At 46.9% G+C, this 72,089-nt stretch overlaps 1 protein-coding gene and 1 pseudogene across 2 annotated transcripts; one reads left to right on the forward strand and one right to left on the reverse strand.

Moving 5' to 3' along the window:
* Positions 1-9,150: 9,150 nt before the first annotated feature.
* On the reverse strand, positions 9,151-42,399 carry FAM174B (family with sequence similarity 174 member B). 2 transcript variants are annotated; one of them, XM_060095089.1, is made up of 4 exons: positions 41,930-42,399; positions 38,524-38,601; positions 23,372-23,503; positions 9,151-10,908 (listed from the first exon to the last, which is right to left on the reverse strand). In XM_060095089.1, exons 1-4 carry the CDS (start codon positions 42,271-42,273, stop codon positions 10,905-10,907), a joined length of 558 nt encoding a protein of 185 aa, XP_059951072.1. In that variant the 5' UTR covers positions 42,274-42,399; the 3' UTR covers positions 9,151-10,904. The 2 variants fall into 2 exon arrangements, with proteins under 2 accessions (XP_059951072.1, XP_059951073.1); XM_060095090.1 differs by lacking the exon at positions 38,524-38,601.
* LOC132489209 (ragulator complex protein LAMTOR3-like) lies at positions 11,158-20,159 on the forward strand (annotated as a pseudogene).
* Positions 42,400-72,089: the final 29,690 nt, after the last annotated feature.

The raw sequence follows: 72,089 nt of genomic DNA on the forward strand, positions 1-72,089 counted from the left end.
GATCCCACCACCCTGATTCAGGGGTGTTTCACACAGTGCATCCTCCCAGCTGAATGCTGTCTCCACCAGAAACCAGGCAGGAGTACCGTGTGTGCGTGCACACGCACATTTATATTCTTTCTCCTCCCTCTCAGCATTCTGGATGCTATTCTCTAAACCTCTGTCATTTGTGAAGCATTCCCACCGTGAATGATCAAAGGCTTGCACTCTTTACTCTTTCTCTACTGCAGCTTGCAGCTAGCCGAAACGATGGCTTTGAGTGAAGAATCAGGCAGGGCCTGCCCCCTCCTCAGACCCCTGTGCTTTCTGTAATGGTCTCCCATGGGGCCCTTTGAAACTGATCTGCCAGGAAGAAGGCCCCCATCCCTGGCACATCCAACTCTTCCAGCGGTTCTTGGATTTCATGCTTTTAGCAAAGCATGCTAAAAACTTGAGCGTGCGTGTTCTCGTCCATCCCCTAAGCTCAAATATCATGTCCCAGAAGGCCACTGACACTCCCTGACAAATTCCTGGTTTCCCATTCTGCCTTGCCATCCTCCAGGTCTTCCAAGTTCTGCTGGGCTCTCTTTCCAGTCTATATGTCTCAGAAGCGAACGTGAGCCCCAAACCGATAAAGAGCGGAGGCATTTAAACAGCTAAAGGTGCAATTAGAGTCCTCTAGAGGAGGTTTCTCATCACAGCCCTTCCCATCCGGGGCCCCCAGCATGTCCTCTCACCAAGGAGAGATGGGGCCCCACCGGTTGGTCACCTCAACCCAGGTCTCTGGGTCCATGAGGCCAAAAGAGACCCCAAGCTTCAGGCCTGGTCTCTCTCTGCTACTCCAGGCCCAGCTGGTCCCAGCAGGGATGTTCTAGTCTAGACCAATGTTCAATTTGCTTTGACCCCTAAAACCACACTAACAAATAAGTATGATTTTTCATCACCACCCAGTACGGATATCTAGATATCATAGAGGTATAAGCATAGTTATAGGTATGGAGACATGTACATACATCGGAAAAAAAAAAAATTGAAAAAAAAACACCCTTTCTATATGCGATACACTGAGGCTTTTGTTTTTAATCTGTTGTTGTAAAGTGCTGGCTGTAAACCACTAAATTGATTTCACAACCCATTAATGGTTTACAACCGGCAGTATGAAAAACACTGCACTGTGAAATAGGAGGTACGTCTAATTCAGCCTTGCACCCCAGCAAGCAGCCTCTTATTCTTGAGGGATACCGAGGAAATCTCCAAATTTGAACAGATCCCAGAACAACCCTCTGCACTGGCCACGTCCCCCTGGGGAGGCTGCAGGAGGCCGGCTGCTGCACTGCCTTTTGGGGCGTCTCCACTCCCAGCAAAGTCTCCTGGAGGCCAGACTGGGCGTGGGCAGGGCTCAGCCACGTCCCTCCCCATGGCTGTCTTCCCTGAGCCTCTCTACCCTCCTTCCCTCTCTCCCCACCATTTATAAGACTGTGGGGTGAACTGCATCTGAGCCCAGGGTGCCCACAGCTCTGGTGGGAGGGGAACGAACAGGGAGAAATGGGTGCGAGGGGAAGGAAAGGCAGGTCAGGTCCTGCTCCTGGGGGCAGGGGGGCGATGGGCACTGTCCCCCTCCCCAGCATCCCCAGGACAACAGTCGGTTGGCACCACAGCCCAAGCAGGCCTGGGCACCAACCTCTGCCCACCTTCCCCCCGCCAGGTGGAGGACCCCATCTTTCAGATCTCAACCCGTTTCTCCACCCAGAAAACCCATTCCGTAACAGAGACCATCCCTGACCTCAGAATCCAGTGGAGGGCGGGTTGTTACCCATGTCCCGAACGGCCAGGGTTTAGGGAAACCTGAGATGATGTTCTGCTCCAGCTTAAAGAGGGTGAGACCCTGGGAATCACTTGACAGAGGATTTTAGTTCTGACAGAAGAAATCTGCAGTCTTCTGGCCCCTCCCCCATGGCCACCACCTGCCATCCCCGCTCTCTGTGGGCGGAGTGGGGGCAGGCAAGGGGCCTTTGCCACCCCAGCCAGGAGCTCCTCTGCCGGCAGCCCACATCTGCACTCACGTTCTTTTCTCCATCCCTCACTGGGGGGTGAAGGTTGCTGTGTGTCTGAGACATTCACTTCCCTGAAACGGGGGGTCCTTGTTATGTCCATGACGTGACTTCCAGCCCCAGCAGCCTCCCTGCTGATCCACAACCAGGTTGTCTGTCGCAGCCCCTGGCACGTCTGGGGAGTCAGGGTGGGTGCAGCAAACACTGGGCACAGTGACAGCAATTTCCGCTCACAGCGCCGGGCGCCTGGGCAGTGCTGGTATTCCCTGTCGATGGGTACAGAGAGTTTCCGCTTCTCCCTCGAGAGCAAAAGCAGCCACGTCTAGACTCTTCTTTCCTCTCTCCCTTTCTCTCTGCTCACTTCATCTCAGCCCAAGTTTCTTCCAGGCCAACCTTGACCTTAGTATTGAGTTGATGGCTGCCTCTCTACCACTGAAGACTGCAATTCCCCTAGACCTGGCCCTAGGGGGTCCTGGGAACATCTTAAACCCACCAGCCGGCAGGGCGAGCGAGCAAGGTCTTCTGGCCCTTTGTTCAAGGCTGAGGCTTCAGAGAGCCACAAAACACAATCCACGCCCTCGAGGAACTTACAGTGTCTTTGGAGAGATGGGCAACCAGGCAATACAGGCAGCCATAGGAGGCAGCAGACAGAAACTCATCCGTTTGTACGACTCCTAAGGAGTGCGGGGCATCCACGGAGCGGGGCTGCAAGCTGGAATCTGAGCAGAAAGCAAGGCCCTTAATGGGGAGAGGAGTCGGGGGTGTAAGCCAAGTGCTCAGGAACAACTGGAGAAACGTCTGGGCAGGGATGGAAGGTGTCTGCAGGAGAAGAGTGAGGGCCACGGAGGGTCCAGACTCTCACCCCGAGTGAGACTTTGGACGTTCTTCTGTGGGTGATGGGAAGATGTTGAAGGTTTTTGCAAGCCGGGAAGAAACAGCTGGTTAGCGGTGTCAGCGGAGAATCACTTGTTAGCGGTGTCTGGAAAGGACTGGAAGAGTTGAGCCTGGAGACTGGGAGACCAGTCGGGAAGCAGTGTAGAATTTCCATGACTGGCAGCCAAGCTCTGGAGTCATCTGGAGACGGGGTGTGCCTGAGCGGGCGGGCGTCGCAGTGAAAGGGCTGGGGAGTGGGAATCGACACCATCTGTTAACTGATTGTGTTGGGGTCAAAGGTGATGTCCGGTTTGGGAGAACTGGATGCCATTACCCAAGGAGGGATCAGCCGTCCCTGGAGAGCATAGTCCAAACAGTTTCTTTGCAGGAGTGCTGGGCAGCGGGGTTATACGGAAATGCTACACCCTTGATGCGGTATTACAGAAATCCCACCAGGTGGACGAGGCAGACTAAAGTACTCATTTTCTCCCTCTGGACTCTCTCCCACCACCCCATCCCTTCAGGCATTAGAGAACGTTGCCCGTGGCCCTGGGTGTAATTCTGCCTTGAGCAAGACTGGCCTTTCTTAGCTGATAGATTTGCAACCAACTGCCCTACCTACCAGGCGGCCCAAGCAGAGGTCGAGCCACACCCCTGGCACAGCAGGTCCTGGCAGCTCATAGAGGACAGCCAGTGTGCTGCCTGGAGCACCCCAGGCCCCTCCACTGACTTGTCACTGGGGGACAGTAGTGCCACTTGTGTTTCTATTGGCCCAGTGGAGTGCAAATATGTGATCCATCCCATTTCTTAATCCGTGTAACGGAAAGAAAATGGAAATGAATCCATCCAGAAGAATACCTACGACTGGATCAAGTCTTTTTTTCAACCGCTGCAGCTTTCTGAAGATAGACCTTTAAACCCCAGCCATGTCACGACCTCAGCTCCTAACATTGGGCTGAATGAACTTCTTCTGTAACTCTCTTAGCTGACATCTGGGCCACCCAGGGAGTATGCCACATGCTGCATCTGACTGGACCCCAGCCCACCCCCTAGCCTCCGAGCCCCGCATTCCTCCCTCTGATGAAAGCCTGCTGGTGCCAACACTGAGCTCTGCTTTCCCTACAACTTGCCCCACCCCATGGGTCTACGCTTAATAAAGGGATCTGCTCAGCCCACAAAGGCTAGTGATAGAAGCTAAAGAAATTCCACGCATCCTAAGCTGCTAGCAAATACAAGTTCTAGAGGGAGCCATCCTTGTTCAGGAACAAGTCAACCTGGGGGGCGGAGGGGGGAACTGTGTAGCACAGGGAGAGGGAAATCCTACTCCGAGGGCTTAAAAGAGTGAAAGACTCCTGACGTTATCCTCATGCAGGAAAACGTTCCTAAGAATATGAAATGTAAACGGGCAGGGCTTTTTTGATCTGCTTTGTAGGCTGGAGTGCCCCCCGAGCTCAAAATAGGGCTTGACACACAGTAGGTGCTCAGTAAATCGTTGTGAAATGAATGAATGAATGAATGAATGAATCAAGTCCTGTGCAGTTACGAAGTTGAGAAGGGTCCCTGCCAGCCGAGCTGCCAAAGGCACGGTTACCAGATAGGCCAGTTACCTAAGGGCATCCTTCTCCCTAGAGGCTATGGGAGAACCAGGGGAGACAGGAGGACCTCCACCCTGGCTTTGCAAGCTCAGAAGCCTGGTTTTCCTTGGCATCCAAAACTGATCAACTCCAAGGCCAAGGTAATCATTAAGAAAAAGAGAAAGACTCCATCCCAGGGACCATCAGCATGGGCTGTAGGCATACCTCCCTGGTATCTTTACCCTCCTCTCTGATCTTCTGAGGTCTGCAAACCCCTCCAACAATCCCAACTCCTCTCTCCTCCTGGGGTGTCTCCAGGACACACGTGGAGTTGACAATGTAGGAAGTATGGAATCAGGACAAGGCACATTAACAGGGGTGCCTGGCTGAGACTCATGTTATCTGTGGCCTTTTGACTTCCATGAGTTCTACCAACTCTGTAGAAAAAAATAAAAGCAATGGTATATAATATACCAAAAACTTTTGCCCTGAGATCCCATTTTCAGGAATCTATCCTGAGAAATGATAAGAGAAGGCAATCATAAGATGCTCATAAAAGGTTTTTCAAAGCATTAATTATAACAACGAAAACTTGGAAGCCACATAAAGGTCCCAGCATAGGAGAAGGTTCAGATAAATGACAGCACGATCCTCAGGAAACCCATCTATGCCTTCAGCTACGCTGTAGGACTAAGAGGTGGCAGGAGCCTCAAATTCAACCAAACCAACCCTACAAAGGACTCTGTAAATTTGCAGGAAATGTTCTTGTGGAGAAGACTTACATTGCAGAGTGTGCAGCATTTGACTCAAAAGAGAAAAACTTCCTGTCTTCGGCTTTTGTCCCAGAGCCTCCCGGGCTCACCTCCAGCCTCCAGAGCGCCCGGCCACCAGCTGGGACGGATGCCACTGCAAGATTTCCCCTTGGACAATCTGGCCTGTGGTACCAGGTGGGCCCTTCAGGGGCATCTGGTCTCCTCATGGGCGAGACTGTCTCTTCCTGAGTTGGAGCTTTTTTACCTGTAGGTTGCTGAGAAGGGAAGGAAACTCTGTAGTACCTTTTAAAGTTTTTTCCCCGCTCACCAGTAAGAGCCAAATATCCATGTGGGTTGACAACCAACCCTCCTCTCAGACTAGCTGACCCTTCCTCAGACATCAGGGCCATCTTCCCAGGTACCCAAGATCTTGGAAACCCTGATCCTCCAAACAGGGTGGTTCTCTTGGGCATGGGAAGGAAACTGTCACCCCACCACGTCCCTGCTCTCTTCCAGGACATGAGTACATCCTCATCCTTGCTTTCTGGCCTCCAGTATCTGGGACGAGTTAGCACAGGTGACCCTCGGGCCAGGACATCCAGGAGGCATAACAGTAACTAGGGCTCTTGCAGGAGAGGGGGCAGGTCCGGGACGATGCTGGGCCTGTGGCCTAAACCTCCAGGGCCAGAATTCAGAAAGCCATGAGTGGTGGCAAAGCAGGGTGCAGGAAAAAGGCAACCTACAATCTTGCTCTTCAAGTTGCGGCCTCTCCTGGGAGCTTGTTGGAAATGCAGAGTCTCAGGCCACAGGCCTGCTGACTCTTTCTGGGCTCCCGTGGTGAGCTCGCGTGCATCTTCACATTGCCTTGGCCTCCGTGGACCTCACAGTGGGGCCCACTGGGACCCGTGCCCCTCCTCCTGCCCCCAGTTGGGCGTACCCTGGCGGGGCCTCCAGACCAGGAAACATGCAGCTGAAGCCCCAGCAGGAGCAGCACCAGTTGTTTATGGCCAACATTCTGGGGTTGCCACTCTCGTCCCCCTTGGTGAAGTTCAAGGCTTTCAGACTCCATAGTCACTGAGCCTACTGCTTTTGGGAAATACCTGACGGTGGTTTCCCCCAGTGGCACGGCACTGTGGATCTCAGGTTTTTTTATAGGTGGGTCCAAATCCACTCTCTGCCCTACGGGCAGTCACCACATCCTCTCCAGTCTGGACGTGGGGGTGGGGTGCCCCCGACACACCCCTCAGCATCCCACCACCCCCCCGCCAGGTGGGGCGGGAAAGCCATGAGGCACAGGTGTAGAAGGGAGAACCAGAGGAAGAGGAAGACAGCGGCCTCCGCCTGAATGTTGCTTAGGGTTCTGGCTACAGACGCTCCAGGCTCAGAGGGAATTTACCCTCCTGTGGAGGAAACAGTTGGGAGTTCCCATAAACTCTGGGAGCCCGAGTTTCCTCAAGCGTAGAATGACGATGCTGGACTCCATGACCCCCCAGTGCCCTTCCAGCCTGCACACCCACCCTACACATCCCAGCATCCTCCTGCTTGGCAGGGCTCCATGCTGGGGTGCGGGCTTTTGGTTGGCTCTTTCCAGGCCCTAGGACCTCATCCCAAGGATGATCATTAATACCGCAGGGGTAAGATGCAAAAGCTTTGAACATAAAAGTCTGATATAGAACTTAGTGCCTGACCAAGGCAGCATCCCAAGTCAGTGGTGTGGGGACAATCGGATAGACACCTGAGAACAACCAGAATTGAATCCAACCTCACATGACGGCCGCTTCAAGGACAGGACTCGGGGAGACCAGTGCTTCTGGACCGTCTCTGCACATCAGGACCACTGGGGGCTCATGCTGAGGCGATGCTCACAGCGGTTCTGGGAAGGCTGGTGGGGCTCTGATGGGTCTGCCGCGGGGTCAGGAGCCCCAGCGTACTCTGCCCTCCCTGGACAGGCTCCACACGGGCAGCAGCTGCCCTTTGTGGGCTCCACTCAGTGACACAAGGACAGTCACTGAGCTGCTCAGCCAGGGTGGGGACACCCGAGGGTCAGAACTGCACACAGCTGGGTGGTGACGGCCGGGCCTGGCCACGAGCAGAGATGATGCTGGACCATGGTGAGCCGAGTTCTGCGCTCAGGCAGACTTCATCCTTCCCCAGGCTTCAGGCTGAAATATTGAAAGGGGTCTAAAGAGGAGGAAAGGGAAGGAGGAAAGGAAACTAGCTATCATCTGAGCTCTCCTTGGGGTCCAGTTCAGACCCCAGGGACCTCACTCCTTGTACTTGGCATGAGGCCCCTCTTGTTCTTTGCTTTTGCCAGTAGAGATCAGAGATGGGGTCCCTCAGTGGTGCAATTCTACAAAATACAAAGCTAAGGCTCTTTTTAAAACTGTTTTAAATATTTGTGGACACCAGGAAATACTCATAATGGTTAAGTGAAAACATCAGGTTGTATGACCCAAATGTATAGAGAAAAACATGAAAAGGCACTCACACAGAAGGCCAGAGGCCACTCGTAGTGTAAAGCAGAGCTGGCCCCACCCTTGTCAAGGCTTCTGAGGCCCTCGCATCCCTGTCACAGCCCGTTATGCTCTGTCATCCCTCTAGGTCACGTGTCTGGTCTTCTCCCGAGACTCAACTTCTCGAGCCTTCCAATTACCACAGAGCCCAGCATAAGTGGGCATTCAATAAATGTTTGCAAATGATAAATACAGATAAATGACGGAAGGAAGGGAGGAAGGAAGGGAGGGAGGGAGGGAGGGAAGGAAGGAAGGAAGAAGGAAGGAAGGAAGGGAGGGAGGGAGGGAAGGAAGGAAGGAAGGAAGAAGGAAGGAAGGAAGGGAGGAAGGGAGGGAAGGAAGGAAGAAGGAAGGGAGGAAGGAAGGAAGGAAGGGGGGAACATCAAAATGCTGTTAAGGGTATTATTATCTGGATAACTTGTTTTATCTTCTTTATAATTAACTATCTGTCTTCCAAAATGTCACCCATGAAAACATCGCTTTTATAATAAATCCATTTTTAATCAAAATTCTGCTACTTAAATCAGTCTGAAATGTTTTCTTATAACTTCCAGTCCTATTTTTAAGTGAATCCAGAAGACATCGACTAGATCATGTCTCTATAATGGTCACACCTTCCAGAGCCGACACTGGACACGTGATCTGACAAGTCCCCAAATGCTCGCAAAAGAACAGGAACCGGGTCTTTGGAATCGGGGTGCCCCCAGCTAAGGAACATCTAATCTTTCACCGAGGGAGGAAGGCAGTAACGCTGGGGGTGTGGGATCCATTTGGACAGCGCTGTCCCTTTGGACCCCAAAGTTGGCCCCTCTGAAGTGCCCATGAAAAGAACAAAAAGAAGGAAGCATTAGAGAAAGGAAGTCATCCCACCCAGGTCCGATATTCCTTCCAGCCCAACTGTGCTTCCCCGAGACCCAACTCACTCTGCTTTTAAGAAACGGAACTTGTCTTCGCAGAGGAGGAGCTGGATTATGCAGGTAAAGGAAGGCCTCCTGCAGCCTCCTGTCCCCATCCCACCCTCCTTTCTCCCCTCTGCCTGGGACCCCACTCTCCCCAGCACCGGTCACCACAAGTGCCTTGCCCACAACAGGGGACCTCTAGCCCCCCTACCACCACCAGCTCTCTCTGCACCTCTGGAATCCCACAGAACTTTATCACTCTGGCAGGACTTAGAGGCAGAGGGGCCTGAGTGGGACCTGGCTCCTGAGCTCGATCCGAGCCCCAGCACTGAGGCACCCAGGGCTTCAGACCCAGGCCGGCCCCAGGCCCAGTACCTCCTCCTGGGCACCCCCTCTGCCCTCCTCTGAGCCTCGGGCCCACATCCCTCATCAAAGGAAGGCACCTTGCTGGCCTCCATCTCAGAAAACCTCCAAACTGATGCATACACAGTTCACACCAGAAGGGTTTTTTTATTTAAGAGCCTCTAGTGCCAAAGCTGTGGCATCTGGAAGGTCATTCTTGGTGGCCACCTCTGCCAGGCCCTGTGATGAGCACCTGGCAGACAGAGGCCGGCGTTCATGCGTCAGGCAGAAGAATCCAGCTTCTCCACAGATGGTTCAGACGCGGTTGCCACGGTTCCAGTTCAAAGGTCCGGACAGCGCACAGCTGCTAGGCGGCCCATCCCGTTTAGTCACCACCCTGGCCCATGAGGACACGGTGGAGGGTACAGATAAAGCACGCCCACCCCTCTGGCAAACAGGGCGGAGAAAGGGAGAAGGAAAGTCAACAAAAGAAGCACAATCACGGGAGGGAGCCAAGGACCAGCAGGACTCTGTCCTCAGAGTGGCCGCCCCTCTCTTCTGCAGAGGCCAAAGTGCCACCCTGATGGCCTTGAGAACGAGGGGACCCCAAAGCAGGGCAGCCCCTTCCCAGGAAACTGAAAAATCTGAAAATAGGGTCGAATAGGGAAAGGCCAGAGTTTTCATCCCAAGCAGTGGAGCAGACAATAAACAGGCACATTTGCAAACCCTGCAGAATGCCAGAAAAGAGGAGATTAAAAAAATTACAAAACACCTTTCCAGAGAGAACTGAGTAGCCCGCCCCCAAAGGCACTGCTAGGAGACTTTAGCAGAAGGATATCCATTGCAGCAAATAACCCTGGGGAAACAGTGAAATGGGAGGCCTCTATCATCCTGAGAAGTCAGCCCGAGGCCCTGCTTCCAGCAAGTGGCACTCGAGCTGCAAGATAAGCCACCACCCAACCCTACCTGTGCGAGGGGCCTTCCTGCAGTAACCTCCTGGGTCCAGGTGGGTTCCTAGGCCAGTCTGGCCTGGACCAACTGCAAACGTAGTCCCTGGCAGTGGGCTTTTTTCAGCCAACCAAATCACCATTCATTTAAACTATCACAGTGATTGTTTTAAAATTCCATTTCTAAGACCAACAATGTAGAACGGTGATAGGGCAGAGAAACACACAATGGATGTTACTAAGCAAAGGCTGCCAAACACTTTCTTTTCTCTTTAGAGATGGAGAAATTATCTCACATGTACATACACACACACACATGCACACACACACACACACACATGCACACACACAGGTCTAGGTTTCTCCCTGATATTCAGAATTCTTTGTGAGCTAGCCATGCCTAATTCTGCTGAACCCTTTCGAAAAAGGAAAAGAAAAGGAGCCACAGGACGTGTTTACATCTGCTACAAGCTGAGCAGCTCTGAGCCCTTGCACTCTGAACTTTCACGCAGCCACCACCAACGAAAGGCCAGAACTCGACCAAGCCCAGAAAGACCACAAAGGGTCAGACATCTAAAAGTTCGTAGATCCAGGAGAGCAGACTGTCAGAAACCCTAAATATGTCGCTGAATATATAGGCTTTTCTTAGGTTCTTGATAACTTCTGATCTCTTTTACTTTTGTTGGCAGTTGCTTTAAAATTATTTTTTAAATCAGCACGTTTCCCCTTGCCCCTTAGCAAGGCAAAAGCCCTCTTGAGGAGGGAATAAAGGGTGACATTTTAAAGGAGCGTCCAGAGGGTGGTGTCTCCTGCAGTGACATTCGGAGCCGACGTTCTACACACAACTGTGCCAGAGTTTCATAAATAATGTTTGTTTTGGTTTCAACACCTCGGACAGGACAGCTTCCAGATACTTCACACCCCCCAGCTTCAGCCGACCAGCCACAGGATGCCAACACGCTGGAGAACAGGTTTTACCTAAAAGAAGAAGAACAAGTCAGTGGCCTCTTGCAGAGCCGCACACCCATTGTGACCCCTCCCTAACCACGACCATCCTCCAGGCCACGCCGCCGTCCTAGCAGGGCAGTTGACACCCCTCCCCGTGCCCCTCCAGCAGCACCTCCATCTCTCTCACCCCCATCTCTATTCCTGCCACACAAGCTGCCTTTTCAGCCCTTGAAAACGCCACCCTCCTCAACCCCAGGACCTTTGAACGTGCTACCTGGAATGCACACCCACTCCTCCAGGTAATGCCTTGCCTTCCCTCAGCTCCCAGCTCAGGATGCTTTTCTAGGTCCCCACACAGACCCCTAGTACACCACCTCTCTTATCCTTGTAATCCTCCTTCCTAGCACTTCTGTGGGTGTTTACACCGGGGCTCGGCAAACCTTCCCTGTAGAAGTCCAGAAAGTACTAAATATTTTTGACTTTGCAGGTCCTCTAGTTTTTGTGGCAACTGCTCAGCCCTGCTGCTGGAAATGCCTGGCATGGCTGTGTTCCAATAAAAGCTTATTTGTGGACACTGAGGTTTGAATTGCATTTAATTTTTACATGTTATTCTTCTTTCGATTCTTTTTCAACCATCAAAAATGTAAAAATCATTCTTGGCTCAGGAGCCGTACAGAAATAGGCAGTGGGCTGATCTGGCCCAGGGCCCTTAGCCTGCTGGCCCCTGGTTTATGGTTTATGTAATTATCTGATTCGTGTCTGTCTCTTGCTTAGACTGGGAGCTCCCTGCAGGTGAGACCCTTGTTGGAGCTTGCTCACGTTTAAACCCCAGCACCAAGCACAGTGTCAGACAATTGTAGGGAGTGCAAGAAATATTTGTACAATGAATGAAAGTTGAAAAACTAAATCTATTTAAGACATCAGCCAAAGGGACTTAGAAAAGGAGGGAAAATCTGAGAGGTCCCCAGTATCTATTAATCTTTGAACATGGGCATTACATAATCACATGGAAAAACAGTGGGGACTTAATAGAACTTAAAAAATAATAAACTGCTTTTCACAACGTTATATGATCCCACATATAAATATCAGGTAACTAATTACTGAAAGATATGGACATCCTATTTTTAGGAAATACACACTTAAGTACTGGGGGGAAAGGGACATGAGAGACGTAACACGTTCAGAAAATGGTTCAGAAAAAAAAAATCTGGGGCTTCCCTGGTGGTGCAGTGGTTGAGAGTCCGCCTGCCGATGCAGGACACGTGGGTTCGTGCCCCGGTCCGGGAAGATCCCACATGCCGCGGAGCGGCTGGGCCCGTGAGCCATGGCCGCTGAGCCTGCGTGTCCGGAGCCTGTGCTCCGCAACGGGAGAGGCCACAACAGTGAGAGGCCCGCGTACCGCAGGAAAAAAAAAAAAATCTGAACACACACACAGAGCCATCATAAGGCAAATGAGGCAAAATTTTAAAATAGGAAAATCTAGGTAAAGGGTATCCGGGTGTTCTCTCTACTGTTTTTGTTTTGCAACTTTTAAGTTTGAAATTATTTCCAAATTAAAAAAAAATAGACATGGGTATCCTCGTATTGACCACTAGGGTCCCCTGTTCAACAGATTAGAGGAAGAAAAAGATAAATCCCCACAGCCATGTCCACGCTATGAAGGCTGGCTTTCTTGCATCACCCACATGCCCCCTCCTCTGGGCTAGGAAGAGGGGGGCTCACCCCCGCTTACTGACATCCACGGAGCCCAGACACCCCCACTCTACAGATGCAGCCTGAGGACCTCAAATGTTAAGACTCCCAGCGGCCTTGACCCCACAGTCAGGCCTTCCCCTGCATCCTGCTGCAAGTTCAATGTTGAGCATGAGGGGTCAGGGCCAGGGGACTGGAGACGGAGCAGCAAAGCTTTCCAAAACCAAGAATCGGACCAGAGTAAAGGGACCCGATTCCCAAGAGCTACCCAGAGCAGGTGTGCATATGAACAAAAGCAGACTACCATGAGCCTGCTGAATCTGGAAAAAGCAGACCGTCAGAATTCGCAGAGATGTGGACTTTATATACCGCCAACGCACTGAAAATTCACCTTCACAGGTGTCCCAAGATTGCTATTTTGTTGAACTGCATCTTCCGGATGCCCCAAGGGCACACCCCCGGATGCTATGCCAGCTTCCCTGCCTGCACCCCATCCCCGTGTGCAGCTGTTGACTCCTTGTGTTTACAGGAATAAACGCGAGCACGCGCGCGCATGCACACGCACACACGCACACACACACACACACACACACAGCGGGTAGAGACGGAGCAGTAGGGGAGCCCACCACGAACCATCAAGCACATCTGATTCCGCAGGCTCCCTCCTCAGCAGAACTAAATCTCCAGGGCTGCTCCTGGAAAAAGAAAACAGATGCGCTTGCCTGCCCCACGGGGAGCAGCTTCCCTGGGCGGGTGCCAGCACCTCGGAGGTCACCAGCTCTGGATCTCAAGTCTGAGCAGTGTGGCTTGGCTGCCTTTTCAGACTCTCTGGTGTGACTGTGACTCGGGAAGCTCTGGGGAAAACCGACAGGAGGACTGGGGTGAGGAGGAAGGTTGTAAAGTCCCGGCCCTCTTCTTTTCATCCTGCTGTTCCCCTGAGGCCATGAAGCTTTGAGGTTCTCCCCTGGGGAGGGTCCTGGGGGGACAGGCTCACAGCTGCAGCTCACCCGGGTAGCCCTACACCCACTCAAACTCGCACCTGTCGACATGCTATTACTTCTTCCTCGAATGCCCTCACTCCTCCCTGCCCGTCAATCTGCTCCAGGCTCGCTCCCTGGTCCTTCCAAACCCCCTGTAAGCTTCATCTCCTCTGGGAAGCGGTGCCAGGGAGATGTGCCCCTGCTGGCTGCCCACAGCACCCTGTTCTTTCCTGCCTGTGGCGTTTACCAGGTCCTCTTATAAGAGTCCATGTTCCTGGACCCCCCACCTCAGCACAAGCTCCCGGAAGGCAGGGCCAGGCTTATCCATCCTGCACTCACAGTGAGCTGGGTGCACGTAGAAGATGACAAGCAGAGATTTCTAAGAGGGCTCTCTGGGCCCTTTCCCTCCTCCAGAACAGCCAAACTGCTATTGACATCCCTGCTTTGTCACTAAGATTAACCAGAAAGGTGGTCCATGCAGACCCCGCTCCCACACTCCCTGGAAACTCCAGGTGAAGTAAAGGCACGTTTAGGTGCCATGACCCATGCTTATTCCCTTCTGATTTGCAACCATCCTGTACAGCGACGCTGGGTTACAGCCATCCCAGAGAAGGAGAGGGACATGCCCCAACCTGTCCCTGTCCCATGTTTTACAAGAAGTTTGTCTGTTGGCAGAAAAAGCCCTCCACAAGGGAGCACCTGTCTCAGCACCTGTCCTGCACACTGGCAGCTGACCCATCGGTGCAGCAGACAAGGACACCTCAGGAAGACGGCACAGCAGCCACGGAATGGAGAAGCCAAGGGAGGAAGCCGGGCCACGTGTGTGAGTTCTCCTGAGACAGACAGACGTGAGGACCACACCACCAGGTGCCGGGGGGCCCTCGGCAGTCTTCCCACTTTCATCCCAGGACATCGAACACAAAAAAGAACGACTGAATAACATGGCTAGCTTTTACAAAAGCACTGCTAGTTAGGATTATTTGTGTGTTTTCCTTTTTTTCCCCCTTTTCTTTGCCTGATCCTTACACAGCACTATAAACTGTGTGTCCATGTAGGCAGGAAACTAAGTCAGATTCACTTAAACATGGATGGACCTAGAGCTTATCATACTAAGTGAAGTAAGTCAGAAAGAGAAAGACAAATACCATGTGATATCACTTACATGTGGAATCTAAAAAATGATGCAAATGAATTTATTTACAAAACAGAAATAGACCCACAGACATAGAAAACAAACTTATGGTTACCAAAGGGGAAAGGGGGGAGGGATAAATTAGGAGTTTGGGATTAACATATACACACTACTATATATCAATATAAAATAGTTAGCCAACAAGGACCTACTGTATAGCACAGGGAACTATACTCAATATTTTGTAATAACCTATAAGGGAAAAGAATCTGAAAAAGAACAGATATATATGTGTGTGTGTGTGTGTGTGTGTGTGTGTGTGTGTGTGTGTGTGTGTGTGTGTGAAACTGAATCACTTTGCTGTACACCTGAAACTAACACAACATTGTAAATCAACTACACTTCAATGAAAAACAGGATCACCTAGCAGTAAATTTTCATCGCCACACAAATTCCTGTTTGCATAGTCTCCCTCCTCATAGATATAAAACTCAAATAGTTTTAAGGTGCACGATACCTCAGCTGAGAACTGCCCCCAGAATGCCAACATTGCTTTTCAGAGAAACAAAAATGCCTCAGGAGATGCCCATTTATATATAACACATAAGCTTGGCATTCTACAAGCAAGAGGGCCAGCAGAGAGTTATTCAAACTGCTTTGGGGATGGCCTCTGATGCCGTTTCAGGTCCAGGGAGGATGCTCCGGCCACCCTGGGGAGCCCGCAGTTCACCAGGTCCCCTCTGATTCCTTCCAGGCCCCAGAAGCTCAGGTTACCGGTTGCCTCCGCAGCGGTCCCCACGCTGACGCTTCTAGCAGCCACACTCCTCGTCCTCAGGTGATGAGGGAGTGTGGGGCGGGCTGAAGGGCCCTCCAAGGTCAAGGATTCTAGAAGTCACTGCCCTGAGTGTGCTTAGCAGGGCCTTAGCTTTGTCTCTGCCATAGGGTGGCCATGGGGACCCTGACCTCTCGGCCCTCAGTCTAGGATAAGCAAGTCAAGTCCATTTTCTCCCTCTCCCACCACAGCCTCCAGGGGCCTCTGGCTGCAAACAGCCACCAAACGCCTTTTGTTCCAAAGCCAAGATGCCAGGCACAGCCCCCAGAGGTGCAGGGGACATCTCATCCATTTCTAATTATATTCCCTCCGGAAGCCCTATCCACAAGAGGGTGGGAGTCAGACATTTCTGGGGCACACATCTGCACCCCACGGGCCACATCTTTTCCACACCTAAGAAGCAGAGGCACCAAGCCCGCCCTCCCTCTCGGCCCCTGGACACCAGGACTGTGGCCGGAGCTGCGTGTCCTCCCAGCAGCACACCTTTGGGCTGCGCTTGTCATGGCTCCTGGTGGCACCTACCAGACAAACGGCAGGAAGAGCGGCATCTGCCTCGCCTCAGGGGACACCTGGAGGGTGTCACAGAAGGCTCCAGTGATAAACCAGGGAGGCCCAGAGGTCCACGACATCAGCCACATCTGCACGCTAGGCCAACCAAGCTCAAAACACATGCAGCCAGGATGCAAATGCCTTTTGAAATACGGAACCATTTCAAAACCCCAGGGGTCGCTGTACTCCATTTAGCCATCATTTCTCTCTTCCAATTAGCCTTTTTAAGTACAGAGTTGGAAACTCACTTCCACAGACTCTTTTCCCTCCCCACATCTGGCCCTAAACATCGGAGGCCTTACCTCATGCGTTGTGACATCTCAGTGGCGTGGGAGCCTGGGAGGAGGGCTGCCCACGGAAACCTTGCCCTGCCTGCCTTCTCTCCACCCCACTTCCTGCCTGGCTGATGCTCACAGGCTCTAAGTCAGGAGATGTTATCAGAGAGCTGCACGTGTAATACAAGGCAGGTTACGGCCTTACTGCCCGGGCGCCAAAAACGTGATTTTCCTCTTTGCACTCACTCATAAAACCACCCAAGGCCATGATTCAGCCACATCCGACCGATTTAAATGTAGTCTGTCTCCCAGGGGGAACCAAAAAATTTACTGGAGCCGTCTCTAAACAGGAAAGACGAGGACCTGTGAACAGATTATCACGTGCAGACAGAGCAGTTCTCAAAAATGCTAAAGCCAACATAAAATTGGCCTTAAAATTCTTGTTCTTTCAAACGTATTGACCTGAAAAGTCATTTGTGATAGGCTGTTCGGGTGGAAAAATGTTCCAAAGCAGCACGTGTAACATGGTCCTATTTCTGTAAAAAAGAAAATTCCACGGGTATGTACTCACACACACTCTAGTGGTTATCGTTAAGTAGTGAGATTAAAGGTGGTTTTATTTTCCCTTTTTCTTATCTGTAATTTCTATACCATACATTACATCTGTAATAAAATCTATGACCTGTTCTTTTTAAATGGTCAATCATCTTTGGGCCTGAGGACTAGAGTGGTCTTGTGTCCAGTGACTCACCCTCAAGTTCACTCACATCCTCACAAACAGCACCAACTTCTCACATGAACCACTCGAAGTCCGTCCTTCACAACAAACAGGGAAGCAGGATAGCACCTGGCAGTGATAAGGAAAGCCTGTGGAAGGCAGCTGAAGTAGATAAGATTACAGAATAAATGCTTACACCAGAAAAGGAGGCTGAAAATGAAGGAGCTAAATATGCAATGGAAGGAGTTAGAAAAAAAAGAACAGAACGCACTCAAAGAAAGCTTAAGGATGAAGAGCAGAAATCAACTGAAATTGAAAATGATAATGTAATAGCGAGGATCAAATAAACCAAAAGTTGGCTCTCTGTATAGATGAATAAAATTAAACGTCCAGCAAGACTGATCAAGAAAAAGGAGAAAAGGCAAACAAAATCAATATTAAGAATGAAAAGGGGACCACGACTACACATGTGACAAAGAATAAAAAGATGATAAAAAAGAGAATGCTGTGAATAACCTTAGGACAATACATTTGAAAACTTACACGACATGGACAAAATCCCAGAAAAATACAACCCATCCAAACTGACCCAAGAATAAATAGACAAAGACTAAATAGTCCTGTGATTATTCAAAGAATTGGACATCAGTAGTTTTTTCCAATCTTCAAACAAAGAAAGCATCAAGGTCCAGCCAGTTTTAGCATATTCTACTAAACATTTAGGAAGCAAATAATTCTAATCTGATACTAACTATTCCAGAGAAAAGGAAAGTAAGGAACCGACCTAACTTGTTTTATGAAGCTAGTAAAACTTCTACCAAAGCCTGACAAGGATATTACAAAATAGAAAAATGACAAACCAATCTCAGTCACTAAGAGAAACAAGAAAGTCCTAAGCAAAATATCAGCAAACTGAACATAGCAATGTGAATAAAAAGATAACATGACCATGACCAAGCTCCTTTATCTCAGGAATGCAAAGTTGGTTTAATATTAGAAAAAAAATCTATGAATATAAGTTCACCACCTTAACAGATTAAAGGAGAAAGTATAATATTCTCAACAGAGCTAGAAAAAGAATTTAATAAAATTTGACATTAGCAAACTAGGAATAGAGGGAAGCTTCCTGGGGAAAAAAAATCTACAAAACCCTACAGCAAACACTGCTCTTAGTGTCAATATTGAAAGCACATCCTTTAAGATCAAAAACAAGACAGGATGCCTATTATCATCACTTCTATTTAACAATGACTTAGAGGCCAAGAGAGAGATAAAATGTTGAAGGACCTGGGGGGAAGGGAGGCAGTCTTATTAGTCTCAAGTGATATATCTACATAGAAAACTCAAAAGGTCCACATTTACACTACTAGAATTCATAAGAGTTTAATGAGGTTGCTGGATTTTTTTTTTAAATCAACTGCATTTCTAGACACCATGAACAGAAAGTAAGAAAGTGATTTTTTTTTTTAAAAAAGAGATCAGATTGAGGTCATGAATCATGTGGCAGTGGCTTGCAGAGGAACCTGTCTTTGAAGCTGTCCCCAAAGTGACAGCAGAGAGAAGCCAGCAGCCCCAGAAGCAGAAACCCGGCTGTGGAGACTGATCCTGTGGGATACAGGGGTCATTACCATGGATGATCTGGGATGAAAGACTAATATGAATGGACTTGCTGAGTCCTGAGTTTCTGCCCAGAATCAGGGTGGAGGAGAGGCATGGAGGTGCCTGGGGAACCTTAAGTGATTCCTGTATTAAAAATTACCATGTGGGGCTTCCCTGGTGGCACAGTGGTTGAGAGTCTGCCTGCCAATGCAGGGGACACGGGTTCGAGCCCTGGTCTGGGAGGATCCCACATGCCACGAAGCAAGTAGGCCAGTGAGCCACAACTACTGAGCCTGCACGTCTGGAGCCTGTGCTCTGCAACAAGAGAGGCCGTGATAGTGAGAGGCCTGCACACCGTGATGAAGAGTGGCCCCCACTTGCCGCAACTAGAGAAAGCCCTTGCACAGAAACGAAGACCCAACACAGCCAAAAATAAATAAATAAATTAATTAATTAATAATAAAAATAAAGGAATTCCTTAAAAAAATTACCATGTGTGAAAGGGCCCCATGCTATCGCTGTGTCACATAGAGATAGAGGGCCCATTATTACAGTGGCCAACAAAAATGCTCCAGGGCATTGCAACAGACCAGGGAGCAAGCTCGGACTCTCAAACAGCAAAAGTATTACCTGCTACCTTAACACCTACCAGGTAGTTCCATGTAATCATTTGCCTTTGGAAACAAAATCACTATGTTGAAGAGATATCTGCACCCCAAGGTTCACAGCAGCATTATTTACAATAGCGAAGACATGGAAACAGCCTACGTGTCCAACAACAGAGGAATAAATAAAGAAAATGTGATACACACAAACACACATGTACACACACAGATACACACACAATGGAATACTAGTCGGCATAAAACAGAAGGGAATCCTGCCATTTACAATTCCATGGATGGACCATGAGGGCATCACGTGAAATGAAATAAGTCAGTCTGAGAAACACAAATACTGTACGATCTCACTTATACATGGAATCTAGAAAAACCAAACTCATAGAAAAAGAGATCAGATTTGCAGTTATCAGAGGCAGGGGGTTGTGGAGGGGGGGAATTGGGTGAAGGCAGTCAAAAGGTACAAACTTCCAGTTACGAGATGAATACCTCCCGCGGATGTAATGTACAACATGATGACTATAGGTTCACACTGCTGTATGATAGATCTGAAAGCTGCTAAGAGAGTAGATCCTATAAGTTCTCATCACAAGGTAAAAAAAATGTTTTTGTAACTATGTGAGGTGCTAGATGCCAACTAAATTTATTGTGGTGATCATTTCACAATATATGTATATTATGCTGTATACCTTCAACTTATACAGTGCTGTATGTCAATTGTATCTCAATAAAACTGAAAAAAAAGTTTTAATTTTGAAATCATTTGCCTTTGATGGTGAGTTTCACAGCCAAAAGCAATGCCAATACAGCGCTAACTGCTCCTAGGAAAGGAACTTGCTCCATTATTTGAAGAACTGAGACTCGTTGTGGAAGGTTCTTAATCTGACAGTGGTTTCAATACTTTCCTCCTCTTTGTGACAACAGACACGACCTCCACCCAGCAGTCTTTAGACCGCAATAATATTTGTATCCAGATTCTCTAGAGGGGCCCCTTTTCCAGCTCATACTCAAGAAAGAGTCAACAGTTAGACTTTCCGGACAGACAGTGATATTTCTTTGCTTAGGGTCTTTTCTTATGTAGTTGGGTCTGAGGTTACCACAAAAATGGCTCCATCTATCCTAGCCCCCGTGGAGTCGGCTCACACACCAAATATGGATGAGTTCCCATCCCATGGCTCAAAATCAAAACAGTCTGTTGATCCACTTAAGCCATCAAGGGCTCCCTATCATACAATAATCCCAGGCCTGCAGGATGCAGCTGAGCCTTTCCATTGTGACTCATAATGAGGACATCGTGGTCTTCACATTTTGTTTCATTTCTGTGCCTTGAATGTGAGACCGATAAAACAGCTTAGCAATAAAATCAGTATAATCACTTTCTTATGTATATAGTATTTTGCAGTATGGGTGCAGGTTAGTAATTGTTTTGATTCTTCTCAAAGGGGGCTGCTCTCTACCTAAACTGAAAATTATAGCTAATGGTTTGTTCTTCCACTCTATCTATAACCAATCCATGTCAATGTTGTGCGTTCTTCATAAAATTTAGGTGTGATTTGTTAACAAACTCTGTTTCCAATATTGGTATGTACGTGAACATGATAATACAGACTTTTTTTTCAGACATGAGTATAAATAAAATAGTATTTTAAAGTAAACAGCATTTTAAAGTAAAAAAAATTGGGAGATTGGGATTGACACATATACGTATAAAATAGATAACCAATAAGAACCTGTTGTATAAAAAATAAAATAAAAAAGTTTAAAAAGATACATACTACCCCCCAAAAAATTTTTTAATAAAGTAAAAACTATATATATATATATATATATATATATATATATATATATCAAAATGTAAAACACCTGGGAATATATCTAGCAAAAATTTATAATACATTGATGGAGAAGTTTTTGAAAGACATCTTTTCCAATACCTAAATCAATGGAAACTTATTCCATGTTCATGAATGGGAAGAGTCAACATAAAGGGCCTGATTCTCTTTTTTTTTCTTTATTGAAGTACAGTTGATGTACAATGTTATGTAAGTTACAGGTGTACAATATAGTGATTCAAAATTTTTAAAGGTTATAGTCCATTTATAGTTATTATAAAATACTGGCTGTATTCCTCATGTTGTACACTATATTTCTGTAGCTTATTTTTTTAATTTTTTTGTGGTACGCAGGCCTCTCACTGTTGTGGCCTCTCCAGTGGCGGAGCACAGGCTCCAGACGCGCAGGCTCAGCAGCCATCGCTCATGGGCCCAGCCGCTCCACAGCATGTGGGATTTTCCCGGACCAGGGCACGAACCCGCGTCCCCTGCATCAGCAGGCGGACTCTCCACCACTGCGCCACCAGGGAAGCCCCTGTAGCTTATTTTACACCTAATAGTTTGTAGTTCTTAATCCCCTACCCCTATCTTGCCCCTTCCCCACTTCCCTCTCCTCACTGGTAACCACTAGTTTGTTCTCTCTGTGAGTCTGCCTCTTTTTATTCTGTTATATTCACTAGTTTGCTGTATTTTTTTAATTCCACACATAAGTGATATCATACAGTATTTGTCTTTCTCTGTCTGACTTATTTCACTTAGCATAAAGGGCTGCTTCTCTTTAAATCAATGTACAGAGTCAATGCAGTTCTAATTGAAATCCCAAACACTGTTTTCTTGAATCTAACTCCTTTAGAGCCAAGAATACCCAAGGCTGTACTGGAAAAGGACAAGTCAGGAGGTACAGAAAAGCTGTGTGTGATGCGACTCTTGCGGATCAACCTGACTGGGTGACACGGTGCCCAGATATTTGGTAAAACGTTAGTCTGGGTGTGTCTGGGAGGGCGTTCTGGCTGAGATTACAATTGTCTGGGTAAACTGAGTAAAGCAGATCGCCCTCCCCGGCATGGGTGGGCCTCATCCAACCCACTGGAGGCCTGAATAGCACAAAAGGCAGAATAAGGGGGGATTCGCTCTCTCTGCCTGACCGTGTTGGAGCTGAGACATTGGTCTTCTCCTGCACTCTCACTGGAACTTACACCATTGGCTCTCCTGGTTCTCAGGCCTTCAGACTTGGACCTTTATAATAAATCTGTTTCTGTGTGTGTGTATCCTATGGATTCTGTTTCTCTGGAGGACCCTGGTGGGGAGGGAGGAATCTCCAGATAGGGTCCAGCCTGGATTTGTGTCTCAACTTTGCCACTAATAGCTGTGACCTTGGGCAACCCATGGCCCCTCTCTGGGCCTCCAAGCCCTCATCCCTAAACTACACCTGCCCCCAGCTCTAACACTGAGAATCTCACATACCCAAAGTAGTACTTCCCAAAAGAAGCCAAAGCCCAAACTACAATCCTAAAGTCAAAAAGTCATTCTGACTTTCCTACTGGCCACGTTAAAAAAACACACCTGCTGGGCCTCCCTGGTGGCGCAGTGGTTAAGAGTCCGCCTGCCGATGCAGGGGATACGGGTTCATGCCCCGGTCTGGGAGGATCCCATATGCCGCGGAGCGGCTGGGCCCGTGAGCCATGGCCGCTGGGCCTGCGCATCCGGAGCCTGTGCTCCACAACGGGAGAGGCCACAACAGTGAGAGGCCCACATACCGCAAAAAGAAAAAAAAAAAAAAAAAAAAAAAACCACACCTGCCTTTGGAATTCAGCGGTAAATTCCATCTAAGGAGTAACCCCTACCCCACGCTCTCCATTACCAACTAAGCAAGGCTGAAAAACAAGTTTCCATTTGTGTGCATGGCACATGGTACATGGCGGTTGCTTGGACCAGATTCCCCACAGTCTGTACATGACAAGCTCATTGTCCGAAATTCAGCCCTCCTTGCGCTCCCACAAAGCTGACTTCTCGAGGGTTCACATCAGGAAAGAGATGAGAATAAGCATTTCCCTGCAAGCACTTCCCTGCTGGCTTTCTGGGTGCTGTGCGTTCCTGGGAGGGATCAAAGCAGTTCCCCCCTAGAAGCAGAATGCCCCAAGGTCAAAGACTTAGCCAAAGAACAAGAATACATGCCTGGCCACTCACTGTCTTCAGAGGTGAACCGCCCCACCTCCCCAAGCCAGCAAGCCCAGGAGAAAGCCACTGTTCCCACCCGGTACCTGTATTTGATGTCAAATACTGTGGAGTCCTCGTCCTCGTCATCCTCTTCGTTCAATGGGGCCATTTCCACTCGCTCGGCTGGAGTGGTGATGATGTCATACTTGCGGGTCTTCTTCAACCTCTTCCCCGACCTGGAAGAGGGGAAACACATTCCTGAGACCTCAGTGATGCCCACTGAGGTAAGCCACACTGCTGCCCCCAGCCCGGCTCCCAGAAGATCTGGCAAATACCCCAGCTCCTCCATTTCCAGCCATGGGACCTTGGGCAGGTTCCTGACCTCAGCAACCCTTGTGGTCCTCACCCACACCTGCCCAAAGCACCGTAAAACCCAGTGATCAAGATCTATAATGCCGAAATGCAAGATTTTAAAAGGCAAAATTAATGCAAAAAAAAAATACACGATGAGCAAAAGACCAAAATGTTCAATATGGATGGAACTCAGCCCTGCCCCTGGGCTGGCATGATGCCCCTCATCCCTTCATTCCCTGGCCCCTCACCCTCATCCCAGTCCTGCCGTGTTGGCAGGTCACTGCTCCAAGCACAGGCGTCGCAGCCTGGCACTGTGTGCCCTGCCCCATGGGCCAGCCAGGTGGATTAGAACGCAGGCTTGCCCACTTTCTACCTGTGTGATCATGGGCAAGTCAGTCAATCTCTCTAGGCCTCAGTTTCCTCATAAATAAAATGGGATGAGAATAGTATCTGTCCCTCACAGCCTAGGGAGGATTAAGGGAGATGAGGCATTTAACAAGCCTACACACAGCAAGCTCTCGGCAAAAATGACTGTCTGTGAAAATAATCAACAAATAGGAGTTAAACGTGCTACAGCCTCTCTCACGTGACAAGGACCTGTACAAATGAGTATTGTTTCCATCACAAGGATTTATGAGCATTGGGAGTTATAACCCTATGCTTTTACCTCTGGGACAGTAGACGGTCACTGGGCACCACGGGGGAAGTGCCGAGCAAGCCTTTCCGTCTCCAGTGTCAGACCCTCTGCACGAAGCACAAGACATTGATGAGGGCACAGCTGAAAGTTTATGATGCCACAGGGAACAATATTGTTATTATGACTACTGATGCTCTAAGCATTTATTTCTGCACTATTTTGAACTTTTTCTTAAATGCCTTGTATTCTCTGATGTCCCTCCTTCTTAAAAAATATTTGAAACTTTCTATGAGAAACCAGCCAAACCCCCCAAAATCATAAATGGGGTATTGAAGAATCATATTCTCTAAACATGCTTCCTGCAAACTGTAAGCCGTACCCAGCTGGAGACCACATCAAAGACACATGCCGGGTCTCTCTGTCCCCAGCACACAGAAACTCCTCAAGAAGTTTGCAAAACAATGAAAACAGAAGTTCACCGTCAAGTAAGGGTTTCTTAGCAACAGCAACTTGCTCTTTTCTTACCTAGTATTATTTATCAAAGACATGATTTGTGAAAGGATTGTTTACATAGAAAATATAAATATTTATCTATACCTCTGGCTTAAAGCAACCTGTACTACCTATAGTACTGCTTCTTGTGGTTCTTTGTGTAGAGACTTTGGGAAATCAGCTATAAAGCCTGACAATCCCCTAGCCTCATTACAAAGCAATTTGTCCTTCCTGCTTTCATCACAGGCACGCTCGCAGAGGTGTGGGTGTGAAACTGCGTGGATTTCAAACACGTTGCAGCACGGTGCAAACACCAAGCCAGGCGGTTAAGAGGTAAGAGGGGCACAGCCCGTCACCTCCCCAGTGGCCACGGGACAACAGTATTTTGGAAGCAGGCTTTGTACGGGAGCGTAAATGCTTACGTTATATATACCACTGGTCCAGATGTTCACAATCAACAGATTCTTGTTTTCTCTCCACCTCCCCACAAAGGAGTAAAACAGATCTTAGTGTCCTGCCCCAGATGACATAATCCCTGACCAATTCAATCTCCAATACTGGATGGGGAAATTTAAGCCCAGAAACGGCTCCATATGCCACAAGCAACCCAAGACAAAGCCACAAGGAAAACCCCCCACCCCCCAAGCCCTCTAGACTAGGCTCAAGCTCCGGATCTACACAGACGCACACATCACACTTTTCTCAGAAGTCTCCTCTCTCTGCCCTGACGGGTCACAGCTGTTCAGAGGAAGCACCTGGCTTTGCAAAGGAGCCGGACTTGCCCTTCTATTAACTGTGCCCAGTGCCAGGGCTGCCCATTCCCAACACACATCTGGACAAGCATCCGGAACGCTGGAATAGGATTCGTCCTGTGGACCCGAGGGCTTGAGAAAGCTCCTGTAGATGCCCGAAGAGACTGGCGCCCAGATGGTTTCTGGATGAAGAGTCACCCTTGTATGTAACTGTTTTTCAAATATCATGAGGCTTATTAGCACAGGGAGATCAGCTCGGTGCTTTGTGACCACCTAGAGGGGTGGGATAGGGAGGGTGGGAGGGAGGGAGACGCAAGAGGGAAGAGATATGGGAACCTATGTATATGTATAACTGATTCACTTTGTTATAAAGCAGAGACTAACACACCATTGTAAAGCAATTATACTCCAATAAAGATGTAAAAAAAAAAAAAAGAAAAATGCAAAACCTGATTCATAAACCTGGTCCTGCACTTGGAACTTGAAACCTCGCTTAGTCTTTGGCTCTGGAGCAGGACTGACTGCTAACCCTGGGAGAAGGTTCTGGAGGCTCTGACTTCAGCCCTGCTTCATGGAAATGGATCCCCATCAACCATAAAATCACCTTCCTTCTTCCTGATTGTTCATAGAGTCTTGTGATGAGAAAATTAACCTGCTGAGCTTAAAATAAGACCCTTGAACACTTACCACGGGAGAAGCTGGAACACAGCCCAGCCTCTAGAACACCATGGCCTACTTGCTTTAATGACAGCCATTCCAAGCAGGTCACCTGAGAAGGTAATTTTAAACCTCAAGATTACACCAAAGGTTCAGTGATGGTTAATTTTATGTGTAGACTTGACTGAGCCACAGGGTACCCAGACATTGGCTCAAGCATTATTTCTGGATGTGTCTGTGAGAGTGTTTCTGGTTGAGATTAACACTGGAATTGGTAGACTGAGTAAAGCAGATTGCCCTCCCCAACTCAGGTGGGTCTCACCCAATCACTTGAAGGCCTGAATAGACAAGAAAGGCTGACCTCCCACAAGTGAGAGAGAATTTCTCTTGCCGGACTGCCTTTGAGCTGGGACATCATTCTTTTTTTTTTTTTTTCCTGCATTCAGACTAAAACTGAAATCTTAGCTCTTCTTGGATTTCAAGGCTGTATGTGTGCATACACACACACACACACACACACACTCTTGGTTCCATTTCTCTGCAGAACCTTGCCTAATCCAAAAGGCCATTAGCAAGAACCCTCATACATGCATCAAACACCAGTTCTGACACAATGAGCTGAAGAAATTACATTTCAAATAATCAACTCTCTGAGCCACAATACCTTTGACAAAAAAGGAGTACTTTCTGCTATCTCACTACTGGACACGTTAATAAGGGAAAAACAGGACTTGTGAGAAGTTGAAAGAGACTCAGCCTCATCCATGGCAGAAGGTGACTGGCTGCGCCAGAGAGAAACCACATGTATGACTGGAGTTGCGTGGGGTGGGATGGGTGGAGGGGGCCTCACCTCATGTATTTTTCAAATTAAAAGGTGAGCCCTTCCTTTACCAGGTGTGTGTGAGTCAGAAGCTGGGAAATGCATGAATAGTCGATCAGCGTTTCCCACAGACCCTTAGATTCCCGAGCCTCACTGTCCCGGGTCAGAGAACAGAGACACCCTGCCTCGGAGAGGAAGACGTGAGATAAGGGGAAAACAGATTCCTTCAAAGCCTGTATGACCTCACCGAGTCCTGCTGCCTCTTCTGAGTGTGGATGCTCTAACGCATCTTTTCTGATCAATAGCAGTCCCTAAGAGTTGAGCTCCTCCCGGGTGCCAGCTAAGCAATTTACATGTAAGATCGCATGCAAAACATATAAATCACCCTATAAGGCAGCGCTGTTGTCTCTGTGTTCCAGACGAGGAAACTGAGGCTCAGAGAGGTCGATCTCCCCAGGACCGAGGACCAAGGGCTGCCCCAGCACAAACCTCCCTGGAGGCTCACCTTGAACCACCTCGTGCAGGGCAAGAGGCAAGGTGCCAGTTCCCCCACGCACTCCCTCTGCAAGCCCACTCCACACCACCACTAGGCTCCGCCTCCACTTATCTTTAACACCAAGAAACTCTTTGCCCTTGGTATAAACTTTCTGGAACGTGTCGCTTACCACAGCTCACACATTCCTATTTCAAATTGATCTGGGCAGACTTCTCGTAAACTCTTTCTAACGGTGACTCCCTCAGGACACATGTTGGTTTGGGGCAGGCCAGCCTCCATCTCCTCCCTCCTTTGGGCATCTGTATCCTTAGTGAATCCCCCTCTCCATGGTCCCCGTGGGTGAGGAGGCCTGACCACTGACCACACCCCCAGCTCCAGGAGTGGACCATGGGACTTAAACCTGAGTCAGAATCAGTGTATTGCAACCCCCGGGGCCATGACTGGGAGGTTGAGGGGAGTATGGGACTAATCGGAGCCAGTGACCTTTGCTAGGCAGGCAGGAAAGGGGTCAGTAAATCACCCAGGTGAGAGCTGCATCGTCACCTTCTAGAAATGGAACAAAAAGCCAACATGGTAGAGGACAGATTGGAGGGAGACACCAGGCTCCAAGTCTACTATGATGGCAGCCCTCCTTGACACCAACAATGCTACTCTCTTTGTCACCGAAGCCAGTCTGGTCAGGGCTTTCTGTCACACACAAACAAAGGAACACTAACCATTGTCACAGGGTCTCGAAGGAAAAAAGGCATGGCTGTAACGATAAACTCCATCTCGGGATTCTCCCACATTTTAACAGCAAACCTTCCACATGTAAGTATAATTTTCCCATTTTGTCAAATCCTTTAAAACCCTAGGACTCTTCCCTGTTTCTGGTTCTAGAAACAAAGAACCCTACATATAACGCACCTCAGTGACAACATCGTGAAAGTTTTCACTCAGGGCGACCTGTGAACAGGTTTTCCAAGACGACAAACATCCTGGTGATCTTCCCACAGGGCTGTTCACCAGCATCCCGGTCTGAGGAAAAGGCAAAGGCTACACAGCTGCAGAGAATCTGCAGTCACCCAAGTGTCCCCGGCGGGGGGCAGTGGGTCAGCCTCGAGGACACAGTTTGAGAAAGAAGCAACTGGCTCTAGACAGAGCCCCAGGTTAGAGTCAGACTTCGGTTTCTATCCTGGTGTTCCTACGTACAGCCCTGTTGCCTCGCCTACCCGGGGGTGGGTGGGAGGCACAAGCAGGAAGGCAGCTTTGCTACAACTGTCACAGTGCTCCCCGCCCAAGAAGGGGGAGATTCAGGGACGTAGGAAGGGAATAGATATTGCTGGCCCGTCTGCAACAGCATGGCCCCTTCGCCGTCACTTTTCTTTTCTGGTACAAGGTCCCGTTGACCAAGTGGCCTCCACGAAGAGACGGTGGCATTTACTTAAAGGGTGCTTTGAAGTCAATGCCCACGTTGTGCTTCACAGGACCCAGCAAGACCAGAGAAGCTTGAGAAGAGACAAAGGATCGTTCCACTGGGGCCAAAACAAACATTTCTAACTAGACAGAAGAGAAGTTCAAATCCTCTTACTCTGAAATGTAATCCTAAAGCCAGAGGGTTTGTTTACTCAAAGGCCCGCTCAACAGCTGGTCGGAAACTGGTTTCCCAATGCGCCCCAGCGCATGGCTCAGGCAGACACGGAGGCTGGGGAGCAGAGTGGGAGCCAAGAGGACCCACGTGGAGAGGGGCCTGCCCTCCCCACCCTCCCCTGCAAAGAGACACAAAACAATGCAAAGCCGGACGGGTTAATTGGCTGTCAGAAGTTCAGTTTGGGGGTGCGGTGGTCAGATCCATAGGCTGCACGTCCTTGGGAGGGAGATGGGGAGTGACGGATAACGAGCTCACGTTTCTTTCTGGAATGACAACAGTCTTCTATCATTGACTGGGGTGATGGTGCACGCCTCTGTGAATGTACTAAAAACCATGATTTGGACACTTTAAATGGGACACCTGTATGGCATGTGAATTACACCTTATTAAGCTGTCATTAAAAACAGGAAAGATAGATAGATATGTATGTATGTGTATCTATCACATTCATTCCTTTCTATACTCATAAAATCTCTCTGGAAAGAGTCACAAGAAATTGACAGCATCCGGAGAAGGAGGCTGGGTGGCTGAAGGGCAGGCTGGGCTGAGAAGGAGATTGTTCACTATACCCTCGGGCTCCTCGTGAATTTCAAACCATGTGACTATATGAGCTATTTTTAAAACAAACACATAAAATAATAAAATTCAAAGAAGATAATTAAGATAAAAATTTCAACAGACCACGTGTGTGTCAGGCCTGCCTCTCGGACAGGAGACCCTTCTCCTGGAGAGGCCCGGGGCGCCCCCTGTCCCATCCAGAGGCTGCCTGTCGCCTCCTGCTCACCTGGCGACTTTAGGAGCCAAACCCAGCATCTCTGACCTTTCCTCCGCCTGAGCTGTTTTCACTGTGAAGCCCACTAAAGTAGCTCTGTGGCTCAAGGACCAGCTTTCTGCTGAAACCACACTACTCGTTCCAAAGAGCATGTTACCTTTGACATTTGGAAAATTAATAAAGAAGATGAAAACGGCATGTGTAGGGGAGAGATCGAATCAAGCAGCTGCTGTGAGTTCGCTGCCCGCCTTCGCAGCCGGCCGAAGCTTCCAATGCCTCTGAGGACAGAGGCCTTTCCTGTTTTTTGTTTGTTTGTTTGTTTGTTTGCTGTACGCAGGCCTCGCACTCGCTGTTGTGGCCTCTCCCGTTGCGGAGCACAGGCTCCGGACGCACAGGCTCAGCGGCCATGGCTCACGGGCCCAGCCACTCCGCAGTATGTGGGATCCCCCCGGACCGGGGCATGAACCCGTGTCCCCTGCATCGGCAGGCGGACTCTCAACCACTGCGCCACCAGGGAAGCCCGCCTTTCCTGTTTTTAACCTCCGATCTCTACCCTGCATCTTCCCCCTCAGAACATGACAAAACTGAGCCTTCCCTAGAAAACCAAGCAAACTTGGAGAAAGAACACGACCCCAAAACCCACTGTGCGGCCCCACCATGTAGGGAAGCAGGTGCCGGAGAGCCAGTGACAACAGCGCCATGTCTCCCAAGAGAGGGCGATGACCTGGGATGGGCCCCAGGCTCGGGGGCAAACCGAAGGCTGGCGACCAGGGTACAATTCCCGAGCACCAGCCTCCTCCCTTTCCAGCCTTGGGCACAGCCCCTGCGCTCTACCCATCACCATCCTTTTTTTTTTTTTCCCCGGAACGCGGGCCTCTCACTGTTGTGGCCTCTCCCGTTGCGGAGCACAGGCTCCGGACGCGCAGGCCCAGCGGCCATGGCTCACGGGCCCAGCCGCTCCGCGGCATGTGGGATCTTCCAGGACCGGGGCACCAACCCGCGTCCCCTGCTTCGGCAGGCGGACTCTCAACAACTGCGCCACCAGGGAAGCCCTCACCATCCTTTTAAAGCAGTTTAAACGAGCCCAACACCAGCGTGATCTGAATCTCATCTGGCCCCGCTCCAGATGGGCAACTTGAGACTCTCGGTTACATGAGACAAAAGCATTTTCCTCTAGTGCAGTGAGAGCTTCAGGATCTCAGGCAGCCCAGCTCTAACAGGGCCCCGGCCAAGCCCTCCCAAACACAGGTGTTCCAGAGACTTCCAGGTACACGAGCAGCGCTGCCACACCTGACGCCTGTCCTCCCACCACGCCAGACACTCTGCTCCAGTACCAGCACCCAGTCAAGCGCGATGACTCAAACGCCCCAGAGCCCACAGGCGCAGGAAAGCAGTGAAGCGAGCCTGGTGTGATGTAAACATTAGAACAAACACGGTGACAAATGGCAGCCAATGCTCGGTCTTGGAGTCAAGGAGACACGAGGACTGGCGCTCACAAACACAGACGAGATGGGACGGTGGCTACCCAGCTCCCCGCCGCCCCCACTCCCCCCTTGTTACAGAGGCACTGCGTTTCCAGTATTCCCATCTGTTGAGAAAAGCAGATCTGGATTTTGATGTGAAGGCTCCCAATTTTAAGTGTTCTCAGTTACCTCAGTTGTTAAAAACACTGCGCATATGTGAAATCTAAAAAAACGATACAAATGAACTTATTTACAAAACAGAAATACACTCACAGATGTAGAAAACAAACTTATGCTTGCCAAAGGGGAAAAGGTGGGGAGGGATAAATTGGGAATTGGGGATTAACAGATACACACTACTGTATATAAAATAGATAAACAACAAGGACCTACTGTATAGCACAGGGAACTATATTCAATACCTTGTAATAACCTACAATGCAAAAGAATCTGAAAAAGAATATATATATATATATATGTATGTATGTATGTATGCATGCATAACTGAATCACTTTGCTATACACGTGAAACACTGTAAATCAACTGCACTTTAATAAAAAATGAAAACAAAAATACTGTGCAGATCAAAACAAAACAAAAAACGTATCTGTGGGCTGTCAGTCTGCAACCTCTGACTTAGCTTCCTGGCCATGGTTTATTTGGTCCTGGGTGCCACGCATGAGTGACACTGAATAACTGAGCTAAAATCATGGGCCCAGAGAGATGGCCTGATACTCACAGTCAACTGAGGTCCTAGATCTGTTCACCAGCAGTTCAGTCACGATGAAGAGGTACTAGTCATTACCTATACAGCCTAGCTGTTCCCCTCCTCTCCTGGGCACTGTCCCCTCAGGATTAACAAAGTGACACCCCTGTTGACTGATCGCAACGCCGGCCTCCAGAACCCAATGCACAGCGTGCCCCGGGCTTACATTTCACACAGGACCACAGACCGTTGACAAGCCTTAGGGTTCCTCTTCATAACTCCTCAGGGTTACGCCTCCACCTGCCCCCCACCCTTGTTTCCCTTTCCTTCCCTCAATCCCTGAGGGACAGATCCAACTCTCACTCTTCCAAGAAAAAATAAGCACGCCCCGGCTTTGACCTGTTTAAGGAGCCACGTGAAATGTGGCCACAGCAAATGCCCCAAGACCTGTTCCTCCAGCTCCCAAGTGTGTTTGCAAAGGGTTGGGTCCACTTCACCCATCTGTGAGGTGCCAGGAGAGGCAAGCGAGGCCGAAAGTGAGGAAGGAAGCCTCTAGGGGCAGCTCTGTTGGTTCAAGGGCAGTGGCAAGATGACCGAGAGGGACTCTTTGGTGGACCCGGGGACACAACCACGGCCTTAAAATTCTGGGGTCACTGTGCTTCGGGACACACATCATAAATGACCCTTTCAGCATCCACTTGTCCCTGCCACATGGTGGGGGAAGCGCGGGGGTGTCAGTCCTTGCCGCCACTGCCCCCCCCCACTTCAGGGACAGTCCACACTTCAGGGACAGTCACTTCTTGACAGAACTCCCAACCCCGCCACCGCAAGCCGAGATGTCCAGCTGTGTGGCTGGCATTTCCGTGGTATCTCTGTCACCCTCGTTCTCACCAAGGCTTCTCCCCTGCCTGACCATCCCCTTCACCATGCCCACCTCTCCAGGCCCTTCTGGTCCTCCTGACACTTTCATCTTCATCCTCCTCTTCACCCACTCGAATCTCCAGTCCTCCCTACTGATCCTTCCAGCACCTTCCACTGGTCTCCCCCGCCATCCTGCATCCCCGAGGCAGCCCCATCACTATTCATCCATTCACTCAGCAAATACATATTAAGCACCTAAAAGGGGTCAGCATTACTAAAGCAGCCCTTTCATCATTACACTCCTGTATTCAAATCCTCCATTTGCTCCTCTGACCCACTACTAATCCCAAAATCCTCTGGCTGGGAGTCCTGTCTTCCAAAATCCGGCTGCAACAGGAAAAGGAGTGGGGGAGGAACGCTGGATCGGAAATCAGACTCCTGCCCTTCACCAGCCATATGGCCTTAAGCAAGACACTTCATCACTCTGCAACTTGATTTACTCATCTGTAAAATGGGATTCCGACAGTACACTCCTCACAGGAATGAGGAAACATATAAAATGTTTAGCATAGAGGCTGGTATACAGTAAGGGCTTAATAAATATTAGTTGCTATTATTATTATTGTCACCATAATTTCCAGATGATCATTTTCACAAACCCTGCCCACCGCAAAACCTGCTCGGCCAGCCGGTCCTGGAAGAACCTCTTCTTCTCCCACCCCATCGGGTCCTAATCCTCCTACTCATCCCCATATGCCTTCCCTGACCACTATGTCCCCCACGAAAGTCCCTGGGGCTTTGATAAGTCCTCTGGCAACTTATCAAGTGTTGATTTGACACATGACTCCCCTACGGAATTAGATTGCCTTTCACCTGCCAAGTAAAATCATACAAAGGCATTATCCTATCTCCCAGATTGAATTGGAAACTCTTTCACCTCGGCTGTGTTCTCTCAGCACCTTCTAGGCTTCCAGTGGGTCATTAAATACACTGATAAGATTGCTCCATCCATTCAGCCATGCTCTCTCCTGGGTCCCTGGCTGAGCATGGGGGAGACCCAACTGACCAGGCTAAAATCCGGCCCACCACATCCTGGAGGCCCAGAAAAGGCCAGGCTTAGCATCAGAACACCTGGCCTTGAGTCCTACTTTTCCTACAAACTCACCACTCACTGGGTGACCTTAACAAACCCTTCCCATTTCCGGGCCTCAGTTTCCTCATCTGTACAATGGGTAGAAGGAGGGATCTCAGTGGCACTCTCAGTGCAAAGAAACCCCACACCCAAGAGGTTACAAGGCCCTGAAGCTCTCCCAGGCCTGAAGAGCCCTGCCCAGGCTCTTTGCCATGGGCCCTCTCCTGCTCCACACCTGCCAGTGAGAGGGGATTACCTCCTCCCTGCACCCTCAGGAAAATAAATATCAAGTCTGGATTCCTGACAGATTGCCAGGAAGATTAAATACAGATTTTTAAAGTGAAACCATGACAACATGATTCTAAATTCACGGTCCCAGAATTTCCCTTTGTAAATAGTTAGAACCAAAACATCAGCCATAAAACTAAAATCCCAGACACAACCTATGAAGCCTTCTCTGCTTAAATCTGGGAGGGTTTCCCTCCTGTGACACTCTCCGTACAGGATGTCATGCAGACACTGACACTGGAGACCCCCACCCCACCCCTAGATGTGCCCCGTGTCTCCAGAAGGGCCTGTGTTGGCAAAGCCCCCAAACTCGATGAGTACATGGGCAAGAGAGTTTACAGGCAAAGCCAAATAAGCCGGAGGGCTCAGGGTTAAATTAAAGAGGGAATTTCCTCCCTTTCCAACTTGATAGAAGGGATCAGTGGCAGGTCCTGAGTCCTCACAGGCCTGTTAATAAGGGCAGTCATGAGGCACCTCCTTCCCCAGGGGAATTCAGTTGTGTGCGGGACCCTACATGGGTCCTCGGTGTCCAGGGAGGCTCACGCAGGCTAAAGAGTCACCAATTTCATATTTGCAAGGCTCAGAAACAGATGCACTTGCCTGATGATCTTGGCCATATGGCTGAATCCTCATTTACAGGCAAAAGCAAGACCAAAAGGTTGGGTATAAATTACATCTGTTTTCAGAATCGTTTTTTTAAATACAATAGGACACTTGGCTGCTTAAAGGGGAGCCAGGGGTTTGATTGACCCAATCTCATTCCAAACATCCCAATAGCCCTGGGAAGCAGGTACTTTAATTAGTGCTGGGAAGCAGATGCCCAGAAAGGTTCAGTAAACTGCTCACGTAGACAACCAGGAGGCCTGCACCTGTGCTACTGACATCTCGGGCTGGATCATTCTTTGTTAAGGGGGTCTGTCCTGGGTACTGTAGGATGTCTAGCAGCATCTCTGGCCTCTACCCATAAGATGCCAGTAGCATCCCCCTCCCCAAGTCATGACAATCAAAAACGTCCCCAGAAATTGCTAAATGACCCCAAAGCAGGCAGAATCCACCCCAGGAAAGAACCACTTGAGGGACCCTATTCCTCCCACACGCTATGACTTCTTTTCCAACTTGGTGGAAAACTGAATCAAGGGCATACTCTCTACGCTGTTTTTGTTTTTTTTTTTAATATGGATTTTTGCTGGGTTAGATTTATTTAACACTTTCTTTACTGTGGTGTGTAAGATTAAACATCCATGGGAATTGGATGAAAGTGCAACCTTCCAATAAGACCAATAAGTCCTGGGGATGGAGTGGGCATCATGACTATAGCTAACACTGCTGTGTGAGAGATGGGAAAGTTGCTAAGAGAGTAGACCCCAAATGTTCTCATTACCAGGAAAAAAATGATTTTTTCCTTTTTTTGGCAGCTATGAGATGATGGATGTTCACTATATTTATTGTGGTCATCATTTCACAATATATGTAAGTCAAGTCGTTATGTTGTCCACGTTAAACTTACACAATTCTGTGTATCAATTTTATCTCAATAAAACTGGAAAACAAAGAAAAAAGAAAACCCACTTGAAAAGTAAAAATTAAATTAAGGTAAATATGTTTCACAACTATAGCTTCTCCCCCAAATCAAAACCTTGGTCAAGGGCCTCCCTGGTGGCGCAGTGGTTGAGAGTCCGCCTGCCGATGCAGGGGATACGGGTTCGTGCCCCGGTCTGGGAGGATCCCATATGCCGCGGAGCGGCTGGGCCCGTGAGCCATGGCCGCTGGGCCTGCGCATCCGGAGCCTGTGCTCCGCAACGGGAGAGGCCACAACAGTGAGAGGCCCGCATACCGCAAAAAGAAAAAAAAAAAAAAAAAAAAAAAACCTTGGTCAAGCAATCAAAAATGACCTCCTGATAAACAAGGTCCTACTGTATAGCACAGGGAACTATATTCAATATCCTATGATAAGCCAAAATGGAAAAGAATATGATAAAGAATATATATATGTATAACTGAGTCACTTTGCTGTACAGTAGAAATTAAACACAACATTGTAAATCAACTCTACTTCAATAAAATTTTTTTTAAATGACCTCCTGGTGCTACACAAGCACCACAATCTCAAAGTCATAAAAAGGGGCTTAACTTTCTAACCAGGGCTCTGCCCAAAGCTCCAATTTATTAAAATAATATTGATATACTAATGAGCAATAACTAAAAACTTTTCAGAACACTTTCCCCAAATCCTGAAAGCATTAAGCTTCTATATTTTCTCTTAAATAACTTTTATTCTTAGGACAAATGTAAATACACAGACAATGGGAGATCTGGGGAATCCAGGAGAAGCAGGAACGTTTTTATTCCTTTTCAAAGACCTGGCTTAGTAATTCACTAAGCTCCCGTGGTTCCGGCGTCTTCAGGACACGACAGCGTGCAACTTTGCCACTGATCCAAGTGCAACAGCTGGGCAATGTCAGATCACCTAGAATTTGTCTTCCTCTTCGTCCCCCAGGAAGCACCAGAACAACCCACCTTTCAGATAAGACGATTTTACACAGCTTTCGAAATAAGTGGCTGGGCATGCAGCCAACAGAGATCTGGGAGAAGTGTGGCCTGGGCAGGAGAGCTGGGAGACTCGACAGGACGGGGAAAGGATCGCCAGGAGGAAACGAAAGTCGTGGTTTCAGGTGGCAGTTTCTAACTTGTCTCCACCTCGTTCATAAGACACCACAGAGTAAAGTCAGACTCCCCCTCAGATCTCAAAGGGTAAAGTCAGACCTCAGAGAGCGTGGGGGGCAAAAGGTACTGAACAGCGGCCACTGGCTTACGCTTGTTATTCCGGAATCCATGCAACCCCATGAGACGCTTTCCAACATCCAAAAATTGGAGGAGTTTTCTACTTCCTAAACACAGCTTCTTTATTGATTTCCTTCCAGCTTTCATAAACATGTCAAGCAACAGACCTAGGGAGGCTGGCCCTACTGTGAGCCAGGCAGAACTGCACACACACACGCACACGCGCACACACACACACACATATACACTGGCTCAAGGGCGCTCTGCCTCCAAACTGCCTTTCCCTCCCTCCAAGTTTGTCTCCAGTATTTAAACAGTTGTCCTTAATGATTCCAATACATGAAAAAGCTCTAAATGATTCTGCAGATGGGACATCAGACTGATTAATAAGTATGGGAAGAGACAGCTACTCAACCTCAGTAAGAACTGGAGATCTGCAAAAGCAAGCAATGAGATACCCAATCATACCCATCTGATTGAAAAACTTCAGAAAGTCAGACAATACTACGTGTCAGATATGATGGGAGGATCTGAGAACCCCCAGATACTGCAGGTGGGAGGGTAAACTGGTACATACTCAAGGAAGCCGTGTAAGAGTACCCCTGGGACCCAGGAATCCCACTCCTAGGGGTCCACCCCAGACTCTCCTATACAGGTCCTCAGGAGGACACACCTAAGGATGCAGCAAGGAGCTGAGTGCACAGACAGGGAGAAAGAAAATGAATAAATGTCCATTGAAAGGAAATTCAGACAATGTAGAAATATATCATAAACAATAAATAAATACATAATGAAGACTCTCCCACAGTCACACGTGTACACACCTATACAAAAAATTCTTTGCACATTCATATATATATATATTATTTATTTATTTAATGAGCTCATACTACACATGCTGTTTTGTAACCTGTTTCATTCAACAGCATATAGTGAGTTGTTTTTTTTTTTTTTTTCGGTACGCAGGCCTCTCAATGTTGTGGCCTCTCCCGTTGTGGAGCACAGGCTCCAGACGCGCAGGCTCAGCGGCCATGGCTCACGGGCCTAGCCGCTCTGCGGCACGTGGGATCTTCCCAGACTGGGGCACGAACCCGTGTCTCCTGCATCGGCAGGCAGACTCTCAACCACTGTGCCACCAGGGAAGCCCATGAGTATTATATTAACATTTTTCACAGCTGCACAGTATTTCATTGTAAGGACTACCATAATTTAGTTAACCAATGCTCAATTGTTAGATACCTAGGTTACTTAAACCTTTTCACTATTAAACAGAACTGCTCTGGACTTCAGTGGCCATGCATCTTTGCTTCCTCTTCTAAGTAATAAAATTAGAAGCAAAGAATAGGTATTGCAGTAAAAAATGTGCGTACCTTAGAAATGGACCTGCTTGGTTAAAGGTATATATCTTTCTTACCACGATACACATTCTTTGCTTCTAATTGTAACAGTTGCCTTGGATCCACATTCTTTCTGTTGTCTGGCAAAGCGACTCCTTCAGGGAAAACAGACACACGGGTTATGTATAAGCAATAATACTTACTACACTCTTCCTCCTTTATCTCCCTCCCTTCTCTGTATCCATCGTTAAGGAAATGGCGGCCACTGTCCAAATAAGTCCCGATCTCACAGGTTCCCAGCATCAGCCATGCAGCTCATCACAGAGGACATTTTGAGAAGCATTAGCAAAGCATCAGCAAAGCAAAATACTTAGGGGTTCATTCATTTGCTAAAAATACCTTTATCAGATGCCAGCTTGTGCTTGAAGCCACAGCAGGCGTTAGAGAGGCACAGACGATTAAGGGCCAGTCCTGCTCTTCGGAGCCCTCTGCCTGGTAAGTTCAGCGACACTCTTGAGCCCATGTAGAAAATCCCAAACTCACATGTGCTCTGGAAGGGGCCTTGCTGGGAGGCTTCTCGGAGGAGGTGACACACAGGCAGGCAAACAGCAATGAGCTGGCCACGTAGTCTTGGTGGTGGAGGGGACCCCAAGCAGAGGGTCAGAGGGACATGCAGGGCTAAGGCCACCAGATGCTGCTGGAGAACGCCTGAAGGTCCAGCAGGGCGGGAGCAGTGGGCAAAGCTGAGATGGGGGCTTGAGAGGGAGGCGGGGCCCTGGTTAGACAGAGCCAGCTTGCCACCACACTGAGAAGCCTGCGCACGGGGGGATGAGTGAAGGGTGAGACCAGACGAGGGAGGATGGATGGGAGTGGGGACAAGGCTGGCTGCAGGAACGCCAGCCTGAAGGGTACTGCTGTGACTCCAGACACGAGGGAGGGAGGTGAGTCAGGCAGAAGGGCTGGCAGGTGGGGAAGCTCCCGTGGGCGAAGGGGTATGGCCCAGATGAGACAGTCTCAGGGAGACTTGAGAGGCAGAATAGCCAGGATGTGGTGACTGCACGCTAAGGGGCTGGGAGGGGAAGCAGGTAAGGAGGACGCCCAGTCAGAGCAGCAAGCCTTCGGGAAGCCCGATGAAGCGAGCGTGCAGAGGCCCGTGGAAAGGTCACAGTACAGACCACAGACCTGTAGTGTTCTAGAGTCTACCGGATGACTTATTCCCCTCCCTGGGACGCAACTTTCTCCTCTGCAAAGGAGCACGTGGGACCTGTGTATCATCAAGGCCCTTCCCAGCTGTAAAATGCTGTAAGTTCCCGTCCACATCAGAACTGGGGTGTCAGCTGTCCCCCTGGAAACTCGCCCCAACAAGAAGGCCTTCCTGGAAAGAGAAGGCACATCCATAAGCAGCCTCTCCTGTGAAGTCGGAACCTTCCTCCAACACCCAGCTCACAGGCCAGCAAGGACCCATCCCTTCCAGCCCTGAGTACCGGCTCTCCTGCTCAAACACGTGCCCTCACATCTGGCCACATGCTGCTTGCTTTTCTCCCCCGCTCCTGGGTAATACGGAGCAGACTGGCAAAATAGTTCAAATACCGTCTTAAGAAGTGCACCGCCTTGTGGGCTGAGCAGCCTATTTTGAGCAAAATGTTTCAAACCTCCAGGCTCAGAGCTGCTCTAGGCACCAACGTTCAATGCAACTGAACAATCAGGAAGGCAGTAAAGGACTATGGCACATCTGCTGAAGGCCAGGCCGTCCTTCGGCATGGGTACTGGATATGCCCACCCTCCAGGACTGTCTTCTGTGTGTGGGAGCCACCAGCCTGGCGTGAGAAGGGCCGTATGGAGGATGCACAAGGCTAGGGCTGGGGGAGGCCAGAAAAGGAAGCAACCGCCTGGCTCGGATGTCCAAGAACACTACCCAGAGGACGGAGCATGGGAGCTGGGCCCCGGTGGCTGCGTGCAGTCATGGCAAGTGTGCAGTGGGAACTGGCCCAGGAGCGGACGAGCACAAGCCAGCAGCAGGGAGTGTCAGGAGAGAAGTGACAGGAGGTTCCTAAGGGCTGGCTGATGGCCACAAGGTGCACTGGGGCTAGTTTGTAAGGGTCTGAATGCCACATCCAGGTAGTGGCTACAGGGAGCCACTGAAGTTTGCAAGCAGAGGATGAAGGGCAGAGGGACGGCTGGGGTACAGAGAGGGGCAATTCAACGTCCGCTGCACATCAGGGGATCAGCACAGTGAAAAACAATGTAGCCGGAGCCAGGGCAGGGGATGGGGCGAGGGGATGTGGGCCCACAGTTCCCCCTTCTCCATTTTCTCAGGACCACTGCCATTTAATCCTATGGCCCCACAAAGAAACACCTTGACTCAAAGTCACACAGCAACCAACAGCAAACCTCAAGGGAGAGCTCCCAACCCTGCCTTTCCAGATCTGGTTTCTGCTCCTGCTCTGAAAATGCTCATAAGCCCCTGGCCCCAAACCTCCAACAGCTGATCAAACACCCAAGCACACTGTATACTCTTGGAAGGGGAAGGAACAGGCTGTGAATAACTGACACACACATGCCCAGATTTCCCAGAGGCCCGCCTGAGTAACAGGACACATTTGGTTCATTTCCTGCAAAACCAGAATTTCCCAGGCATTAGGGGAAAATGCATCCCTCCCTGCATCCCCTGCAGCCCTCTCCATCCCCCTACTCCAGAGACCCCGGCCATCCTTTCTAATTTCCCACTTTCTCCCTGAACTTGAGCAACCTACAAAAAGCCTCTCCAAGATCCCTCATGCCCCTGCAAATCTTCATTGCGACAGTTCATTCAGGCAGGGTGGTAGGCAGAAAGTCACTGAGGCCACCAAGGATGGCCAAATATCCTAAAGCCCAGCTCCAATCCCTGGCGCAACGCGTGCCTCCAATAGGTATCCCCACAGGCTAGACACTGCTTCTTTTGGTAGCAGAACCGATGAAAAGAAAAAACAGCAGGTGGTGCCTGAGAAGCCCTCAGAGGGAACAGAGGGAGGCGCAGCAAGGTGGGTAAGGTTCAAATCCTACTTCCACCACTGAGCTTACTTGAATAAGCCACCTTGCCTCTCCGGAAAATTTTTCCTCATCTGTGAAATAGGTATAAAAATAAATTCCGTGTAAGGTTGTCATAATTCGGAGCGCTATGGATAGTGTTAAGCATTAGTGGAGAGTTAAAAGGAATTCAATATTTTTTATATATTTATGGATATATATAGATACATATCATAGCTATAGCTAGAGATAGAGATAGAGATATCGTTCGAAGGGGAGAAAATTCCTAAAGTGCGTAGCAGGGAAAACCAGCCGAGTGCAACCCTCTGGGGCAGGGCCGGGAGTCCCAGGCTAGCAGGAGCGCACCCAGGCGCTGGGGCCGGAGCATCGGTGCGCGCAGGTGCGGCGGGCGCGCAGTGACAGCAGGTTGGCGGTGCAAGTTGGCCCGCGGAGGCTGCAAAGGGGCGGCGGACCCACCTGAAGACGCGCAGCAGCAGGCAGGCTATGAGGAAGGCGGAGAAGGCGCACGCCACGATTACAGCCGCCTTTAGGGTGGGCAGGTCGCGGAGCAGGCTGGAGATGCGGGTCACCAGGGCGTCACCGCTGCTGTTGGCGCTGCCGCCGCCGCCCGCCGCCTCCCCGGAGCCCATCCCGGTGGCGTTCCCGGGCCCCGGGCCGGGCGGCGGCCGCGGCTGGCGCTCGGATCCGGACTGCGGCGGGGCGGCGGACTCGGCTCTGCTGGCGCGGGCGGCGGGCGCGGCCAGGAGCGCGAGCAGCACCAGCAGCGGCAGAAGCCGCGCGGGAGGTGGCGCGGCGCGCATGCTGCGGTCCGGCGGCCCGGGGTCGGGCTGGGCGAGCGCGGCGGAGCCCTGGGTCCCGCACCGGCGCGGAGGCCTGCACCGGCTACTCCCGCGGCGGAGCCAGGCGGCTGCGCGGTGCTTGGCAGGAAACTGCGGCGCCCGGAAGAGTCCGAGCCGCCCGCCGCCGCCGCCGCGGCCGCCGCCACCAACACGTTGCACAGAGTCATTCGACGGGCCGCAGCCCCACATGGGCGGGGCAGGCCACCAGGCCCGGTGCGGGCTGCGCTGCGCTCCGGGCGGCCCCAGTTCCCCCGGGGCCTGGCACCCCCTTGGAGAAGTAACAATAGCCAGGCGCTGTGCTGCACATTTCACATTTTCTCTATTTGATTTAATCCTGCAACCCCCTTAGGAGACAGGTATTTCTGTTACCCTCCTTTAATAGTTGATTCAAGACCCAGAAAGCCTGCTCATAGCAACCCAGGTTTGTCAGACTAAGAATCAAAAGACCATGGCACCCGGGCAAGCCTCCATTCTACAGGTGCGGAAACTGAAGCCTCCAGAGTGAAATGGGCTGTCCGATGCCCTATGCAGTGCATATAGTTCAACATCTCCCCAGTTAACTTCTTTTTCTCTGAAAGAGTTTCTTATCTCATGGCTTTGATTTTTCAGACATTGTGCACCTCTGCTTATGAACTGGATTAGGATGTGCATTTCTGCATTCATACCTTTGCTGTGGAATAGTCTTCCTCCCAAGTTGAAGTTTCAGACCCCAGGGAGTAATTGGCTTGCTGCCTCTGGTTTGTAAGCTAAATTATACTTAAGTGGAGAAAGACAGTTATGGATGTTCTAGTGTGAGACCCAATGTTGGGAACTGATGCAGAGCACAAAGGGCTTTCCTGGATCACTAGGAACTATACTGCAGGCCTCAGGTTCCACCTTTCAGCATGAGGATGGATCCTGGCAGGAAGCTCTCCAGTAACAGGTAAACAGGTAAACACACATGACAAGTACTCAGTGACCTTAAACAGCTCACTCCTGGTCCTACTAAAAACAGCAACAGATAAATAAAATATAGTACAGTGTAGTAGTTAGCTATTGCTTCCTAACAAATTATCCCCAAACTTCACAGCTTAAAATACACACATATATCATATCCGAGTTTCTGTGGTTTAGGAATCTGAGCATAGCTTAGCAGGGTCCTCTGCTTCAGGGTCTCTCACAAAGGTGCAATCAAGGTGTCAGCTGGGGCTGGGGTCTCATCTGATGGCTCAACTGGGGAAGGATCTGCTTCCAACTTCAATCACTCGTCGTTGGCCAGATTCAGCTGTCCGTGGGCTATTGAACTGAAAGCCTCAGTTCCCCGCTGGCTGTTGGCCAGAGGCTGCCCACCGTTCCTTACCACGTGGGCCTTTCCAACATGGCAGCTTGCCTCATCAAAATGTGCAAGTCTAGAAGACAATAGAAAGACGCTGTTAGCAAGACAGAAGTCACTGTCTTAGGAAACCTGACCACAGAAGTGACATCCCAACACCTTTGCTATATTCTGTTGGTTAGAAGCAAGTTACAGATCTTATCACAAGGGAAGGGAAGTGTACAAGGGTGTGAATATCAGGAAGCAGGGATTATTGGGGCATCTAAAAAGCTGCCTGCCACTTATAATGTGACACATTTTGATTTAGTGGGATGAACAATAATCAGGTTATCAGAAGTCATCACCCAGGAGGTACTATTTGAAATGCACGTTGAATAGTCCAGCATGCCCCAGTGGTGAGAAATTTGGACAGATCACATGATTTAGGTCTCTTCCAACTCTAAAATACCACTTTATGGTATGTCAAAAATGTGTTGGTAGAGAGCCAGCATTTTATCATATCATCATGATAGAATTTAGAAAAGAAATTTCTTAAAGAACCACTGGCAACGTCCATGATTTTGCAGCACTGCCCTCTAAGGCATAAACCTCAGACATCACAGGCTTATATTTTTGTCCTTATCAAAAATTCCTGCATGGTAAAGTAAAGAAGGCCTGGGCCTTGGAGCCTCTAACCAGGATGAGAGGTTTGACCGCTGAGTGGCCTTGGCCAAAGACTTAACCACAGAATTCAAGTCTTTAATGTCTAAAGTGAGGATAATAATACTTAGCTCAGGAAGACCACTGGATGCCTAAGAAGGGAGAAAACATTAGTGCCCTTATCCTTCTTTTGCCACAATTCATGGACTGGAGTAGACTGGCTTAGTTGTTTAAAATTGACTTAACACCAAGAATGTACATAAATATTAGGTTATTTTAGTAAAGTGAAACTGTAGAATCTTTCCTTCTTCCTGATTATTTGCTGTGCAAATCATCACAACAAAGAACTTATAAATTGCCTTAGAGTTCCTTAAACATTTTGAATCAACCAACCATAAACAATGACATTTTAACATGGAACACTGCTGACAGGCAACAGAAACCAACTGGGGCTGATTTCAGGAAAAGGGAGTTTATTGGAAGCACGTTGGGTTGCTTCTAGAATCAACCATAAGCTAAAGCAGAAGTTCTAAAAGTGTGGTCTGGGGACCCCTGGGGTCCCTGAGACCCTTCCAGGGAACCTGCAAAGCCAAAACTAATTCCATAATAACATTAAGATGTTATTTGTCTTTTTCACTGATGGTGCAAAAGCAATCGTGATGAAAACTGATGGTACCTTAGCATGAATCAAGACAAACTATACTCATAGTAATTGTATTCTTCATGACCATGCACGACAGAAAAAAAAAAAAAAAGAGCCAGTTTCATTTAATAGTGTCTTTGATAGAGCCATGAAATGATTAAATCTTGACCCTTGAGAACAGAACATTTTACTGTTAGATGTGGTAAAATAAGAAGTATGCATAAATCTCATCTCCTGCACTCTGAGCCATGATGAGTGTCTCAAGAAAAAAACACATGTGTGATTCTTAAAGTTGCAAACTGAACTAGCCACTTTTTTCATGGAACACCATTGTTAATCAAGAGTGCCTGACAAACTTCAGACCTGGTCTTTGGCCGGCATTTTCTCAAAAATGAACAAGAATGAGCCTGTCACTTTAAGAATGGCAACTGACAGTATTGTAGCCAATGATAAAATTCAAACCTTCAGGCTAAAATCTGAATTTTTAGAAAACTTATCCATTAGGAGGCTTTCTGCTGTGAGCTGGACTGCTTCCCAATACTTCAAGACTTTTCTGATGAGCTTGGTGGTGATACTAAAAAGTGTGGCGTTTTTGATATTATGTAATGAAATATGTCAAATTTTGAAATATCTGCTTAAATCAGCAAGCCAATTTTTCTGCATGGCCAATGCACAGTGTTACAAAATCATGCTTGGGTAAAAGATCCATTCGAAGTGCAAGATAGACCAATGGATTTTGATGAAACGGAGTATAAATGTTCATTGGGGCTTCCCTGGTGGCGCAGTGGTTGAGAGTCCACCTGCCGACGCAGGGGACACGGGTTCGAGCCCCGATCCGGGAAGATCCCACATGCCGCGGAGCGGCTGGGCCCGTGAGCCATGGCCGCTGAGCCTGTGCGTCCGGAGCCTGTACTCTGCAACCGGAGAGGCCACAACAGTGAGAGGCCCGCGTACCAAAAAAAAAAAAAAAGTTCATTGATATGGTTCCAGATTTCACAGTGTAATCTTTAAGAAACTACTGCTTGCAAATTTCGGTGTGAAATTAAAGAAGTATATCCATACTATCTGAAAAGGCTATTAAAGTTCTCCTTTTTCCAACTGCATATCTGGGTGAGGCTGGATTTTCTTCATATTTTTCCACCCAAACAACAAATCGCAACAGAGTGAATGCAAAAGTGTATATGAGAATCCAGCTATTTTCTTTTTTTTTTTGATAGAAGTTTATTTTATTATTAAAATATAGTTGATTTACAATGTTGTGTTCGTTTCAGGTGTACTGCACAGTGATTCCGTTTTTTTGCAGATTATATTCCATTATAGTTTATTACAGGATATTGGGTATAATTACCTGTGCTATACAGTAAATCCTTGCTGCTTATCTATTTTATGTATAGTAAATAGTTTGTATCTGTTAATCCCGTATTTGTAATTTGTCCTTGCCCCCTTCCCTTTCCCCTCTGGTAACCATAAGCTTGTTTTCAATATCTGTGAGTCTGTTTATGTTTTGAATATGGATTCATTTGTATTAGTTTTTCCAGCTATTTTCCAATAAATCAAACCATAAAGAGGTTTACCAAAAAATGTTGAAACAATGCCACTCTTCTATTTTTTTAGAAAATATAGTTATTTTCATAACAGTGTATCAATGTTAAAATGTTAATGTATTTATTACCCTGTTTCTAATTGAATTAATATTTTAAGGTGTTTTCATTTTAAATCTCTAATGCAGTAAATATCAGTAGGTATAACCCACATAACAAAAGCTCTTTGAGGTCCTTCATTTTTCTTAAGACTGGAAATCAAAAAGAGACCAAAATTTCCTGAGACCAAAAGATTGTTTGAGAGATGATGAGCTTAGATAATCAGGCTTGGGTGGAAAAAAGAAGCAAATCAATTAGAATATTTTCTGCTATGAGAAACAGAAAAACCCAACTTGAACTGAGTTAAACAAAAAGGAAATCTCTTCTCATATAAAGGAAGCCCCAGGTGGTTGATTCAGCAGTTACATGATGTCTAGGACCCTGGATTTTTCCATCTCTCTGCTCTGTTGCCCACAGCACTGGCTTCAACCTTAGGAGGGTTGCAGTGATTGCTGGTCACAAAAACACTGCAGTGACAACTGGGGTAACCTGCCTTCTGGTTCATATACATCAAGTGAGAAAGAAAAACCCTTCTTCCAATCGTGGAATAGAAACCCTCCTCTTGGACTTCCCTCATGGCTCAATAGTTAAGAATCCTCCTGCCAATGCAGAGGACTCGGGTTCGATCCCTGGTCTGGGAAGATCCCACATGCTGCGGAGCAACTAAGCCCGTGCACCACAACTACTGACTGAGCCTGTGCTCTAGAGCTCGTGAGCCACAACTACTGAAGTCCACACGCCTAAAGCCCATGCTCCACAACAAGAGAAGGCACTGCAATGAGAAGCCTGCACACAGCAACGAAGAGTAGCACCCACTCGCTGAAACTAGAGAAAGTCCGTGCACAGCAGCAAAGACCCAACACAGCCAAAAAACAAACAAACAAACAACAACAAAAAAAAAGAAACCCTCCTCTCAGTCTGATTGGTCCATCTTGAGTTGTAGCCCATCAGGGGAATGTCATGCACTGATTGGATGGGATGGGATCTGCCTCGGAACTAGGGTTAGGACAGCCCCCTGAGGAAAATAAAAGGAGAGGGAAGGTTCCGTTAGAGAGGAGGAAGAGAAGATACGGATGCTACATAGTCTTCCCCTCCCATTCCAACAGGCAAGAAACAGGGAACTGAGTCTGGCTGGATTTCTAGAACCAAAGCCAAAATCAGACCCCAGGAAGGATCCTGTTAGGGAAGCTACTGACCAGTGGCCCTGCCCAGCAGACGTTCTGCAGGCTCCACCATCACCACTGCCGCCTCTGTAACTGGACATAGATGCCACTGCCATCACCACTGCCGAAAGAGTGAACCTCTAAGCTGCTTTTGAATCTCATCACTCACTTGAAATTCAAAGTCCTGGGCTGGAGCATCTGATTGGCTGCCCTAAGTCACATGTCATTGTCCCAGCTGTTCAAGGAGGGGAAGAGGGCATATTTCACCCCCTTCAGCTCCATATGAGAGGTGGAGTCCTGCTTCACCAAGGCTCACACACCACTGAGGGAGGCCACTTCAAACTTAGATGAAAATTCTTCTGAAATAATACAAATCAAATGAGAAGAGAGAGAGAGAGAGAGAGAGAGAGAGAGAGAGAAGGATAGATAAATGGAAAGATAAGAGGTACTTATATATACATGCACATATATATATTTATATATATATACACAGCAAACACAAGAGAAGTAATTTAGTCCCAGTACACCATTTACTAGCTGTGTGACCTTGCTTAAACCTCTTATGCCTCCGTTTCCTCATCAATAAAATACGGATAATAAGAGAACCTATCTCATGAGAGTATTTCCAGGACTAAATGAGTTAATACTTATAACATGCTTAACATGACATCAAAGAAATGGTACATGCTCAGCCAATGTTAATTATTAAGATATCAGAGCAATGAAGAAGGAACATTGAAATAACTGAAAATACTTAACTATACATTGTTTTTCCAACCTTCAAGGCTCACCAGTACCCAAGGGAAAGAGTGTCCAGTATCCTGCTTGGGACGCCTCCAGGGGCAGCAGCTGAGGAGCAAAACTAGCTACCTTAGTTAATAGTCTAGATTCCTTTGAATTCAGAGGAGGAACAGCCATGGGGCAGCTCTCACCTATTCCTGGTTTCACATCTGTCAGCCCTGAGGAGATTGGTCTCAGGCAAGTAACCTAACCCTTCAGAAGATCAACATTCTCTGTTCCCTGGGACTAACAGCTGACTTGAAATGGAAAGACACCCAAGAAAAAAGATTGGAAGGAAATATATCAACACATTAACAGCAACTATCCCTAAGTGTGCAGTCAGTCATGGGGCATTTGTATCTTCTTCTTTTCCTTACAGAATTTTCTAGTCTCTACAATAAGCATGTATTAATTTTATATTTTTTTAACCTGTAGTATATATTTTAATCTGAACTACTTTGTTGCCTAAAATGGATAATGACATGAATCCCCTTCTTCTTAATATAGCTTTGGGGGAAAGGTTTAACAAAGGTGACCAGAGATCAGACTTCAGATCGTGGGTAAGGAAAATGGGGAAGGTGGGCTCGAGAACCTCAGAGCAGGCTCCCTCCCTTTCTGATCCACCCCCAACACCCAACACTCTCTAGTGGAAATAATTTCTAAGGACAGATTTAATGGGGATAAAGAAGTTCCAGATAATAGTGGCCAGTATTTACTGAGCGTTATATGCGTAATCGCACTTAACCTTCCAACCTTATTTTACAGATGAAGAAACGGAAGCTCACAGCAGTGTCTCAGCTTAGGGACTTCAGAAGGACACGCGTGCTTCGGCAGTGGGAGAAAGGCCTGGCCTGGAGAGGGGTGGCTTTCTGCTCCCATTTGGAGGAGGAGGTAAAAGGCACCCATGGCAAAGAAGTGGATGCAACTCAGCAAGAAACCCGGAGGAGGTGGGGGGCGACCCCAGAGTGACTTGGCCAATCTTTCATCTTTTCCTCATTATGTCAGCAGAGCACATGTCCTCTGGAGAGCTTCTTACCACAGCAGCAGATATTTTATAGGCTGGGCACCATAGAGGGGGAGGAAGCATGTGACATGTGGCCTCTGGCCTTAATGAAAGCCATTCGATTTGCAGACAAGACCTACTGGCTGGTAATCTAATCACTAGTAAACAAAGTTTCCAGACCCAAGAGAAAAGGGTCAGGGAGAGTAGGTAATAGGTTTTGAGTGTACTATACAATCATTGCTGGAGAAGTTCAAACAGAGAGCTAATATTTATCGAGTGCCTGCTGTGTACCAGGCTCAACCTCATACACGGCGTTTCTTTAGCCGTCACAGCAGCCCGCTGTGGTCTGCTTCCCTTCCCACATGCCTGGGGAAATGCCCTGTTCTTGGCTGCTGAAGCCTCCACAGTGCTGTGAATCTCAGAATGCATTTAGGAGAGTAGTGCTGGCTTAGAGGGAGAAACTTCTGGAACCTCGTTCAAAACCTCTTTTGCACAGGCCTCGGTCACTGGTATAAAACATACTCCTGGAATACCAGTGAAATGCCATGTTCAAATCGAATTCTAAAATGGGCCCCTTTATACACATTTTTTTGCCCTCCACATAATAAAAGGAATTGTATCTCTTTAATTTTTACGTGCTTGCACAGTTCGTCCCATTTCTCTGGGGTCGGCTGGGAGGCTTGGAGTAACCCCACGGAGAGGGGGCAGGTGGCAGGGAGGAATGGGAAGGCCCGGACTCACGGTCATTCTGTCACAATACTCTATGACCAAGTGGCCAGGCGGCACAGATGGAGTCACGCAGAACTTGCTCCGGGAAGGTAAAGTGGCCCTCTCCTCCCCTTTCTGCGTGCCAGGTAGGTTAGTGTCCTCATAATCCGGAGAACAGGTAACCGCACGCAGGCTGGAGCTCTGGCCCCGTGACACAGTCTCGGGATGAGAAGGGAGGAAAACTAAAAGCGGACAAATTCAACCCAACCTGACTCAGGAGGGTGACCAGGCTCCAGAGTGTTTGGTCTGGGGGTTCCCAGGATGCAGGACTTTCCATTTTAAAAACAAGCAACTATATAACGATGGATGGAAACTAAATTTTTGATGGTGAGCACACTGTAGGGTATGATGCAGAAATATAATGTTGTACACATGACAGTTATATTAAAAACTAATGTTACCTCAATAAAAAAGAATTCTAAAATAAAAAGAAAAAATTTTTAAATAAACCAGGCTGGTCCTGGACAAACCAGGAAGAGTTGGTCACCTTACTCAGCCTCTCCGTGTTCAAGTACTGTGATCTCTGCCCACATGCACACCCCACCCTGTGTGTTCCCTAGCGGGCAGGCTCTAATAACAGCTAATGTTTATTATTTACTCAGCGTTGGGCACTTTCCATATTTGTCTCATTTGCTCCTCAACACAGGCCTAGGGAGAAGATACAATTATCACCTCCTTTCACAGATGAAGAAACTGAGGCTTAAGGAGGGTAAATAACTTGAATACAAATAGTTCCATAAAACCAGCAACTGCCCACACTTGAATTTAGAAAGGATCTCTGTACTGTGGTTTCTGAAGTTCGCCAGAGAGAGATGGAGGGAGGGAGAGAGGAAATAGGAAGGAAGGGAGGGAGGAAGGAAGAAAGGAAGGAAGGAAGGGAGGAAGGGAGGAAGGAAGGAAGGAAGGGAGGGAGGGAGAGAGGAAATAGGAAGGAAGGAAGGAGGAAGGAAGGAAAGGAGGAAGGAAGGAAGGAGGAAGGAAGGAAGGGAGGAAGGGAGGGTGGGAGGGAGGGAGAGAGGAAATAGGAAGGAAGGGAGGGTGGGAGGGAGGGAGAGAGGAAATAGGAAGGAAGGAAGGGAGGGAGGAAGGGAGGAAGGAAGGAAGGGAGGGAGGGAGAGAGGAAATAGGAAGGAAGGAAGGGAGGGTGGGAGGGAGGGAGAGGAAATAGGAAGGAAGGAAGGAGGAAGGAAGGAAGGAAGGGAGGGAGGGAGGGAGGGAGAGAGGAAATAGGAAGGAAGGAAGGAGGAAGGAAGGAAGGAGGAAGGAAGGGAGGGAGGGAGGGAGAGAGGAAATAGGAAGGAAGGAAGGAGGAAGGAAGGAAGGGAGGAAGGGAGGGAGAGATGGGGAGAGGAGGGGAGGATGGAGGAAGGGAAGGATAAGAGAGAGAGCATGAGTGAGAGGGGGAAGACTTGACCATCCTCCCAAGAGAAAGAGCTGCGTCTCAGCAATCAGCCCCTTCTGAAGGCTGCAGCCCCGCCCTCAACTTGCTGCCGCTCAGCTCTCCTGGGAGGCTGACAGCACCAGCTGCAGCTCATTTTACTCCCTGCTAGAACTCAGGGTATTATCATATGATATTCATGCCTATTTTTATAAATAATTCATCTTTTTTTGCACGAAAGTAAAATAGCCTGAAGCCAGAACATTTAAAATGAACGTTGATGCCTTATTCATAAAATAATAATGTGCTGGTTTGCCAGACAGTTTGTAAAAAGTCCTGAAGCTAAAATACACTGAGTTCTAGGTCTATTTTTAGCCTAGAAAAGGCCTCCCGATGTCTTTCTCAGTTCACACTTGATAAGGGCAGTTGTTATGCTTTCTCTGAAACTGGGCTTTCCCAAATCAGTTGCATTCACACAGGGAAATCTAAAAGATAACTTGGCAAATAAGCATATTTATGAAATCCAAACCCCCAGTACACAAATGCTTTTTTTTTAACCGCACAAAAACGAATTATAAACAAAAGGCTGATGGAGTCTCTGGTCAACCACAGTTATGGGAAATGGGGTCACAGACTGTTACCGTTTACGGGACTCTTTTTCCCAAGCCTGACAGGGAGATTTCTTTTGCAGAGGAATAGCAATTCCAGAGCTGGAAATACTTAAAACAACTGTTAGATGATAAGATTTGTGCCCCCGTGTTATCATGGTTTCCTCCTTCCCCAATACTATGCGCTAGTCATTTACGACATCTTTATTTTGTCACCCGTGATGATTTTGTAAATAGTAAGGTCACTCTTGTCAAATTACCTCCAGAAGGACACACAACAGACTCATAATGTCAGTTGTCTATGACATTGGGTGACCAACCAGTTTGCTAAGGACTTACAGTGCTAAACCAGAAAGTCCCAGACAAACCAGGACCAGTTGGTCACCCTACCTTTGCAGAGGGAGCTTGAATTGCTGGGATGGGGCGGGGGAGAAAATGGTGACTCTATACCCTTTCACACATTTGGAATATTAAACCCTGTGAGTTCACTACCTGTTCAAAAAATTAGGTTAAAAATATTCTGTCAGATGAATGGATAAAGAACATGTGATAAATACACACACACACACACACACACACAAGGGAATATTACTCAGCCATAAAAGAGAATGAAATAATGCCATTTGCAGCAACATGGATGCACCTAGAGATTATCATACTAAGTGATGTTAAGTCAGACAGAGAAAGACAAATATCACATATCACTTATATGTGGAATCTAAGAAAATGATACAAATGAATTTACAGAACAGAAACAGACTCACAGACGTAGAAAACAATCTTATGAAAAAAAAAAAGAAACTATCTTATGGTTACCGAAGGGGAAGGGAGGAGGGATAAATTAGAGGAGTTTGGGATTAACAGATACATACTACTCTATATAAAATAAACAACAAGGGCCTACTGTATAGCACAGGGAACTATATTTAATATCTTGTAATAACCTATAATGGAAAAGAATCTGAAAAGAATATGTACATACATATATATATATGTATATCACTTTGCTGTATACCTGAAACTAACACACTGTAAATCATCCATACTTCAATAAAAAAAAATTCTGTCAGTATCAGGTGAGAGGACTATTTACTTAAATTAGTAGATCTCTAAGAATGACAACAGTCTATTAGACCCAAGTGAAATTAACATCACTACATTTAAGTTCTGCTTTGTTTCTTATTTCATTTGTTTCTAAAATATACCCTCCAATTACTCTTTATAAAAGAACTCAAGGGCTTCCCTGGTGGCACAGTGATTAAGAATCCGCCTGCCAATGCAGGGAACATGGGTTCGAGTCCTGGTCCGGGAAGATCCCACATGCCGCGAAGCAACTAAGCCAGTGCACCACATCTACTGAGCCTGCACTCTAGAGCCCGCGAGCCACAGCTATTGAAGCCCGCAAGCCGCAACTACTGAAGCCCGCACACCTAGAGCCTGTGCTCCGCAGCAAGAGAAGCCACTGCAATGAGAAGCTCACGCACCACAACGAAGAGTAGCCCCGGCTCGCCGCAACTAGAGAAAGCCTGTAGGCAGCAACAAAGACCCAACACAGCCAAAAATAATAAATAAATAAATTTATTTTAAAAAAAAAAAGAACTCAAAATTTTGCAAAGTCCTTTAACGCTCATTCTCACAACAGAAAGTAATTAGAGCTTGTATTATTGTTCCATTTCAAAGATGAGGAAACGGAGGCCAAAGGAGGTTATCTAACTTGCCCAGGGCTGGACATGAGTGTGTGAGGGCCTTCTCTCCCCCCGGGCAGCCCTCCCCTTTGCTGGCCGACTTTACATCTGGTTAGTATTGTCAAACCCATGGAAACAGCAGGCTGTTGCCAAAGAGAAATATTTCTATCAAAGTTTCTCAAGTGTCCCCTAGGAGAGCCCGCCAACAACCAGTAATGACATAGCACTGGCTGATGGAGCCCTCCCAGCCGGTAACGCTGCGGAAAAAGTGCCACCCACAGAGAAACTTTTAATGGGATTTTGAGAGGACACAAAGTCCTGAGGTGCAAATGTGGGGAGAGCCCCAGTCTCTGAGCTGAGGGCGGACTACCCACAGCTCCTTCTGCAGTTCAGTTATTTGTCTCCTACACTTCAAAGTCACGTTCACTCGTTTTCTGCTCAGAATGAAGACTTTTGAGAAGCAAAGACCACCTGGGCAGAATTAAACAGGCTACAGACTTCTTTCCCCAGAAAAGCTGAGGGGGAGGCGGGGGCGGTGGGAGGGGCAGTTCACCCTCCCTATGGCTGTTTGTAAAACAAATAGCGAATGTGAGGCAGACTCCAGGCTGCTTGTTGAAAATTCACCAGCTGTTGTCTCTGCACGTCTCAGGGTCACCCCCACGTCCGGAGACATCCCCTGCATGCCTATCCCTCTGTGATCCCACAACGGGCATTGTCAGCCTCTCACTGAAGGCCAGAATTAAGTTTCACATTTGCACAAATGCATGTTTGAATTCCCAGGCAGAGCTCTTGAAGAGATGGAGACACAGGACAGATCAATTTTGAGGTGATCCCAAGTGGCACTTCTCCCAACCCCCACTGTGTGAATTTCAAACCTCTACCTCTCTGGACCCTTCCATCTCACAAACAACCTGGCCATCTGCTTCCCAAGAAGCGCGGCTCTGCATCCCCACCCATCTTTCCTTGCTCCCTTCTGGTCCCTGGAATATACCTGCCCGTTCAAGACCGCTCCCTCTGCCTTTCCTCTGGATCCTGTCTCCTCCATCTCCTCCAAGGCGTTGCTCCACGAATTGCCTCCACTTTCTCCTGTGCCTTCAGTCCTATACTAGATACTTCCCATTCTGGGCTCCCATCGCTTTCAAAAAAATCCCCTGAACTTTGTGTGTCTCTGTCCTGGCCCCCAACATCTCTAGCTGCTCCTTCCCTGGGCCTCTAAGTGGCATTTGATGATGCTGGGGCTGCCTGCCTTGAAGCTCTCTGCTCCCTGGAGGGCCAGGGCCTCTTTCTCTCTGGGTTTTCCACTCTCCCTCTGACCTTTGTCTCCCTCTCCTCTGCCCTTGGTTCCTCTGCCCTTAGCTCAGTCTACAGGGTTTCCACCTGAGACCTCTTCTCACTCTGCACCCTCCCCCGGGGTCCTCAACCATGGCCCCAGCTTTAAATGACTTTCTCAACTTGCCCCGTGACCATCCTTCAGAGCTTTCAACGCCAGGAGACTCCAACTCGACATGTCCAAAACTGGGCTCTTGTCCTTCCCCCAGGTCTGTCCCGAGCTCTGTGTCTCTGCTGACAGTGCACAGCAGATGGCAGAGCCAGAAACCTGGATGTCCCTACACTCCTCCCTACACCCCTCACTCCCACATCCGCAAATCCTTTCTCTTCTCCCTCGAAATGGAGTCTAAAGCCATCCACAAGTAAGTTATATTGACTGGTTCGTTTGCTTATCCATCTTCCCCAAAAACACACACACACGCACAAATGTAACAGCCATCAAGTCAGGAACTGGGTAGGTTTTGTCCACTGCTGTATCCTCATTAGCCAGAAATGTGCCTGGCACATAGTCAGTGCTCCATAAATGTTGCTCCAGTGAACGAACAAATACGCAACGCCTTAGTTTTCATCAGGTAATGTGTGGTTAAGCGTATGTGAAGTCAGAAAGCAAGAGTTTGCATCTTGGCTCTGCCATTTACCCTGTGCGACTTTTTAAACTAAATTAATTTCAGCTAAGTCTGAATCGCCTCATCTCTTACAGAGGCATCAAAATAGCAGCTGACTAAGGAGTTCGATGTTAGGATTATACGAGATAATGCATGTGAAGGGCTCAGCACAGTGCCTGGGACATATCAGGTCACCAATAGGCATTAGATATTGTTGTTGCTGTTGTCATCATCCTTTCCTGTCCTCTAGTCTCACCCGTGTTTGAAGAGTCTTGCAACTGTAACTCCCACCCTACTCTCATAACCAGCCTTATCTTTTCAAACGCAAAATCGAGCGTAATTCTCCCTTGCTGAAAACCCTTAAGGTGAGCTCCTTGCCCACTAGAGTCCTGCTTCCTTAATGTGGGCCCAGCTTCCCCATCCCCAGCTTCATCAACCCCCCCACCCCCATGCACCTCAAACTCTTTAACTCTACGAAACTGCTTGCTCTCCTCCCCTGCAAGCCTTAGACGCCAGAGCTATTTCCTGGTTCTTCCACCAGGAACGCTCTTGCCTATCCCCCTCCTCTCCATTTTTGACCTAAAAGAACTCCAAGTTATTCTATAGAAAGACATAAGCTCCTTTGGGAAGCTTTTCCTGATCTCTTCTCCACGATGCCCCCCACCATCCATGCAAGCTGCAGCCCACATACAGTGAGTGCTCCGTGACAGCCAGGGTGGCCAACTGTCCCAGTTTGCCCAGGACTGAAGAGTTGCCCAGAATTCAGGATTTTAGTGCAAAACCAAAGAATCCTGGGCAAACAGGGGCATTCGGTCACCCTGATAGCATTGATCACATTGTTTTGGAATTAGCTGTCTTTCTGATAAGATTGGAGAGCAGAAATTTTGCCTCGCTCATCTTCACTTCCGCAATATCTATCCTAGGGTCAGGCACATATATGGTCCACAGTCAATAAGTATTTGTTAAATGCGTTCATTTAGGGCTTCCCTGGTGGCACAGTGGTTGAGAGTCCGCCTGCCGATGCAGGGGACATGGGTTCGTGACCCGGTCCGGGAAGAGCCCACATGCCACGGAGCGGCTGGGCCCGTGAGCCATGGCCGCTGAGCCTGCGTGTCCGGAGCCTGTGCTCCGCAACGGGAGAGGCCACAACAGTGAGAGGCCCGCGTACCGCAAAAAAAAGAAAAAAAACGTTCATTTAGATAGCAATTAATTGTGACAGCGGTAGAGCTAAAGGCCGTGGTTCAGATCCTGTCCCCCTTCCTGCATGACCTTGGGCACGTGATTACTTTCACTTATGTATTTATGTACTTGTCCTTGAGTGATTTAAGGCAAATTCCTTGGTCTCGGCTGAGCCTACATTTGTAAAATGGAGATAATAACATCCATTTCACAGAGATGCTGTGAAGGTTAAGTGGATATCAAGTGATTAACATAACACCTGGCATATAACAAGCTTTCAATAAATAGTAGCTGCTATTACTATTTATTATTATTATTTAAATAGTGAGCACAGTGCACTCCATAAGGTTTGGTTCCCTTTTGCCCCTATTAAAGAAATGAATACAGGTGGCCTTATACGTAATTATACCATAGAGAAAGCTTCCCTTCAAACACTGGTCGGCCACCTTGGCTATACATTAGAATCCCCCAGGGATCTTTTGCAAAGACTGATGCCCAACCCGACCAATTAATTCAAATCTCCAGTGATGGATCCATGCATCAACTCCGTTAAAGGGTGATGCTAATAGGAAACCACGTTGAGAACCTCTGCCTTAGGGCACTGGATTAGCTGCTCTTTAACTTGTGTGTGTGTGTGTGTGTGTGTGTGGTATTCGGGCCTCTCACTGTTGTGGCATCTCCCATTGTGGAGCACAGGCTCCGGACGCGCAGGCTCAGTGGCCATGGCTCACGGGCCCAGCCACTCCGCAGCATGTGGGCTCTTCCCAGACAGGGTCACGAACCCGTGTCCCCTGCATCGGCAGGCGGACTCTCAACCACTTCGCCACCAGGGAAGCCCTGCTCTTTAACTCTTAATTGCTGCCCTGGGTCTTTCCAAATAGTTACCCCTAATCTAGCTGTTGTCAACAGCAAGTACTTAATTTCCTTTGTCCCCCCTCCCTTTGCCTTCAGGGCAAGAACTGGAGAATTCTCAGCCCACCTGAGGGGAACAATATTGCCTCTCCTCTTAACCATTCCAGGCTGGTACCCTCATTCCTATAGCCCTTACCTAGGCCTCTGCCTCTCCATTCCTTTCAGAATCTTCACAGTTTGATATTCTCTCTGGAATTCGGAGAAATGAACAAGAGGTCACTTTATCTGTGTCTTCCCTAAGGGTACATAGAGATGGTTTCATTTTCTAGCCAGTTTCTCAAACTGGGATCCACAGACATCTCAGGGATCCACCCTTTCTGCATGACAATTTTCTGTTTGCATTTTCAGTTTGCTAATATATGACTATTGTACATTATCTAGTCACCCTTTTATAAGTTACCTGCAAGATTTGAGTGCCCGTGCTTGTATTTGGTAGCATAAAGGCAGTGTACATATGCAGATTTTGAAGTAGTCCAAGCAGAAGGACCAAGGCACAAAGCAGTAGAAGCAGACAGACTCGAAGCGATCAGCAAGTAGCCATTAGTGTCAAATTAGCTGCAGAAACGGGTTCAGTTTGTGCGTCCTGTCTACACATAACAATTTGTAATAAGTAGTAAATACACATTTAAGATATTTTCTTTTCCCATTCCAAAAACAGTAAGAGAAACCCCATTTAAAGTAGATTTTAATAAGGCTAACTATATCTTTTCGTGAACGTTAGCCATCTACAGATTACCAAGTGATACTTCATTAAAATCAACACTTCGGAATTACTCACTGGCCAAATTTTGGTCATATAGTGCCTGATGGTCCAGCATTAGCAAATATAGTCATGATTTTATCAATACGATTTGTGCTGCATTCCTATGAGAGGAAACAGTCTTTGTGTTAGTATTGTTAAAGTGAAAATACAGAAGCAGATTCTAGAACAACACCCAAGTCTACATCTTTCCATTATTAAGCCAGCAATAGTGATTTATTTTTAGTAGAGCCTCATCATAAATCCCATCAAAATAATGTTGTTTATTTAGGTGTTGTGCCCATTTACTCTTTGCCTTTTTTTTTCTAAATTTGTTTTCGGTTTGATAGGTGTATAAGAGCGGTAAGCATGAACAATGTATACCTAGTTTTATTGAATCCCTAATTAAGAGATGATAAAATAATTCTAGTTACTATTGTCCCTTGTCAATTATCTTTTCCCTCCTGATTTGAAACACTTGTCCTGGCTGTAGAACAGAATCAGCTGGGGTGCTGCCAGAAATTCAAGCTCCCAGGTCCTGCTCTGGGCAACCAGAGGTTAGAGACAGGAGTTTGGAGGAAATGACACTTCCTGGGCTCCAGGGAAATCAGTTCCATTTCCTATGACCAGTCCCCCTGGCTCTTTTAAATTCTAAATGCTCTTCAACTGATTGATTGATTGCTTTTATAGGACCTTCCTTGTCTCAAATTAATTGGTAAGCTTCCCCTTTCCAGAGTAGTTGGTTTCTACTTCTCTGATTCAAGGCGCTTCTCACCTCCATCTGGCCTCAAAGATATGAGCCTGTAACTAGAGAGATGGCAACTGGATTCTTAACGCTAATTTTTTTTTAAATTGGACCTCAGATGTAGGGGTTGAATTAATCACACTCCTCAAATATGACATACGATCATCCTGGGTTAGTGCAAAGCCCTTTCTTGTTTTGTCTTTCCCTTTTTTATCCCTTTCCCTACTTACACACACTTACGCACACACACCCGCCAGATTTAACAACCATTCTAATGTCTTTTATGTGAATTTTTTTTTTAATTTACCATCTTAACCATTTTTTTTTTAAATTTTTGGCCGTGTTGGGTCTTCGTTTCTGTGCAAGGGCTTTCTCTAGTTGTGGCGAGCGGGGGCCACTCTTCGTCGCGGTGCGCGGGCCTCTCACTGTCGCGGCCTCTCTTGTTGCAGAGCACAGGCTCCAGACGCGCAGGCTCAGTAGTTGTGGCTCACGGGCCTAGTTGCTCCGCGGCATGTGGGATCCTCCCAGACCAGGGCTCGAACCCGTGTCCCCTGCATTAGCAGGCAGATTCTCAACCAATGCGCCACCAGGGAAGCCCCGTGAATTCTTTATAAGTATTTTTCTTGTAAACTTAGTACTGCCAGATAAAATACAGAACATCCAGTTCAGTTTGAGGTTCAGATCAACAATACATAACTTTTAGTGTAAGTAATAATTTTTAGTATAATTTTTCGTTTTTTATCTGAAAGTCAGATTTAGCTGGACATTCACTTTGGGTTGTTGTTTTGTTTGGGGCTCAATCTGGGAACCCTAGGTAAAATGTAAACTCTCACATACATGGATATTAGGCTACAGGGTTCAATTCCTTTTTTATTTCATTCAGATCTAAGTTGACTCATCCATGTGGCTGTTTTTACATAGTCCTCCATGATGTATGTACCACTTTGTATTATTCATGCCCCCATGGGGACACAGCAGTCTCCTCCAACTCCCCACTACCTTGAGCAATGCCACAATGCGCACCTTTGTCCGTGTCTCCTAGTGGACTTGTGTGATCATGTTTTTGACATATAAATATGGTATGCACATCCTTAATTTGGTTAAGACTGTCAGGTCAATCAGAGCTGCTATGTAGGTCAACACTCCCACCAGCAGTGCATGAGTCCCTGTGTCCCCACATTCCTGCTAACAAGTGGCATAATCCACCTGTCTAAGAGTGCCTCTAATAAATATAACCTGCCAGTTCTTTCTTGTTCTGGTTTGCATTTCTCTTATTACTACTGACTGAAGCATCTTTTCATAGTAAAGTTTGGTTTCCACTTCTATAAATTGCTCCTTTGAATCCTCTGCCCATTTTTCTATGGAAATGCCTATCTTTTTCTTCTTTTTTAGGAATTCCTTGAATTTTTTAGATATTAGTCCCTTGTCATACCTTAAGCATTGCAAATATCTCCCTCTATCCTGTTTTCTATTAAGTTGAAAATGATGTCCTTTATTTTGATATGATCAACTATGCCTTGCGCTGGGAAGTTTTGTCTAGATGGTCTTTTTCTATCCATAAATCACAGAGATACTCTCCAACATCAACTTCTGTTAACTTTGTTGTTTACCTTTAAATGTTATGTATTTAATTCATCTGGAGTCTACCTTTGTATGTGATGTTATGTGGGATCCAGTTTTATTTTTCTCTATTTAATAAGTTTCCCGAACACCTTCGATTAAACAGCCCATTCTTTTCCATTATCCTTTTTTTTTTTTTGCATTAAGTTCCTGCATATGCTTAGATCCCTATAAGAGCTGTCCTCTCTGTTCTATTGGTCTATCCATTTTTCTGTTAAGTCCATTCCATATTGCCTTTATTATTAAGGCTTTGATATTGTCCTAATACCTAGTGGGCATACCCCTCCCATTCTTTGCCCTTTTTAGAGTTTGCTTACTTTTTTGCAGACCGGTGTTCTTCCTTACATTTTGATTGTTTATATCAGTTTAAATCGTTCATATTTATAGTTATTGAATTCATCAAAATATACAACTAAAATTTTTATTGGTGTTACATTGAGTTTACAAATGAATTAAGAGAAATTTAACAATATTAAATTATCCCAACAAGAGCATGGACTATATCTCCATAGATGATCATCTGATTCTCAGAGGTTTTTTTTCCAGAAAGATTGTGTATATTTTTAGATATGCCAATATCTAGATATTTGTTGACACTGTCAGTGGTATCGTATTTGTACTGAAATTTTTTTTTTTGGCCGTGCTATGCAGCATATGGGATCTTAGTTCCTCAACCAGGGATCAAACCTGTGCCCCCTGCATTTGGAGCACAGAGTCTTAACCTCTGGACCACCAAGGAAGTCCTATACTGAAATTTCTAATGGAATATGACTGATGTAAGAAATACTATTGGTTTGGGGGAGTTTTTTTAGTGATCTCATATCCAGCAAGATCTTGCCAAGTCCTCTTATTAGTTCTAATGGTTGATCCTGTTGGATTATCTACATAGATATTCATATCATGTGTAAACAGTTTTATTTTTTCCTTTCAACTCTTTATCCTCTTATTTATTTCCTATCACCTTAACCAGTAGCTCCATTCTGTGTTAAACAGGGCTATCTTAAACTAATATCTCTGGCCCCTCTTAGGAGTGAGACATTGGGCAAGTTTCTTCACCATCTTGACTCTCAGTTTCCCCAGCTGATAAGTCTTCCTCATAGAGTTGTGATAATCATGATAAGAAATTCAAATTTCCTGGCACACAGTGGGTGCTCAAAGCATAGAGTGTAGTTTTACTAATTCCCCTAATAAAACACAAGTCACCCATTTCCTTGGTATCCCATTCCCACTCTTACAGAAAGTTGTACCATTTAAAATATGTAGGATATCTATGTCAAAGAGTGTCCTGCCTATGTTTTCCTCTAAGAGTTTTATAGTGTCCGGTCTTACATTTAGGTCTTTTAATCCATTTTGAGTTTATATTTATGTATGGTGTTAGGGAGTGTTCTAATTTCATTCTTTTACATGTAGCTGTCCAGTTTTCCCAGCACCACTTATTGAAGAGACTGTCTTTTCTCCATTGTATATCCCTGCCTCCATTGTCATAGATTAGGTGACCACAGGTGCATGGGTTTATCTCTGGGCTTTCTATCCTGTTCCATTGATCTGTATTTCTGTTTCTGTGCCGATATCATACTGTTTTGATTAGTGTAGTTTTGTAGTATAGTTTGAAGTCAGGGAACCTGATTCCTCCACTATGTTTTTCTTTCTCAAGTTTGCTTGGCTATTCATGGTTTTTTGTGTTTCCATACAAATTGTAAAATTTTTTGTTCTACTTCTGTGAAAAAATGCCAGTGATAATTTGATAAAGATTGCATTGAATCTGTAGATTGCTTTGAGTAGTATAGTCATTTTCACAATATTGATTCTTCCAATCCAAGAACATGGTATATCTCTCCACCTGTTTGTGTCGTCTTTGTAGTATATTTCATCAGTATCTTATAGTTTTCTGAGCACAGGTCTTTTGCCTCTTTAGGTAGGTTTATCCCTAGGTATATTATTCTTTTTGTTGTAGTGGTAAATGGGATTGTTTCCTTAATTTCTCTTTCTGTTCTTTCATTGTTAGTGTATAGGAATGCAAGAGATTTCTGTGTTTTGATTTTGTATCCTGCAACTTTACCAAATTCATTGATTAGCAGCAAGAACTTTTTTGATCCACCTCCTAGAGTAATGAAAAGAAATGGGATCCAGTTAAACTTAAAAGCTTTGCACAACAAAGGAAACTATAAACAAAACAAAAAGACAGCCCTAGGATGGGAGAAAATATTTGCAAATGAAGCAACCAACAAGAGATTAACCTCAAAAATATACAAACAGCTCATGCAGCTCAATATCAAAAAAACAAACAACCCAATCCAAAAATGGGCAGAAGACCTAAATAGACATTTCTCCAAAGAAGATATAGAGATTACCAACAAACACATGAAAGGATGCTCAACATTACTAATCATTAGAGAAATGCAAATCAAAACTACAATGAGGGGCTTCCCTGGTGGCGCAGTGGTTGAAAGTCTGCCTGCCGATGCAGGGGACATGGGGTCATGCCCCGGTCCAGGAGGATCCCACATGCCGCAGAGCTGCTGGGGCCGTGAGCCGTGGTCGCTGAGCCTGCACATCCGGAGCCTGTGCCCCGCAACGGGAGAGGCCACAACAGTAAGAGGCCTGCATACTGCAAAAAAAAAAAAACTACAATGAGGTGTCACCTCACACCGGTCAGAATGGCCATCATCAAAAATGCACAGACAATAAATCCTGGACAGGGTATAGAGGAAAGGGAACCCTCCTATACTGTTGATGGGAATGTAAATTGGTACAGCCACTATGGAGAACAGTATGGATGTTCCTTAAAAAACTAAAAACAGAACTATCATATGACCCAACAATCCCACTCCTGGGCATATACCCGGAAAAAACCATATTTCAAACAGATAACATGCACCCAATATTCATTGCAGCACTATTTACAATAACCAGAACATGGAAGCAACCTAAATGTCCATCAACAGAGGAATGGATAAAGAAGACATGGTACATATATGCAATGAAATATTACTCAGCCATAAAAAAAGAAGAATATAAAGCCATTTGCAGCAACAGAGATGGACCTAGAGATTGTTATACTGAGTGAAATAAGTCAGACACAGAAAGACAAATATCATATGATATCACTTATATGTGGAATCTAAAAATAAGGGTACAAATGAACTTATTTACAAAACAGAAGTAGAGTCGTGAATGTAGAAAAAAAACTTAGGTTACCAGGGCATAAGTTGGGGGGGGGATAAATTGGGAGATTGGGACTGACATATACTGATTACTATATATAAAATAGATAATAAGAACCTGCTGTATAGCACAGGAAACTCTACTCAATACTCTGTAATGGCCTATATGGGAAAAGAATTTTTTTAAAAAAAGAGTGGATATATGTATATGTATAACTGATTCACTTTGCTGTACCCCTGAAACTAACACAACATTGTAAATCAGCTATACTCCAATAAAATGTAAATAAATCAATTAAATATGTAGGATATCTAAAGTAGAGAGACGGTCATTATTATCTGAATCCAAAATGAATGATATACATGACTGGTGGAAAGGATTTCAGCCCCCTACCAACTCTAAATCACTGTTCATGGAAGTTATTAGCCAGAGGGAATTAGCAATAGCAGCAGCAGATGCATAGATATCCCAACTTTTCACTCTAACTTCATAATGTATGTGTCAGCAAACTCATTATGGACACATTTTTAAAATAAGCTCTCATGATCAAGATGATGGTCGTGGAGAATCTGAAATAAATTGAATTTCAATTATATGTAGAATGGATAAACAACAAGTCCTACTGTATAGCATAGAGAACTATATTCACTATCCTGTGATAAACCTTAATGGAAAAGAATATATATATACATATACTTATATTATATATAACTGAGCCACTTTGCTGTACAGTAGAAATTAACACAACATTGTCAATCAACTATCCTTCAATAAAATAAACTTAAAAAAATTTTTTTAAGATTTATTTATTTTTGGCTGTGTTTGATCTTCGTTGCTGTGCATGGGCTTTCTCTAGTTGCGGTGAGCAGGGGCTACTCTTCATTGCAGTGCACAGGCTTCTCATTGTGGTGGCTTCTCTTGTTGCCGAGCACGGGCTCTAGACAAGCAGTCTTCAGTAGTTGTGGCACGCGGGTTTAGTTGCTCCGCAGCATGTGGGATCTTCCCGGACCAGGATCGAACCTGTGTCCCCTGCATCGGCAGGTGGATTCTTAACCATTGCACCACCAGGGAAGTCCCAATTTTTTTAATTTTTAAAAATTAAAAAATGAATTTCATATGCTTGACACTAAAGGGCAATGATTGAAAGCAAAAAAAAGCAATGTAAATATTAGTTTTTTATTTAACCTAAATATTTTGGTGAGGAAAACACAATTACCTGTTATTTATCATATGCAAGGTTTTAATTTGTCTATAGTAGACCAATGCTTAAAGTATTATAAGTGATGTAAATGCATTAATAAATTCTAAATTTTATTCAATCCTTTTTTTAAAAAAGGTACAAGCCATCAGGCAATTTTCTTTATTAAATTAGATTTTTAATTACATTAAGCAAAGGTAGTAGCTCCTCTAATTGTTGACACATGCTCGTGCTGGCGAGCTGGTCCTCCCTTCTCAAGATGCATGTTGAAATGCTGATAAGTGGATCACCAACAGTAATTATAAATATTCTGGGGATGTGATTTCACAGCGCTGATTTTCAGGACACTGTTGTTGTTGTTGTTTTCTCTATTTGGGTGGAAGCATGTTTGCAGTAACAACTTAGTAATAAACACCATCTTTGAAAACTATTCTATTCTTTGATGCGGCTGCAGGGACTTTTCTCATGGCTGATGGCTAGGATTTTTTTTTTTTTTTTTTTTTTGCGATACGCGGGCCTCTCACTGTTGTGGCCTCTCCCCCTGCGGAGCACAGGCTCCGGACGCGCAGGCCCAGCCGCCATGGCCCACGGGCCCAGCCGCTCCGCAGCACGTGGGATTCTCCTGGACCCGGGCACGAAACCGCGTCCCCTGCACCGGCAGGCGGACTCCCAACCACTGCGCCACCAGGGAAGCCCCGATGGCTAGGATTTTAAATAACATTTGCACAACTTGGACAGATTTTCTATTCTGCTTGGAACTGGGTGACTTAGCGATTCCCTTTAGTGACATCATGCTGAACAGAACAACGATAAATATGATTCCCTCCCAGGGTGCACATTCCTCACTGCGCCTGATGGATGGTTACAGCTGTGGAAATGGAGTTTGATCCCCTCCACAGACTGTTCTGAATCTCTAATCTCAGCATCTTTCCCCCTGTGATCCTAAGCTGGAAGATTGTTTCATATGTGAACTACACCACAATGTGTTTAGAGTGGAACTGTAGAATTAGTTTTAGAAATTACCTTCCACATCAACTCTCTGTATTCCTACCACCTACACCATCTCCACAAATATGGAACAGAGGAGGCAAGTAAAGAATTTTTAGGTATTTGAAAGCTTATATGAAGTACGAGCTATAAGCCTACCTCCCTGAAAGGGGATTTAGCCTTATTCTATCATCTCCCTTGTGAGATAATAAAATATATATGTACTGGCCTCTGCCCCCAGTTCTGGCACAGGTCTCCTAATACCCTTGTAATTTCCTAGGTGATAGAAGTGTCCTTTGTTCAAATGAGGTGACTCTGGGTGAGCTCCTGGATGACCCCTGGAGGGGGCTGGTCACTGGAAAGATGAAGCCTTGATTAGAAGCTTGGAATTTTCAGCCCCACCCCCAAGTCTCTTGAGAAGGAAGGAGAGTTGGAAATGGAGTTCATAGTCAATCATGCCCCCATAATAATCCCAAACGTGTGAGATTTGAAGAGATTCCAGGTGGGTGTACACATCCATGCCAGGAAGGTGATGCATGCCATCCCCATGGGAATAGAAGCGCCTATGCTCAGGACCCTCCCAGACCTCACCCTGTGTATCTCTTCATCTGGCTGTTCATCTGTATCTTTTATCATACCCTTTAATAAACTAGTAATGTTAAGTGTTTCCCTGAGTTCTGTGAGCCATTCTAGCAAGTTAATTGAACACAAGGAGGGGGTCATGGGAACCTCCGATTTACAGGCAAGTGAGGCAGAAATTGTGGCTAACCTGGGGACCTATGACTCACAACTGGCATCTGAAGTAGGGAGCAGTCTTGTGGGACTGAGCCCTTAACCTGTGGGATCTGACACTACCTCCTGGAAGATAGTGTAAGAATTGAGTTACATGGTAGAACACCCAGCTGGTGTCACAGATCTGTTTGGTGGGGGAAAAACCCCCACATCTGGTGTCAGCAGCACTGTGAATGTGGTATTAGTGTGAGAGCAAAGGAGACACACACAGATGGATGGGGTCAGCCCGAGTACATCTCCCAATGGCCTCTGAGATGGTTAACAGCAATAATAACAACAAAATCACCAATAATAGCTGTTGAGAAAGCACATCACAGCAGTTAAGAGCCTGATCTTGAGTCAGAAACCCTGTTTTTAAATCTCAGCTCTGCCACTTAAGTTGTGTCACCCTAGTTTCTTAACCTCTCTGTGCTTTGGTCTCCTTGTCTGTAAAATAGGAATAATAATAGCACTACCTCAAAAGGCCATGGTGGGGATTAAATGAGATAACACAGGTGATGCGCTATATCAGTTACAAATTATCTTCAGCTGCAAACGACACGGTTTTGTTTTTCTCATGTAAAGAAACACCCAGGGCTTCCCTGGTGGCACAGTGGTTGGGAGTCCACCTGCCGAGCAGGGGACATGGGTTCGTGCCCCGGTCCAGGGGGATCCCACATGCCGCGGAGTGGCTGGGCCCGTGAGCCATGGCCGCTGGGCCTGTGCATCTGGAGCCTGTGCTCCACAAGGGGAGAGGCCACAACAGTGAGAGGCCCGCATATCACAAAAAAAAAAGAAAGAAACACCCAGAGGTGGGTGAGAGTTGGGGCTGGTCCAGCAGCTTAAGGTGCTGGGACTGAGGCCTCTAGGCCTCCTCCTCCTTGTGGTCCCAAAACGGCTGTTGTCCAGCAGGCCATCACATCCAGATTCCTGGCAGGAAGCAGGGGAGTGGGGTTAACCATGCCCCACAGTAGAGTCATCCCAGCCCCTGAAATTGCCTTCCCAGAAGTTCCTCTGTTTCTTCTCACTTCCCACATTCTCCTTGACCTCACCAGGCTCTGGCCCACCTCCTCACTGAAACAGCGCTTCCTAAGCTTATTTATAACTCCATATTGCTAAATTTAGCAGACGTTTTTCATTCCTCATCTTTCCTGACCTCTCTCTCTCTCAGCAGAGATAGATGCCTTTCTTGAAATTCGTTCTTCCCGTGGCCTCCATGAATGACACTGTGCTCTCTGCATCTCTCCCTGCATCTCTGGTGGCTCCTTCTGGCCCCTTTGCATGTTCGTTCTCCTCCACAGAACCACTAAACACTGGTGTCCTCAAGGCTGGGCCCAGGGCCTCTTCTCTGCTCCCCTGACTTCCCTCTTTGGGCATCTCAGCCATACTGCAGCTTAATTTCCACCTACGCACTAATGATGCCCAAGTCCCCTCTTCAGCCCAGACGTCCCCTCTGAGCTCCAGACCTGTGCAGCCACCCCCCACCCCCGACTCAAATCTTCACCGGCTGGTTCCAAAGGCTTCTCATACTCAAAACATCCAATAGGGGCTTCCCTGGTGGCACAGTGGTTGAGAGTCCGCCTGCCGATGCAGGGGACACTGGTTCGTGCCCCGGTCCAGGAAGATCCCACGTGCCGCGGAGCGGCTAGGCCCGGGAGCCATGGCCGCTGGGCCTGCACGTCCGGAGCCTGTGCTCTGCAATGGGAGAGGCCACAACAGTGAGAGGCCCGCATACCACAAAAAAGAAAAAAAAAGAAAAAAAAAAGAAAATGCAGCAGACTGGGGGAAAGTGCACCCGGCAATATGGATAAAGTATAAAAACATAATGCTTCCAGCACCCAGGCTGTGGCATCTAATACGGTCTCCCACTAATCAGAACCAGGGCTCCCTGAAGAGATGGATGACTCCAGGTCTGAGGCAATAAGTTTATAATATGAGCCAGGACCATCTTATTCTACCAGCAGCAAGAAAGCCATCAAAGCGTAATGAGGTGATGGCAAAAACGACTGAAAGAAACCAACTTGTAGAGGCTCCCGTCTGCCAAAGATAGGACAATTTTAGCACCAAGATGGATAACTGCAAACAACTGAAATAATCAAGAAATCCATGAGTTTAAAATATTATTTTTAAAACCTTATTGATTTATCTTTAGAGAAACTAACTCATTATTTTGAAAACTAATAAAAATCAAGCATTTATCTTGCCTTTCCTATAAAAACTCTATCTGAAGGTAACTAAGTTTCTCTTTATAGAAATATTTCAGCTCATAAATGAAGAAGGAATGACAGAATTAGATTATCATCATTTGAAAACCCCTAGTGAACTCACTGATTATCATCACTGCTAATATCACAAAAAGAAACAACCATATATGTGTGTGTGTGTGTGTGTGTGTGTGTGTGTGTGCGTGTGTGTGTGTGTATATGGGTTTTTTAACATCTTTATTGGAGCATAATTGCTTTACAATGGTGTGTTAGTTTCTGCTTTATAACAAAGTGAATCAGCTATATGTATACATATATCACCATATCCCCTCCCTCTTGCGTCTCCCTCCCTCCCACCCTCCCTATCCCACCCCTCTAGGTGGTCACAAAGCACCAAGCTGATCTCCCTGTTCTATGTGGCTGCTTCCCACTAGCTATCTATTTTTATATATATATATATATATGATATATATATACAATTGAATCACTTTGCTGTAACCTGAAACTAACACAACATTGTAAATCAGCTATATTTCAATTAAAAAGAAATTTTTAAGGAAAAATAAAAAACAACCAAACACTAGGTGCCTCTTGACAGAGGTCTGTAACTTCACCTATGAAGTATTTCTTGCAAAAAAAAGTTAACCTGAATCCAATCAAGTTTCTAGATCTTACAACCAATTTACAGGAAATATACAGGGCAGAGGAACACATTAAACAACACCACAGGGACACAGTTAGCAGAATCCAGACTATGGAAAACTCCACAAAGATAAATGATCTTCAATAAGTAAATTTTTAGAAATGGAGGGCAGACCCATAAATTAAAAGAGCCAGGAGACATATCAACTCAACACAATGTATAAATCTTATTTGAATCTTGATTCAAACAACTAAAAATATTATGAGACAATAGGGAAAATTTGAACACTGACTGAATGTTGATGATATAAATGATTATTTCTAATTTTTTAGGTATGATAATATGACATAATTATTATGTATTATAATGACTATATTTTAGAGGTTCATAGAAAAATATTTGTTGATGAAATAATATAAGGCTGGGACTTACTTCAGAGTAATCTATGAAGAGTAGGAATGGGTCGGGGTGTAAATGAAATAAAATTGGCCTCAAGTTTACATCTGACTTTGAGTGATGGGTACGTTGGAATTCACAATCCTATTCTATTTTTGAAAATGTTTGAAATTTTTGCATAGTAAAAAGTTTTTTAAACAGTGGTGAGTGGGACTTTCCTGGCAGTCCAGTGGTCAAGACTCTGCCCTCCCAATGCAAGGGGCAAGGGTTTGATCCCTGGTTGGGGAACTAAGATCCCACATGTGGTGTGGCCAAAAAAAAAAAATTTTTTTTTAATTAAAGAAAAATTAGTAGTAAGTGAAAAAAAGAATGAAACAGAATATCTACAACACCACTTATGTATGTTTAAAATACAAACACACATGGGGCTTCCCTGATGGAACAGTGGTTAAGAATCCGCCTGCCAATGCAGGGGACATGGGTTCGAGCCCTGGTCCAAGAAGATCCCACATGCCACAGAGCAACTAAGCCCATGCGCCACAACTATGGAGCCTGCGCTCTAGAGCCTGCGCTCTAGAGCCTGCGAGCCACAACTACGGAGCCCGTGAGCCACAACTACCAAAGCCCACTCGCCTATAGCCTGTGCTCCGCAACAAGAAAAGCCACCGCAATGAGAAGCCTGCGCACCACCCCGCTCGCCGTAACTAGAGAAAGCCCTGCGCAGCAACGAAGACCCAGCGCAGCCAAAAGTAAATAAATAAAATAAAAATCTAAAAAAAAAAAATACAAACACTCACACAAATAAAAGAACATGCATCAAACATATTAGACTGGTTGCCATTAGGAAAATTGGAAAATGGACATAAAGAATAAGATAAAAACGTATAAAGATAAGTGAACAAGAAAGGGACATTGCACTGACCAACAATGAGGTGTCATTAACTCAACTCTCTGTCTCTGAGGTCAAATAAAGTGCTTACACACAGATGTGAGGATTAAATGAGATATGTGGGTACTATTCTTGGCACATCATAGATCCCTAATAAATGTTCATTTTCCTCTGTTCCTTTTGACTCCCACCATCTTCCTGCTCTGCTGAGGAATAAACGTGATCTGATAAGTTAATTCACTTTAAGGTACTAGGCACAGGTAACAGCTTTATCCTCCTGCCTCCTCAGCAGACGCTTTCCAGAGAGGGCAATACTTACGAAATGAATCCCTAATCAGTGAACTCCCTGCATTGCAGCAGAAATCTTCATTTCCTTAGGGCCAACATTGCAAGGGTGATTTCGGGAGAGCTTGGATCCGCCCACCAGCCCACAACTCTTCAGGTGGCAGTCTGGGTTTGTTTCCATCTCCTTTCTTCTAAATCGAACATATCAACACTATAAAGCCCACCACCTGCTAGCTCATCCCAGGAATCACAGAACTCTGGGTTGCAGCTTGGGCTTAGGCGAGCATTAAAGTGAAATATTTATGTGCTGAGCTTTGCCCTTCCATCTAGCTGGAAAGATTTCCAATTCACGCCCCACCCAACTACTGCCAGAAGCCAACATCTACCATTTCCTCCTCTGCCTCTATGACCATGACTACCATGTTCCTTCCAAGCAACGTGTGAACTTTTAATTCAAAATCACGTTTCGGGTGACCGGTTCACTGAGAATC

The sequence above is a fragment of the Mesoplodon densirostris genome, chromosome 4, assembly GCF_025265405.1.
Source record: "Mesoplodon densirostris isolate mMesDen1 chromosome 4, mMesDen1 primary haplotype, whole genome shotgun sequence".
Taxonomy (NCBI): domain Eukaryota; kingdom Metazoa; phylum Chordata; class Mammalia; order Artiodactyla; family Ziphiidae; genus Mesoplodon; species Mesoplodon densirostris.

Coding starts and splice junctions, on each gene's coding strand:
- FAM174B (XM_060095089.1), bottom strand. CDS start 42,273: ATGCGCGCCGCGCCACCTCCCGCGCGGCTTCTGCCGCTGCTGGTGCTG. Junction 38,602..41,929: donor CTGCTGCTGCGCGTCTTCAG/GTGGGTCCGCCG, acceptor TTTTCCCTGAAG/GAGTCGCTTTGCCAGACAAC. Junction 23,504..38,523: donor AGCAAAGAATGTGTATCGTG/GTAAGAAAGATA, acceptor CCCCTCTTCCAG/GTCGGGGAAGAGGTTGAAGA.